Source organism: Dipteris shenzhenensis, chromosome 13 (genome assembly GCF_047967505.1).
Source record: "Dipteris shenzhenensis isolate YYH24624 ecotype China chromosome 13, Dip_SZ_1.0, whole genome shotgun sequence".
Classification (NCBI taxonomy): domain Eukaryota; kingdom Viridiplantae; phylum Streptophyta; class Polypodiopsida; order Gleicheniales; family Dipteridaceae; genus Dipteris; species Dipteris shenzhenensis.
Genome location: NC_141608.1, coordinates 37,841,097 through 37,913,185, shown reverse-complemented (window position 1 = coordinate 37,913,185; position 72,089 = coordinate 37,841,097). Strand labels below are relative to the sequence as shown.

Genomic DNA, 72,089 nt, shown 5'->3' with positions numbered 1-72,089 from the left:
GCATGTTAGGAGTAGATTGGCAGTGATGCCATGCTAAACATAAAGATTTATGCACTATATTTTTTATATAGTGGCATTAGTGCCATTCTACACAAACACACATGGATTTTTATGGCACCTGTGCCATCTCATTCTAAGTCAACGTTAAGTAGATTGGCAACAATGACCAACCAAAAAACAAGATGAAAATAGATCAACCAAATGTCTTAGCCATTTTAAAACCATATTCTAGAGACTATTAGTAGTTCGAATCTCCCCCAAAATGATATGATTTTATCTCTAATCTCTAATTATTAGTAGTATAAATCTTTAAATATAATTCTCTCTAATTGCTCATGTAGGAATGGCTAAAGGAAACAGAAAGGTTTCAGAGGTGACAACTTTTGATGGAATCTTTGCTAGAAAGGGATGGTATTTGGACATATTTATTAGTGAACTGCAGCGGCTCAAGAATATCCATTATTTTTTTAATCTCCTAGAAACTTCATTTGAAGATGTGGGGAGGTTAAAGAGATAGTGGAAGCTAAAGTCCAAGAAACAGATTGTCTTGAGGTTTGTCCCAGTGGTTCTACAATGTATCTTTTGGATCCCACTTGCTATGACAATGCCAAGATGATATCCAATATGGATGCCTCAATGGAATCCAAGGGTTGGACCATTGACCATGAGAATTTAAACAACACTCAAATCTTGGATGCCTTTTCTATAGTGTTAAAGACTTTAAAGGAAGATGATGCCATGAGTAATAAGAGATCAAAGAAACTCAAGACAATTGAAGAAAAAGGCAAAGAGAAGGTTGAGGAGAAAGAGTCAAGTCCACTATCTGGCACTGGAACAACTAAAGAGAAGGTGTTCGACAAAGATATGACTGGGGATACAAGCACTCTTGGGGACAAGCCAAATGTGTCTGGAATAAAAGACAGAATGGTGGCACACAGGAAAGCAATGAAAATTATTGATTATAAAGCAATTCAAAAGAAAATTGAAATTTTTGAGAAGAAGGATACTAGCTTGTCACGATTTATGGATTATGCAGAGTATTTCTCACTTGGGCTTGAGTACAAGATGTCGGTTCTAGTTGTGAATTGCCACCATAAAGCACCAAGTTAACATGTGTACAGAACCTTGACTCTTTCCTATGTCAATGAATTGGTACACAAATTTGCTACTATGTCAAAACACCCGGCAACGTGCGCATATCTCATGCCGTTCGACCACATGCACTCAAACACTCCAATGCGCAAGGATGAGCTACAGAAAGAAAGATTGAGGGAATATAATTATTGGATTCTTGCAGGCCAACATTCAATACTTGTAGAAAAAAATTTTGTGGAAAGTGCACCATAAGGAGAAGTGTTTGCTACAGGGAAGAGCTTCTATGGATGAATCCCTGTAATCGAATCCTCTTTTCTAATTCCGTTCTGATTTCTAGCGGCATCCATTGATTCGTCACTCAGTCTTGAAGCCATACTTCGACCTAAACGTTTTCGGCACGCAACCAATAACCATCGGATAGCCGAAGCTTTTCCTTCGAAAGCAAGATTGAATTTCCATTCCTTGGACAATTCTCAGTGGATTTGCACTCCATGGTCCAATTGCAGATTCTATATACGAAATTTCCATTCTCAGTGGATTTGCACGTGGCTCCCTAAAGGAAAGTGCCCACTTCTGCCCGGCCTTAGGTTGTTTTGGTGTAGTTGTGGAATAGTTGATAGATGAGACAGTTTTAGTGTCACTCTACAGAACCGTACGTGAGATTCTCACCTCATACGGCTCCTCGTCATTCAATTAATACTAAGAATAGAAGTACGAAATCCCTTTCGGTTGTTACCCGATACAAGAGGATTCACAAAATAATTTTGATATTCCATTCTTTCATTTTCAACTCCCTCTTGTGTGTTTGCCTCTACCTCCTCCCTATCCCCCAAATCGATTCGCTAGTCTACTTACTTCAATGTCATTAATATTCTTAAGAAGTAGTAAGGAGAAGGAGATTATGTTCCTACTTCAACTTCCCCAGAAGTAAATAGGTATTCACTATAGTATCTATTTCCTGCTTCGATACTACCGATATAGACTTGGGAGAATTATTCTCTGATGTGGAAGAAATAGAATCTACAAGTGATCTGTGAAAAATCCTTCTACTCTCTAGAACCACCCGAATTGCTAGTGCTAATGATATTCGTTCCAATATGATAGAGTGAATTAATAGATAAAGGTGGAAGAGGGAGATATAGGTCCTCTAGAAAATACTTATCTCGCCCTTCATATTTCTTTATAAGGGAATTTCCATTCACCGACTCCAAAAGCTTGTTCGGTTTTTTCCAGCTTCTCTCCCTCTTTTCCATATGCATGGGAGTTAAGGGCGAGAACGCGAAGCGTTTTCCCGGCTTCACCCCGGCTGTGGGGGAGCCTTTGGCCTTCCCGGAAATGAAACCCTGCAATTATTTGTTGGCTAAAGTGAGCGAAGTGCTTTGAGCGAGCGAGAAGCATGAAGCGGTGTCCAGTAGCCAATGCTGTTGGGAAGGTGAATGCAAGGAAGGGAGGGAACCCAGGTACTCTCCCTCTCACTTTCTCCCGACAATACAATGAAGTCCAGAACGGAGGAATACTCCACTTGGAAAACACTATCGTTTCGGGAATACTACCCGGAACGCTGGCGGGAATACGACTGGAAGGAATACATACTCCCTATACTCCCAGCAAAATACTACCGTCCCGGGAATACTACCGGCCTTCCTTGACCGTGTATTTATTACGTGGAGTGTATTCCCCTGGAAGTTGAGAGTAGTATTCCTATTCCTTCCCTTCCCTCACCCCGGCTGGCTTCCCAGTGCGAGTAGCAATACCCCCAGTTGCGGCATGGTATCAATGCGAATACCAATATGCAGTGTGCCAGTAAGAGCTGATTTTTCCCATTAAAGTGCTTCTTCAATAGCTTAGGAAATATTTACCTTGGGGACTGGGAAGAAGAAAATCATTTGTACAAATTCGTACATCCATATTCTAACAGATTGAAAATTGCGAATACGTGAAAGGAATCTTGTCGTCTGGGTTGATCGAATGGTGCAGAAATAGCTTAAACTGAATATGTGAAATATGGTTAAAGCAAGGCTCAAAGAACGAGCTCAAAGGTTAAACCTTTGCTGAGTGCAGCGAAGCGAAGGACTGGCGGGTTGGATATAGCAAGTAAATAGGCTTAGTAGGGCTCGAACCTACAATATTATCGTTATGAGCGGTACGTTTCAACCAATTAAACTATAAGCCCACTGCCAGCTCTTTCAAGTAATAGAGCCAATAGATTTGTTAAAGGCAAAGCGTCTCTACAAACAGCAACATTAAGAAGCAATTCCTTCATTCCCGTAATATTGGACTTTTGGGACAAAATGTTACTCGAATCCAGGGTGTACCCTGGAGCAATCTGTGAGTGGTGTACAGAAGTTCATACAACTGAGTGTTCCTAGCCCCTGTGAACATTTTGGTGAATGTCTTAAAGAGGGCCTCTCCAACCGGTGAAGTGGGTGTCCACTTACTTCGCAGAAGAGATTTTTCCAACAAAGGTGCGAATTGGGGCGAATTGGTTGATGAAATTCAAAGCCCGATAGCTATCAGTGCGCCCTTGCTTCTGGGGATTTGAACCCCAGCTCCAATTTAGCTATCAGTGCTTCCGAGGGGAAAAACCATATATTGGCGGAGCCCTTATCGTTTAGGGTCCTTCCCTCATGAGAGGGTCGGATGTGGGGTGGAACCCACAGCGTGTCTGAGTCTTTCAAGATGATGATGCATCCTAGCCGCACTGTTATCGGCTTGTTTTCAATGCTCTAGTCGGTGTGAGCTACAAGATATCATCGATGGCTAACATGGAGGCTCAAATAGTTCTAAAGAACCAGCCATACATTGACATCTTGTAGCATTTAAGGTCCCAATGGACTACGTTTGGATGACCAAATAAGCCAGCCACAAGACTTGTGAAAGGTCATGTAGATTGCCAAAATTGGGATGTAAGTAGTCCTCTCCTTTTATTGCTATATTTGTTCATAAAATTTTCAAGTTTATTTTTCAATTCAAGTTACAAGTTATTTTGGAGATTGGATCTAGTTATTTCACAAAAGAGAGAGTCGTACTGGTGCCATTCTTAATCTACTCTCTTGGAGGAATAGCTAAAGTGGCATTTTTCATAGAGAGAATCATGAGAATGGCACTAGTGCCACTCTCTCTTAAGTGAGAATAATCAGATTGTCATCAATTTTGAAAGAATGCTATGGATGTTTGACTCAATCTCATCTATTATATGTACTGTTTATGATTTTCTTTTCATAATTTTGTGTCAATTGCAAATGTGTCAATGGGTGCCAAATTTGCCACCAAAGACACCCATATGGTGACCTATGAGGACAATATATATGAAAAATGGATACAAATTTTGAGATCAGTGTAGGAGAGAGGTCGTCAATCGACCATAACATATAGGAGACACTCAAGTTGGGATTGGATGATGATAGTGTGAGAAAGATTCAAGACGAGATAGAGTCGAGCGACATTGTACTTATCAAGTCCAAGCAAGACAAGGATGTTATCGACATGGCTCAAAGGGCATCAGTAATGAAGCAAGACAAAGCACTTAGAGAGGAGCTTCTGAAAGTATTCACCTCACGACATCCAAATCCCACCTTTGGAACATGTGACAACTTTGCAGGGTATTTTGGTATCACTTCCGTTGCTTTTCAAAGATTTCATGGAATTTGTGAGACATGGCTAAAGGAAAAGCTATAGGTTGGCATATCAATGCCTAAATTCCCACTAGCTACAATTAGCTATGCTGAATGGTTAATAGAAGCAAGAAATGATGACAGTATCAAGTCAAAAAAGTGTTTTCCTTGGATGGTCTCTCTTGTCAATATGGAAATGGAAGGTGACGAGTTTTTGTCACGACACTTTCTAGATGGACTTGCTATCACTTGTGTGTGCTTAACACTACACAAGGGTTTGCGAAAAACATTGATTGGAATAAAGCTACATTTGGGGAGTTAATTAAAGGTGTAATATGGTCCACACTGTCTCCATCACAGTTTGTTCTTTTGCCATTTTTAAATATGACAAAGATGGCCAATCTTAAGAATTCCATTGATGAGTGTTCAATTTAGAGTTGAAGATTCATGTGTCTTATTCACACAGAAGATGAGGCACTGATGGGTCTAACTAAAACATTTGGCATTTTGATATTCTTGAGCTCAGATGGTGGATATGCTGGATTTTATCACCTCTTGCAAGTTGCCAAGCCCTACAACATACTTGAGGATAATGTCATGGTTGATAGTGATGAGGAGGAGGAAACAAAGGATCTATAGGAGGCCATCAAGGAACGCATTATGAAATAAAGTGTCATGCATTTTTGCAGGGATGATTAGTTTGTAGTTGACTTGTTCACCAAAGGAGTTGTGACAAGGCATGCATTATCCTATGAAAGAAGAATGGTGTCCTTGGTGATGGCAAAAGCACAAGCCATAGAAGTCAAGTCCATTTGTTCTGATCTTTTAATAAATGATCCAAAGATTAGATTTTGGTCTAGAATTGAAAAGCCACTACAAACACGTGATGCTTCGCCACCACCACATGATTTTAGAAGATGATGGTGAGCCAATGGGACCCTTGCCTCCTATAGCTGCCGAACATATTGCTAATATTCCTCTTTTTATGTCTCTGGATGAATTGTAAAGGGATCTATGGCATGTCAATCCTAGTTCAAAAATAGTAGTAGAACCATTTCAATAATATAGCAGTGCCACTTTTTAATTGATATTGGTTTTGTGTGGTGATATGAACCCAATGTATACAGTAATGTTTGTTTTTCCAAAGTGTTTGAATTGAATTTATTTGCACAGATCTATCAAAATTAAGAAATTCACCCTAACCTAATTAAGGGATGATGTTATTGTCATCCACTGAAAGTAAAATGATACTAGTGCATTTTCTCTACCACTTTTTATGAGGTTGTGGAGAAGAATAGAAAGGTTACTTATAATGCATTTTTTTTTGTATTTGAAGTGCTTCATTGAGAACCTTATTGATGTGGTGATAGGGTATAGTACTTTGTACAATTCTCTATGTCAAAAGTGAAATTCTCTTTTACTTCATAGGGAGAATGGTGCTAGTGTCATTCTCCATATTCCCAGAGGGAGAATGCCATGACAATTACATTGTATATAATGAATGCATTTCTTGGAATTATACTCCATAGGAATTATTGATGCATGGAAGGAGAGAGGGACAAATACTACAAATGAAAACATGACACCAAAATTGTGTACATTGTTGGAAGTGGTATCAGGAGAGACCAACTTTGAGGTCAATAAGGATATTGGAATGAATCATGCAAGGAAGGAGAGAGAGATAATTAATACAAAAGAGAACATGCCACTAGAAATGGGGACAACTACAAGCAACCTCATTGGCAATATATTTTTGAAAGTGGTGTCAAGAGCTAGCGAGTGTGAGGTCTCCTCAGATCTTGGTGATGATGTTGGAATCAGTGATGCTTTGAAGAAAGCAGAGACAACTACTAGACAAGAAAACATGCTATCAGAATTGTGGACAATTGCAAGCAACCTCAATAGCAATGCGCTTTTCGAAGTGGTGTCAAGAACTAGTGAATATGAGGTAAAATTGCATCTTCGTGATGTGCCAAACATAACTGAACACAGCACACAAGGGAGCTTGGAGCAGTCAAGGTGTAGCAACTTTGCAGACAGTCCATATGTAATCCATCAAATTCCATCATCTTGGGATAAGCCAACAATGACTGTGATATTGGACTTGAATGGCTTACTATTAACACATTGTGTCACCAATACACAAGTCTATTATGTATGGCCACAATAGTTATATGGTTTTTCGACCCAGGTGCATTGAATTTCTAAGGATCTTGTTACAAAAATTTAACGTAGGTATTCAATAGCAATGAAGCACTATGTCATTGAAATGGCATAAAATCTTCAAATATATGCAAAGGAAAACCTCCCTTTCTTCATGATATGGACTCAACAAGGATGCTACTCTTACAGTAAGAGGAGGATAAATAGGCCCGACAAGGTTGGTGTTGAGGCTATGTTCAAACCCTTAGCAAAAATATCAAAGGCATTTGGATGTGATGCTAGGAGGACAATACTTATTGATGACTCTCCATACAAGGCTTGTATCAATCCTCCATCAAATTGCATATTTCCTCTTACGTTTAATGTGCAAGACAATGAAGATAACATTCTACTAGGTGAGTTGATGCCTTACTTGCTACAACTTGAAGCGGCCAATAATGTGCACATCGTGATTGAAAGTAATCGGTATGGGCAATTACCAGTGGTGGAGGGCCATAAAGATTTCAACCTCATCCAAGAAGTTCTTGAAGAATGGAGTGATCAAAATCATCAATGGTCAATAACAAAATATAATGAAGGAAAGCCTCCTACAAACCAACCAAGGGTGAGGGTTAGATGTGATAAGAGAGCATTAGGGGGCACATTCCATATGCCAAGTTCTGGTGGTGGTGAATTCTTTCCTCCACTTAACATGTCACAAATAAATACGCTAAGGACTGCTCCACCCATCGATAGTATGAGTGCTATGCAAGCTTCTCATATGGCTATAGAACTAGGGTACAAAGGTTGCTATATCAAGAAGCACATTGCTAAGGCCTTTCTAAAGAGACTTCTAAATGCATATTTTCCATGAAGGTACATATGCCAAATTTTCAATTGATTTTGTCTCAAGTTATTGTAATGTTTTTTGGGCTAATTGGGTTGTCATTTGCCATGTAGATAGATATACATTAAAATCTTGTCTAAGTATGTGTGTACTAGGATGTGATCCACTTGGAACACCAAAGATTCCTATCCCCATTAAGGAAGTATTTCAAATAAAAAATGTGGATGTGGAGGTGTATGAGTCAACTATTACAGGCACTGGCGACGGCTTATTTGGAAGATTCACATGAATAGGTATGGTTAAGGTAAGAGATACTAAGGTGTTTATGAACATCACCAAGGTTCATGAGATGATTCTAACTTCTTAAATTCTATTCATTTGGCTTGTGTTTGTAAACTAAACAAATATGTAATTGGTACCATTCTCCTTGGCATAGAATTATCAAGGAATGGCAGTGGTTGGATTCTTCCCGTTAAGTATATACTTCAACACAGTACATCTTTATTAGGATAGTTCATTTTTTGATTAGGATGTAGGCTTTCTTTATTAGGATAGTTTATTGTTTGCATGATTAGGATGTAAGAGCTATGATTAAAGGTGTTTATGAACACCAACGCCACAAAGGTTCATGAGATGATGCTCACTCCATAGATTCCAAGCTGTTTTAAAGACTATGACTTCAGAACTATTCTCCATGCAAACAATTATGGAGGAATTTGATTATCCCTAGAAATACTACAAAGTGAGAATTTAATGATGTTTGTTTTCACAATGAAATGTTCAAGTTTTTTAGCACAATATTGCATGGTTTGTGTTACGATGCAATTATCAAGGGAGAGCATAGTTGAAATTTCATGATTTTGTGAATGATAATGTAGTTGCTTTCTCCTATTTCTCTCGTTTTTCATGGAAGAAGGCTACACTTTATGAAAATACTGTTAAGCTACGAATTGGGATTTACATGAATTAATGGATGTAAAGGATGCCTTCTTGCATGGTGATTTATAAGAAGAGGTGTACATGATGTAGCCATCAGGATATGTGGAGGATGTTGGCACTGATTATGTTTGCAAGTTGTGCACCCAAATCCACACACACACACACACACATATATATATATAGAGAGAGAGAGAGAAAGGGAACATTTTTTCCAACTAAAAGTAATGCAAAGGCTTAGGAGAGATTCAATTTGAAAATCTCTGAAAAGCATTCAAATATTGAAACTTACAAATACAACCTAAAATTTTATTCCTCGAAATAAAAGGCAACTAAGGTTGCAACCTTGAGACCTTACGAAACTAGATCTTAAGTGTGCTTTGTACTTTATAGACCCATGATGGCCTTCAACACTGGTTATATTTCCAGCTAAAGGTTTCATGTTCATTGTCAAAGGCGACCCAGTTATTGTGTAAACTAACAGCACCGATAACAAAATCAGCAAATGTAACTCCAGGTTGTTTCTCAACGAACGGCCAACACATTCGACGAAGACCACTTTGAGAATAGTATACGAGGCCACTGCCGGCTGTACTCAACGTGTATATATTCCCATCCGCGAATTCAAAAGACATGGCTGGCAAAGCCAGATCTGTTGGATAGCTCCAGCATGTGTCCAGCCCATGCGGCCCAGGAGACCCGACCCCGTCAGGAGGTCCCAGAATTGGTAGCATTGCTCCCCTCCATGCATTTCGGAACGGAATGTATGCATTCGTGGTGATGATTGACAACATGTCGCCCGAGTCTATAATCACCCCGCCTGTGAGATCAGTTGTATTGACGTCAAACACTCCATTTGGGATGTTCACATTTTGACCGCTTACTATAAAATCAATAACCTCTACATAATAAAACACATTCTGTCCTTCTTGTAGCAAGTCCGTTTCATAATAAGGGGCCGCTGCACAAAAATGCCAGCTGCAATGTTAGCTCAACGTACTGCAAGGCGAGGGATGCAAGACAATACACGTTACGACTGTAAATGAGAAGAGCAGAACAGATGATTGTCTGAAGTTTTACGTGGGAAAGAATTGTCTCCAAAAAAAAGAGCACCGGAATATGGGTTGGAGCCAATGGAAGCAAGGCAGAAAGAAAAAGCAGGGGTGACTTGCAGGCCTGTAAATAATTGCTCTGGCCAGGACAAGCCTCTTCCATACCCTAAGCCAAGGATTCCTGAGGTCACGGTGGCAAAACCAGCCTGGTTCGCCACCCCGCAGCCAAACGACAGGGGATTGATGAACATCGGAGTATTTGGCGGCTGTCGAGAAGCATCCCAGAAAGTGAACTTCTCGCTGGAAATGTATCCGAAGGATCGTGTTCCGTCACCATATTCGATAAGGTAACTGCAGCTCTGAGCGTCTGAACCCCGTCCGATATCCTCTTGTTGCACCTGATCGCAGTAAGCATCGCCCTGAGCTTGGGCAGAGAAGGTGGTGGACTGAACCGAATCGTATATAGGGAGGGACTGCGTGTAGCAGGGATTGCAAGGTTTGCACTGAATCCATGGCAAGTCGCTGCCGGTATCCACGAGCATGAAGATGGGTTGAACGAGCCCCGTCCCCGGAGCTGAACCGATGCCCAGCTCAACGTAGTACTCGGAAACCGATCCCCCTCGGAATTGACCCGTGGTGACGGGGCCCCAAGGGATGTATGGAATCGCTTTGTCTGGAAATTCGGTGGTTTGAGTTCGATTGAAGCGGCTGGCCAGCCGGTCAAATCGATGCTGCGAGATGCAAGCATCGTCGCAGTTAGGTGGGCGAAATGGGGAATGTGGATCGAAGATATGGCTGACGGTGATGCGGGGTGGCTGATGTGGGTTCATTGATGGGCTAGGAGAAAGGTCAGGAAAAGCTGTGGTAGCGGCTGCAACCGCCATATAAGCCAGCTGCAAAAAGAAAACGAAGAAGAAGCTGCTGCTACACATATTGGCTGTAACGTGCAAAGTAAGATGATAGCACCTGTATAATCAATGTGCATCTAAATTATTTATACAAGGGAGGCTTGGAAACCTTGCCTCGTTGAGTACATTGCAAGAAGAAGCTTTTTAATTATTGAGGCTTTGAAACCTTGCCTACATTCTCATCGTTTACTGCCCAGAATATTCTATCGCACATCCCTCCTCGGTGCCATGGTTTTGGTCGCTCATCTTGTTGTTGTCACCTTGACACAGGTCGCTTATCTTGTTGTTGTTAGCATCCTCTCGGCTAAAACCAATTGAGAGCATCTTGATCCTCATAGGAGGTTTAAGTGATTTTAAAATGTTAAGTTAGCACCCTCTCCACTGCACATATTAAAACCAATTGAGAGCATCTTGATCTCAACCCTTCGAGGATATCCCTCAAAGAAAGCTCATGCTAACAATTGAGGCGATTAATGTGAGGAAGTGAAGGGTCATATTCAAAGCACCCTCGTTGTGCAACATGAATATTCCCAAGGCCTTCCCTTAATATGCCATTTGAACACTTCTTTGTTAGACACAGAATCCCCAGAGGCTGTCTGCCAGTTTGAGGAGATTATCAAGAGGGCATTCCCAAGTGAAGGTTTTCAAGCCCCTATTTCTATGGGATGGCAATTTATAGAGCTTGTCCATGAAATTCGACTTCAACTTTGGTTGTGAGGGAGCATTCGATTTTCACGGCTAACTTCATGGATTTTGGTGACGTTAGGCGTGAAGTTTTCAAAACATTGTAGCCAAGTACCTCCTTCAATCAAATCCGTTCATCATGACCTAAAATTTCGGGCATTAAAGCCACAAGAGCTACATTGCCAAAGTTCAGAGAGTCGTTCTCACGATAACCTCCTCAACTTTGGGCTATTCCATCGTCACGTCACGCATGGAAATCTCCTCTAACATCGTCATCCATGCTTACTTTCACAAAGGACGGACAGTTTAAGATATTAATGATATAAAAATACAAGACACAATCACCAAACAACCAAAGATAGCTAGTTCACTTGGTAAGGTATCAGGCTTGTTAGGGGAACTAGGTTCAAATCCCTTTGCAAAAGGTAATTGGTAGCGACATCAAATCCGTTCATCATGACCTAAAATTCCGGGCATTAAAGCCACAAGAGCTACATTGCCAAAGTTCAGAGAGTCGTTCTCATGATAACCTCCTCAACTTTGGGCTATTCCATCGTCACGTCACGCATGGAAATCTCATCTAACATCGTCATCCATGCTTACTTTCACAAAGGACGGACAGTTTAAGATATTAATGATATAAAAATACAAGACACAATCACCAAACAACCAAAGATAGCTAGTTCACTTGGTAAGGTATCAGGCTTGTTAAGGGAACTAGGTTCAAATCCCTTTGCAAAAGGTAATTGGTAGATGTCGCGTGCGCACACAATTGGGTTGAGGCACATGCCGCCTCACTTTTACAATCTACACGGCATGGATGTTTTTATAGAAGCTATGCTTATATATTAATATAAAATCTTTGTGAAAGTTTATTAAGCACATTTTTTAAGTTTCACAATATTGATAGAATGTAGTACAATTTTATACATAATCTATTGAATTTTAAAGTAAAAAATGTAAACCTTAGCGAAACTTTAAATTTTTTTAGATAAAAGTTTAAAATCCTAGCCAATATTTCAAACGTGTTCTTTTATTAGGGCATACAAACTTTCAATACTGATATTAATTTTTAGCTTCTTAACAAAACTAACTTGAAAAAATCATCCATGCTACATGGGCATGACTCAACTTTCCACCTATTGGCCTCCCCTATGGAAGGAAGGTCATCATAATAAAATCCAACCTTCCAAAAATGAAATCCAATTTTTCCTAAGATTCTTGTTCTTGTAATTGTTGTCCCACGAATATTGGTTCATTACTATTTCAATTGCTTCTCTCTCTCTCTCTCTCTCTCTCTCTCTCTCTCTCTCTCTCTCTCGTTTCCCGCAACTCGACCTCCACGCTTGCATCACCTGCCATCGTGAAAAATCCAAGTAGCTGTACCCTTGCTCCTCCATTGTCTTCAACTCATTTGTTGCTACTTGGTTCTTGGAAATTCCTCTACCATCATTTTGAGTAGGCCTTATGAATGACAAAAGTCATTCAACTTGTTTTATGTTGTGTATGTTATGTAGTTACAAGAATCCCATTTCCACATTGCGCAATTCAATTCTTACAGCCAACCGCATTTTAATTAGCACTCTTACAAGCACACCTATAGCCAATGATTACAATTTCGAATAAAACATTACAACTCCAAAATGTTTAGTTCACAAGGCATTAATTGATAGAACATTGCACAAGAAAATTGAAAGCCAAAAAAATAAAAGGAGGAGCTTCAAGTACAAAAAATAAGAGGAGTGTATACACAAGAGAGGCACGAAGCCAAGCCTATGGCTTTAAGTACAAAAAATAAGAGCTAGAACTACTTCTACGTCTAATCTAAGTTCTCCGCATTCTCACTCCCTTCTTCACTCCCTTGTGCACCTCCTTCTTCCTCATCTTCTTCTGCAGGGCCCTATAAACAAGGGACAACATGTATCAATGTATGAAAAATCAAAATCTTTACTTATAATATTGACATTATTTAATTATTTTCAAATACCTGGGGGGGTGCTCCAGTAGCCCAGATATACTACTCCTCAGTAATCAACCTATCATCATAGAAGTACCTCCATGTATCTCCTATGCGATGGTGGCAGTGGTTGGCTGTCTCAACAGGAGTAGGGTACCTGCCCACAACATCAAGCTGCAAGATGACACAATTTGTAGAGGGGTTAGTACAAAGAAACAACCTCCTAATAAACTACATAAACAATATAATTTGAGATCGATACTTACAAATTGGGCCTCCCATGATTCAACATCCCCTGCTCCAAAATGCTGTTGAGATATCGAGCTCCACTCGTGATATGCCAGGGTGATCATTGTGTATCTATGTCACCGACTTGTTAGCTGCAGATGTGGTTGGTACACCGCCCACGAATAATAGCTAGATGACAGCCATCCTTATCTACTCTAGTTTGTGGCTCAGTTAGTATGCCACCTTAGTTAGTTGAGTTTGGTTTGAGACCCACATATAGGGTTCTTCTATTTCTTTATACTAGAGTTCTTTTGGCTTTCACAACTAAGAAGAGGAAAACTATTTTCAGCCTCCACCTGTGTGTGTATTCCCCCATTGTGTATGTGAGAAAGCCGCAAGTGAGACTCCTTCCCTCTCTCCCACTATCTTCACAAATGCACGCTTCCATATTGCTCCATTTGGATCCTTCGTGCCTCCATGTGCTACAAACTGGAGTCTGCCCTTGCTGCCTTTATTGCTTTCTTCCACTCACGCTTGTGAGCGGTGTGGGGCGGGCCCCTTGGTGGTTGACCTCCCTTGAGCATGGCAATCTCTGCTAGTGCCTGCCTCTTAAGCGAAGATCTTTTATTGCTAAGTATCATAACACTTGGCCCATTTATCTGTGAACTGAACATTGGGGGGATTGGGATACCTAGAGTGAACAACAGTGAGGGTCTCATTAGCCAACCTTTTTGGATGGTCTTTATAGTGAATAAAGAAATTTCTGTAGTTGTTAGCAATTACAGAGTGCATGAAGGCCATGATGTCCTTCCCCCATGCATTCATCAAGATGCCTCGTGTCTTAGTGATGTCAGAGTAGATCGTACCATCACCCTCTGGCACATTTGCATCATATGAATCATCCCCATCCCCACCACTACCCCTCCCAAAGCATTGTTCCATGCATCCCCCACCTCTCTCCCTACTACTACGCCTACTACCATGTCGTGTCGAGCTAGTACGCTAGCCACTCGTAGCTGGAGAAGAGACTCTCGACTCCACGAGACTACGTTGACCACTCGTAGCTGGAGAACCGAGTCTCGACTGCACGGGGGAGTACGCCGACAACTCTGCAAGGCAGAAGGGCCTCCTGACAGCATGGGGGAAGGGGCTCGGCTCTATAGCCGGTTGGGCTGTCTCAACTCCATTGGGGTAATCTCAGCTGGTGTGGGGTTGGGGTGGTTTGGAGTCTATAGTGTGTTTAGAGTACGTATCATGTAGCCATATAACTCCCCAGGACTAGGAGGGTGCCCCAAAAAGTTATATAACTCCCGAAAGATGGTCTCCCAAAGATCAGGTGAGGCTGAAGAGCTTCCTGGCCACATGATGAACTGAAGAAAAGAAAAAAAGAAGATTACTGATGAACTGAAAAAAAAGAAGAAAAAAGAGAGAAAAAGAGTGAAGGAAAGAGAGGAGAAAAGAGAGGAAAATAGAGGAAAAGAGAGGAGAAAAAAATAGAGAAAAAGAGAGGAAAAGAGAGGAGAAAAAGAGAGAAAAAGTGGGGATAAAAGAGACGAGAAAGGAGCGGAAAAGAGAGAAAAAGAGAGAAAAAGTGGGGATAAAAGAGAGAAAAGAGAGAAGGAAAAAGAGGAGAAAAGAGAGGAAAAGAGAGGAAAAGAGAGGAGAGAAAAAGAGAGAAAGAGAGAGGAGATAAGAGAGGAAAATTATCATGAAAAGAGAAGGAAAGAGAGGATAAAAGAGAGAAGGAAAAAGAGAGAAAAGGTGAGGATAAAAGAGAGAAAAAGAGAGAAGGAAAGAGAGGAGAAAGGAGAGAAAAAGAGAGCAAAAAAAGAGAGAAAAAGGGGGGATAAAAGAGAAAAAGAGAGAAGGAAAGAGAGGAGAAAATAGAGGAAAATAGAGGAAAAAAGAGGAGAAAAAAAGAGAGAAAAAGAGCGGAGATAAGAGAGTAAAATTAACGAAAAGAGAAGGAAAGAGAGGATAAAGAGAGAAAAGGTGAGGATAAAAGAGAGAAAAAGAGAGAAGGAAAGAGAGGAGAAAGGAGAGGAAAAGAGAGGAGAAAAAGAGAGAAAAAGAGAGGAGATAAGAGCGGAAAATTACCACGAAAAGAGAAGGAAAGAGAGGATAAAAGAGAGAAGGAAAAAGAGAGAAAAAGAGAGAAGGAAAGAGAGGAGAAAAATGAGGAGGAAAAGAGAGAAAAAGAGAGAAGGAAAGAGATGAGAAAAGAGAGGAAAGAGAAGGAAAGAGAGGAGATAAGAGAGAAAAAGAGAGACAAAAAGAGAAGGAAAGAGAGGATAAAAGAGAGACGGAAAAAGAGAGGAAAATAGAGAGTGCAATCCCTTTCTTCAATTATGCTTTCCCTTTCCATCATTCATTCTTCAATCATGCAATCCCTTTTCATCATTCATGCAATACCTTTCTTCATTCATGCAATCACTTATTTCCATCATTCAATATGCAATCCTTTTCTTGGAAGTGGAAGGGGAACGGGAAGGGGAAGGGAAGGACAATGAAGAACATCTAAGTCTGTCGGAGCACGTCTATATCCACATCTAATAGCGCATCTATAGTTGCAGTTGTCTGTTTCCAAAGACAGACGCATCTATAAACGCGCTTTGACAGACTCACTTTTTTTAGAACTTGAAAAGGACGAGAAAAGGACATGCGCTATTATGGATAAAATTGTCTAAGGAAAAAGGCATTAATATGTGTGTGTGTTTATATGTGTGGCAATAGTATAATAAAATATGGTGTGCATAGGGCCCAAGGTTGAGGTGGCAAGGCATGACCATGTGCCACCCTTCCACGTAAGAGGACCCATAAGGTGTGATGTACATAATCCATGGTAGTAATATCATAAAATATAAGATGGCATGGTCCTCCATTTGCCACCCCTCCACCTAGGCTACATTTAGTGAGATATGGCTCAAAGTCCATGGGAGAAGTAATATAAAATAGGTGGAGATGGATATTATATTGGGTTATTCCCTCCATATAGGATAGGCCCATGTGGGGAAGGTATAGAAGTTCTAAGAGAGCAAGTTAAATAATGGGGAAAGTAGGATGAGGTGGCAAGATTCCTTGTTCCAACCCTACACTTATCCTCCTAAAGGTTTGAACATATTATAAAATTGGGAAGAGACCAAGGGAGTATCATAGGCTTGAGATATGGGGCTTGATTTATGTGGAAAAATGAGGCAAAGGGTTGTCGCACACAATTGAGAGTGTGTAATTGCCTAGCCCACATCGGAGACTTTTCCACACACAGCATGCATGTGGGAGGATGCGTTTATTGGGAGAGACCCCCTCTCTTGGCTATAAAAGAAGGGGGCTATTCCTTGATGAGACACGCTCATTCTTGTAAAGCCACCTAGCTAGTACTTTGATTTCTCCCTTCCCTTCCTTTCATAATAAAGCATGGTCCTTTTCCCTTGATGTCTCCATCTTTACATTCCTCCTCCCATCATGTACACACTTCTCTTCCCCCTCTCCCTTTCCCCTTATGTCATAGTCTCCCTCTTCATTCCCTCCCCTTCTAATTCCTTTTCCCCTCCCATGATAACATTTCGCCCACACATTCTCCTTTCCTCTATGGCCCTCGAGCGTCACCATGCTTAGCCTCTAGCCTCTGGTCCTAATTTCTTTTTCGGCTAATAGAAATGGTGTGGCTACTGGGATTCGAGCCCAGGTCTCCATGGCTAGTGGTGTAAAACCTATTACTCCTATGACTGGGTGCGGCTCTGTAGCCTCTTTCGTGCACAGTTCTCTACTTTTGCACCTCCGAACTATGTACCTTCCCTATCCCTATGGCTGCAAAACCTCCCTGCTTCTGCACTTTCAGTTTTCCCACTTTCTGCTCACGATTTCTGGTTGGCAAATCTTCTGCTCATACCGGTCGCATCTGCAGAACTGTAACATCTGTGCTCCTTCTAAGTTCCTATGCATGCATTCGATTCGCGCATCTACTGTGTTCACTCGCATGATAGTTTTCTAGGCTCCTGCATCTTCTGGTCACAGACAATTTTCTCGCTTCGCGCGTCTACTGTGTTGACCCATGCAACAGTTTTTTGGGCTCCTGCATCTTCTGGTCGCGGATAGTTTTTCTGAGTTTTCTGGGCTCCTACGTCTTCTAGTCACGAACAGTTTTCTCGCTTCACGTGTCTACTGTGTTCACCTAGGCGACAGTTTTCTGGGCTCCTGCGTCTTCTGGTCATGGACAGTTTTTCTGAGTTTCTGCAAAACTATAACAGCAGATCCCATGCCCCCCCTCTTCTCTTCTTTTTCTTCTCCTTCTCTTTCTATTCTTCTTCTCCTCTCCTCTCCTCTCTCTTTATTGAAGAGTAGGATTTGAACCCAAGACCTCCTCCTTCACAAAAGGGAGACTTATCATTGGGCCAACAAGTTGGAAGTGATGAAAATATAATGATTTTTGTTTATATATTGAAATCTCGGGAGCTATAACTCTCTAACCATAGGGAGTTTACTCTTGCTGTAGAAAGCAAAAGTACTTCATTTCATGTGCTCTATTCACATCTCTTACTAGATCATCGATTCAAAACTTTTCCAAGTCCACTTCACGGATGCACGCCACATGAGGAGGGTGGATATTTGTCACTTCTCGATGAGTTTAAGGATTTGGTGCCTAGTCCTCCGCTCATTATGGCTACCAATTGGTGAGATCTCTTTCTTGATCTTCATGTCGACCTTCAAAGGCTGATTGTCCAGTGCATTGTTCAAGGAGACGATGGGTGGGATGATACACCGTGGTTGGTTCAAGGTGAAGAACTATTGATACGCTGGGAGAACTTGGATTTTAATTCTACTCATTGTGCGGTGATCAAGCTACTTGTTGCTTCGGAGGTAATCAAAAGGGTGTCCTTCATCGAAGGGTGGGATGCTCCCCAAGCTTGGGGGGAGATTTGGCGCATCTGCTTGTTAATTCCTATGGATAAGCTCGTCTTGAATGGTTTATTCTCAATCTCACTACAAAGGTTTCTAGGCCTTGGCTATGGTTGGTAATGTTTGGACCAAGGAATCCATTTGTACCTAATCAACCTTTTGTGCCTCATTTTGAGCTTCAAGTTGTAATTCTTTTTGGTCTAAAGATAAACTATCAACAAAGGATTGCCAGTTGATTTGGTGCTGAATGTTTGGCTCAAGTATTGAATTCTCCCCACCCTCTCCTTCTACCTATCTTGGACTACCGAGAAACTTGGGATGTCCGAATTTTATTCTTGGTGTGATGACATCTTGGATCCTTCAATTTGATGGAGCTTACAAACCTTCGACCAAGGCTGCTGGCGTGGGTGTGAAGCTCACTTCACCAGGTGGTGAGGAGTATTGTTATAGCAAGTCTGCACCTGTAAGTACTTGCAATCAAGCTGACTACTCAGCGCTCATTTTTGGGCTACAAAAGGCACAAGAACATCACGTCAAGCAACTTGAAGTGCAAGGAGATTCTCAACTAGTGTGCGAACAAGTTAGTGGAAGGTAGAAGGTGCAGAGCAAAGGCTTGGTTCCATGACATCAACAAGCATTGGAACTTTGCAACCAATTTGAAGAGGTAAAAATTCAGCATATCCCTCAAGCTCGAAATCTAGTTACTAATTTCTTGGCACGTGAAGCTTGTATTTCAATCACGCATGACACGAGTGGAAGCACTACCCCAACAAAGCCGCAAGCCATGAAGGAGGGTGATCATTTGTAAGGAATGCAAAGGTTGTGGTCATCATGAAACTAAGTGTTGGGCATATTTGATATGGGTTTACCGACTTCGGAAGATCATCAGAAAGGTCCTCAAGGACATTGCTCAAAAGAAGGATGCCAAACCGCACACCCCTTGAAAAAATAGCATGGCGACTACAAGAACTGGAAGAAGCTGAAGGTGATGTGCAAGCTCTCCAACTGTTGATATTCGTCATGGCATTCTTGTTTGCCTTGATGAACAACCTCATACAGTGCCATGTCTCTAACCCTCGCTTGTAAAGATGGATGTGATATCATGAGGATTGGTCCTTTTAAGATCGTCTATGTGCTATTCTATGCTGAAGATTCTTCTCGTGTAGTATTTCACAATACACCAGTCACACCCTACCCTGCCTATGTGTGCTTTGTGGATGTATCTTCACCCGATTTTCAGTTCAAGCTTCCTCTTTCTATTGTTTGTCCATAGATAAGCCTCGTCTTGTCTCTCTCTTTTCCATCTTCCAAGCATGGCTGACATTCCCATGTTTTGTGCATGGGTGGAAGAAAATCCAAATGAGTATCTTGTGGCCTCCAAGCGCCGTTGTGTTTCTCTCAACTTTCTTACTGAAGATAGATGGCTATTGGTTCTTCCCACATTTCTAGAGGGTTTGGCTCAAGTGTGGTATGAGAAGCAGGCCGAAGATGTTTGCTAAAGCTGGCCAAGGTTGACAGCAGTGATGATTGAGTATTTCAGCAAAGAAGAGGAGTCGAAGAATGTTTACCTATAGGTGGCAAACTTGAAGCAGTCAGAAGGTGAGACAGTGCGTTGATATGTGGATCAAGCAGTCGTGCTCTTGGATCGTTTAACTGCCACGCAGGAGGACAATGTCGAATTTTGAGCTGGAATGACTCAGCATGTGTTGGGCTACCTTGTAATAGGAGCAAGTGACGAATTCCACCTCAAGCTTAAATGGGAGAATCTAGAAACTATGGTGCTAGCACATGAGATTGCTCAAAAGTTTGATAAAGATCAGTCTGACCCCACTTCAAAGAAGACGATTGTTCCTCCGCAACCCCCTCAATTCTTGCAACAACAACTGGGGGGTCTAACTCAAGGGCATACCCCCACCCCTCATCAGGGATGTATCCACCGCCTCCACCTCAAATGTATGGTCCTCCCTTAGATGCTTACCCTCAACAAGGTGTATATTCTCACCCTCCGCCTCGAAGATTTCCCCAGCCTCACCCACGAGCCCCCCTCCTTTCTACTCCCTCGGCCCCTCCAGCTAAAGAGGCCCCTCCTGCAAAAGAACCCGGAGTCAATGACCTAGCAAAAATCAAACCAACCGCCTTCCAAGAGATCAAGCTAATGTTGTATGCTATGAGTGCCACCAAAAAGGTCATTATTGCACGGAATGTCCCAATATTCCAAGGGTGAATCTTCTAAGTGAATTTGGCACTGAGGATTCTGATGTAGAGATCCTTGACCTCGGGAAAAGAAGTCGTACCACCTCGGACCCCTCTCCAAACTATGGACCAGGCCGCCCCAGGAAGAAGGTGTCCTTCTCAAAGCCCCCAGATGTTGAGATGGCAGACCCACCAATAGAGAAGACTAAAAGATCTCGCAGGAGTAAGTGGTCCCGCCCTTGGATTTTCCCATCGACTCAAGCCAAGAAGATTATTCGGTCATTCCGGACCTTGCTCATCATTCTTTGAGCATCACGCTCCCTCAACTAATAGCATTAAGTCCTAAGGTGAGACGTGAGCTGCAGCAAGGGCTCTCAACAAGGAGGAGCAAGAAAAAGGGAAAGATACGAGAGGTATCTTCTATCTCTGAAGAAATTTATCGGCACCCGCATACAGTAGATGTCATCATAGATAATTGCCGCGTCAAAAATGTGTGTTGATGGGGGAGCTGCATGTAATATCATGGTGCCCCAAATCATGAAGAAATTGAATTTGAAATGTAGAAGGCATTCCTCCACTCAAATCAAGGTAGCAGATGGTCGACGACTCGCCACCCTAGGAGTCATTGAGGATTTGCCCATCATTGTCAATGGGTTGACCACCACCGTCAATTTCTATGTAGTGGACATTGAAGATACAGGTAGGAGTTACCCAGCCATACTCGAGAGACCATGGCTGAGAAAGAGTGATGCAATCAGCTATTGGAAGACAGGACACATGTCTTTTGGTGCTTTTAAGGAGAAGATCCTAGTGCAACCAGGTGCCACAGAACTAGAAGAAGAAGAGGAGCAAGACAATGATACTCTCTCATTCTCGATGTCTGAATCAATGGAACAATCATACGGGGGGGAAGAGTTCTCAGAGGAGGAAGTTTACATGATGGGGTCCGACCCCACCACATGCAGAAAAGGTAATAGCTAGTCCTCAATAGCTTGAATCTATGCTTTCCCTAGACCTCACTCCACGTGAGAAAGACGAGTTCCTAGAAATGTTCAAAGATTTCCCTGACCTCTTTGCAACTAGCTACCACCACCTTCACCATGTGACTGCCATAGAGCACAAGATAGAGCTGAAGCCTGATGCGAAGCCTATGGCTCAGAAGTATCGGAGATTAGGACCCCTACAGACTGATGCTTTGCACTTGGAGTTGTAGAAGCTTGTAGAAGCTGGGTTTATTGTTCCAGTTCACAATACTGAATGGGTTTCACCAGTGGTAGTCGCCCCAAAGAAAAACAACAAGTGGCAGGTCTGCATCGACTATAAGAAACTCAATGCAGCCACCAAGAGGGACCATCATCCTCTTCCCTTTCAAGACCTCATTCTTGAGAAGGTAAGTGGTCATGACATGTATACTTTCTGTGATGTTTACTATGGGTTTTATCAAATCAGAATTGCCGAAGAAGATGTGCTTAAAATCAAATTTGCCACACCGTGGGGGAAATTTGCATTCAAAGAATGCCATTTGGCCTCACCAATGCTCCTGCTACCTTTCAAAGATTTATGCAGATGGTGTTTGCTCCTTATTTGGGGGATTTCTTGAAGGTGTTTCTAGATGATTTTTGTATATTCTTGTCACATAAGGAGCATGTCATGAAGGTTAGGTTGGCCTTCTAAAGGGTCAATGATGCAAATGGCAGTCTCAACCTGGAGAAACGCACCATTGGAGCCACTTAAGGGAGGTTACTGGGACATATTGTCTCATCCAAGGGTGTCAAGCCTGACCTTGAGAAGGTAGAAGCCATCCTCAAGCTCTCCCCGCCAACAACCGAATGTTAAGTACGCTCATTTGTCAATATCGTAGGATATTATTGCCGCTTCATTGATCAATATGCTGCTTTGACATGACCCATGACTATGCTATTAAAAGATGGGGTTGATTTCTCTTGGGATGAGGATTGTGATCATGGGTTTGCACAAATCAAGAGTGCTCTGGCTTCAGAACCCATTCTATGCAATCCTGATTGGTCAAAGACTTTCTATATCAATCCTGGGTTTGGTGAGCACACTCTCGCAGGTATTCTTCTCCAGCAAGGGGAGGATCGGTTCATGCATCCCGTTCGATTTGCTTCTCGACAATCGCTCGACACTGAGCGATGCTATTCAGAGGCTGACAAGGCTTGCCTTGTCTTTGGTGTTCTGCATTGAGAAATTTAAGCATTATGTGGCTGGAAAGTCCTTCATTATACTCACTAGCACTGGTCTTGCACAGCAGGTTCTTCAATCACCAAATCCCATGGGCCGGTTGGCCAAATGGTTGGCAGTTCTACAAGAATATGATTTTTCTTTCAAAATTGTGAAAGGGGGTTGTTCCAACTTGAAGAATTCTTTGATTAATTTAGAGGAGTGCCTTGATGTAACCCTTGTAGCGGCCATAGAAGTTGGGGATCCATGGTATGGTGGTATCTATAGGTTTCTAACTGCTTTCTCCTTTCCTCCAAAAAGCACTAGCTATATGAGAAAGAAGATCCGCAGAGATAGTAGGTGCTACACCCTCTTTGATGGGGTGTTGTACTGTTAAGGCATGGATGGAGTACTAAGACGAGCCATTGATGTAGATGAAGTATCTAAGGTATTGAAGCATTATCATGATGGATTTTGTGGAGGCCACTATGCCAGTGACTTGCAGCTAAGAAGATTTTACATGCTGGATACCATTGGCCGACCTTGTTCAAGGATGTCACTTTGTATTGCAAAACCTATGAACCATGCCAATTCTTTGGTAGGAAGGACTTGCATCCGAATAGATCTTGTCGGGCCCTTGCCAATAACTGCCCACAAAAAGAAGTATCTTTTGGTAGCCACTCAGTATGTCACTAAGTGGGTTGAAGCTATCGCCCTCCTCGCTGCAAATGGTAAGGCAATTTCAAATTTCATATTTGAGCATATCTGCACAAGGTTTGGGACACCCATGGAAATTGTCTCTCACCATGGGAGTCCATTCTTAAATGAGGCAATGGAATTACTCATGGATCGCATGGGTATTAATCATCACACTTCTAGCATCTATTATTCAACATCCATGGGTCAAACAGAGCGGACCAATGGCCTCCTTTGTAAAACTATGGGAAAAATGACCACAGGAAACAGGAGCCAGTGGGATCAGAAGGTCACTGAAGCCATGTGGGCTTACAACATCACTCATAAAACGTCTACAGGTCACACTTCTTTTGAGTTGGTGTATGAAACTGAGGTAATTTTACCACTAGAGATAGAGATTCCAACCTTGAGATTGGCACAAGAATAGAGGATGACAGAAGATAAACATGTAGAGGCCAGATTGGTGCAACTTGAGAAGCTAGATGAAACCTGATTCCTTGCACTACACCAAACAGAGATCCAAAAGAATCGACAAAAGGCCTGCTTGGATGCTAAGATTCGCAAGGGATGGGAAAGATGCTTTGCTGAGGGGGATGTTGTGCTATGCTTTGATAACAGATTGGACCACCAAATGGATAAGAAGTTTTTGCCACTATGGACTAGTCCATACAAAGTCATCAAGGAACGTAGCAATGGGTCTGTACAAGTTCAGGAGCTGCATGAGCCATATGGCAGGAAGGTGATCAACAAGCGTTATCTCAAGCCCTTCTTTGTGCATGATGGACCCATGCATGGAAATGCTGTGCATTCCCTGCCTGGGGGGGGAACTGTTATGGATAAAATTGTCTAAGGAAAAAGGCATTAATATGTGTGTGTGTTTGTATGTGTGGCAATAGTATAATAAAACATGGTGTGCATAGGGCCCAGGGTTGAGGTGGCAGGGCATGACCATGTGCCACCCTTCCACATAAGAGGACCCATAAGGTGTGATGTACATAATCCATGGTAGTAATATTATAAAATGTAAGATGGCATGGCTCCTCCATGTGCCACCCCTCCACCTAGGCTGCATTTAGTGAGATATGGCTCAAATTCCATAAAAGAAGTAATATAAAATAGGTGGAGATGGATATTATATTGGGTTATTCCCTCCATATAGGATAGGCCCATGTGGGGGAGGTATAGAAGGTCTAATAGAGTAAGTTAAATAATGGGGAAAGTAGGATGAGGTGGCAAGATTCCTTGTGCCAACCCTCCACTTGTCCTCCTAAAGGTTTGAACGTATTATAAAATTGGGAAGAGACCAAGGGAGTATCATAGGCTTGAGATATGGGGCTTGATTTATGTGGAAAAATGAGGCAAAGGGTTGTTGCACGTGCGTAACCGCCTAGCCCACATGGGAGACTTTTCCACACACACCATGCATGTGGGAGGATGCATTTAGTAGGAGAGACCCCCTCTCTTGGCAATAAAAGGAACGGACTATTCCTTGATGAGACACGCTCATTCTTGTAAAGCCACCTAGCTAGTACTTTGATTTCTTCCTTCCCTTCCTTTCAAAATAAAGCATGGTCCTCTTCCCTTGATGTCTCCATCTTTACATTCCTCCTCCCATCATGTACACGCTTCTCTTCCCCCTCTCCCTTTCCCCTTGTGTCATAGTCTCCCTCTTCATTCTCTCCCCTTCTAATTCCTTTTCCCCTCCCATGATAACGTTTCACCCTCACGTTCTCCTTTCCTCTATGGCCCTCGAGCGTCGCCATGCTTAGCCTCTAGCCTCTGGTCCTGATTTCTTTTCCGGCTAATAGCGCCCAACACAAAAAAACAAAAAAACAACACTAGTACCAAAAACATTCGTTCCCTACATATGACAAAGGATGAATCCAAAGAGAGCAACTTCCAAAGAAGATCAACCATCAAGAGACTTACCTTGGATAGAGGTATGCAAGCTTCTTGTCCTTCTTCAAAGCTCCTTCTCTTTCTTCTCTTCCTTGTTTACCCTTTGCGTCTCTTTCTTCTCTTCCTTGTTCACCCTCTTCTCTTGTGTGCTTGGGGATGATTGTGTAAGTTTGGAGATGAGTGTGGGTGCTTGGAGATAAGTGTGGATGCCCAAAGCTATGTCTATCAATAGCAAACCAAGCTGCATGACATTAAAAGTTATGTGAAGAAAAGCAAGCATGCTAAAAGTAGGTTCGAAAATCAGCTCACAGTCTACACATCTAAAAGTGCATCTATATGCACATCTAAAAGCATGTCTAAATGTGTGTCTATTAGTGTGTCTACAGTACGTTTTAGACATGCCTATAGATGCACACCATAGTACAAATGCACTTTTAGACGTGCCACAGAGTTTTAAACCTTTACAACTCATGCAAGAGCAAATTTTTTGGGTTGTTTATTTGTAGGATGGCTTCATCTTCAACAAGTAGCTCCAGTGAGGATGAATCCCTCCATATCCACCATCGCGAAATATGGTTGGAGGACAAAATCATATGTATGTGTGATCGATGTCGAGGAAACATGTATCATGCATGTAGAATTACACTCAATCATGTCTCAAAGTATGGAGAATGGGCTACAACCGTAAATATGGTAAGTGTTAAAGAGTTAAGGTTGATTGAGATACTTATGGGTGTTCATGTGTTTGAGTTATGATCCCGTTTTAATTTGATACAGGATGTAGTGCCACACCTGTATATGTTGCCCTATGCTCGTCGTGAGGAGGCAAAGCATTGGCGATATGAGGTGGGAACTTTAGGAGGGACTGTTATAGATGCATGGAGTGATACTGATAGTAGCCCTCTGCCATTACCTCATGAGGCTATGGAGGAGGAGGTGTTTGATGATATGGTGTGGGATTTATATGTCCATCAATCCGAAGGGAGGGATGATAGCATGGAGCAGGATGATCTTTTTACCGCAGCATCGATTCCACTGTTTGAGGGCTGCACATTCTTTGTTCTATGTACCTCCCTTGAGTTACTAAACTTGTAGACCATCAATGTAAGTTTGAATGCATTACTCAAGTAAGCTTTAAAGTCTATTTTGCAAACATGGTGAATTATGCTAGTGGGTCAATTACTCGAATGCTTTTCCTCATTTATGGTCTTCATGTGTAGGCTATTGTGTAAAATGCTTCCAAGGGAGAATAAATTACCGGCCTCAAGAGATATGGCAAGGCAACATGTGACCTCTCTTGGAGGATTAGATTACAAGTGCATCCATGCATGCGTCAATGATTGCATTCTATTTCGTGGACCACATAAGGATGCAAGAGAGTGTCCTACTTGTGGAGAGGCAAGATATAGAGCAGATCTCAAAACTTTGGATGTGCCTCATAAGGTTCTACGACATTTTCCCATAATCCCTTGCATCCAACATATATTCAAGTGCAAATCCATTGTAGATCTCATGTCATGGCATTCCTCCCATCAATCAACCAATGGCAAGTGGAGAACTCCCGCAGACACTCTGCATGGAAGCATATTGAAGACACATGGCCAAGCTTCAAGGAAGAACCTAGGAGCTTGAGACTTGGATTGGGTATGGATGGTGTGAACCCATTTGGTCTCAAAAGAACCTCTTACAGTGTATGGCCAGCGATATTGGTGAATTATAATCTTCCATCCTCTATGGCTATTAAGAAAGGACATGTTATGTTATCCCTTCTAATTCCAGGGAAACATAAAGTCAAAAATCCTGGTGTTTATTTGAAGTTTATTTGAAGCCTTTGATTGATGAGCTAGAGATACTTTGGAGAGGTATCGAGGTGCATGATGTCAGTAGGCCTCCCTCATCACGAGACTTCAACTGCAAAGCAGATTTGATGTGGATGATGCATGACTTCCTAGGCTATGGTGAGTGTTCAGGTAAGCATTGCACTTTTAATTATGAGTAGGCAACCGATGTGGCACCCTAAACCCACCTTCAACTCTTAATTGCATCTATTGTTCAGGTCTCACTACATCGGGTTACCATGCATGTCCTGTTTATGGTCCTTCGCTAGTTGCCTCATGGGTAGACGCATTGAATAAGGTCATCTATGAGAATCACCATCGATTTCTCTGACCTGATCATCCTAGATATGTCACTCCTTGGAATGAAGTCCCCCCACAATCACTCACTGCGGGAGATTGGATGAGAATTTGGGATGGTTCCATGACTCCACCACTTGGCATGAGTTGGTAAGGGTTTGTAACTATTGTGTGCTATATTGGCTGGAAATAAATATTGCCTGCTAACACCAGCTTTTCTTTAGATACTCCATCTTTTATCGTTTACCATATTAGTCCCACCTCAAGTGGTTTGTAACTATTGTGTGCTATATTGGCTGGAAATAAATATTGCCTGCTAACACCAGCTTTTCTTTAGATACTTCATCTTTTATCGTTTACCATATTTCTTTAGATACTCCATCTTTTATCGTTTACCATCTTTTATCAATCACTTGCTTGATCCCATACATATCTTCAAGAATGTGGCGTCTACCATTTGGGAACATTTGAATGGGACATAAGATTCTACAGGCATAAGGGAGGATTTACACACCATAGGGAGGATGCATGAAGCTTGGCCATAAGAGAGACCAAGTGGGCGTGTTTTTTTACCTCATGCACTGTGGAGGTTATCAAAGCTAGAGATGGTGGTGGTGAAGCACGCTATCACTACCATTCGTACTCCCACTGGATGCATGAGGTGTTTGAAGGGGGCCTTCACAAAGAGCAAGAAAAGAGGTGTAGAGCAATTATATGGCTTGAAATCTCATGATTGGCACAAGATGCTCCAAGTAAGTATTTTATGTGCATAATATATTTTTCCTTCCAAATTTGTGAGTGAATTAGAAGTAACTAATCAACCATTCCTCGTGTGTTCAGTTCATACTACCTACTAGCATTTCTTGCAGTGCATTGAAAGATGTGAAGGATTGTATTTACAAGATGGGCGAGCTTGTGAGGTACTTTACAGGATTCAAAATGTGAATATTGTATTTACAAGATGGGCGAGCTTGTGAGGTACTTTATAGGATGCAAGGTGTTCATATTGCTAATATTGCGTACTTTTTCCTTTCTAGGTATGTGAGCTCAAAGGAAATAGATCCCACCATGCTTGATAATGCTCGAGTTATGTCAGTGGAGGTGGTTTGTTTAGTGGAAGAGACATTTCCACGTTCTATTCTCACAAGCTAACTACATCTCATAGTGCATTTGGTGGATGAGATTGCTATATGCGGTACTATACATGCACAATGGTTGTTCTTCCTCCAACGCTTCATAAAGACCTTGAAGGGTTTCATGAGACAAAATGCAAGACCCAAAGGTAGCATGGCTGAGGGTTGGTTGGTACAAGAATCACTTGTATATATTTTTGAGTTTCTTGTTGATGTGGATAGCTCTCTCCCACGACTATGGAGAGATGATGAAGACCTAAGGATGACCTCTATTATGCCTCAAAGGAAAGGATGTAGCAAAGTAATAGACACGGAGTTACTTAATAATATCAACCTCTATTGCATGCTTAATAGTGATGTGATGAAAAGATGGGTGATAAGATACAAGGATGCAAAGGCAAGAAGACAAGAAGAAAGGGCCCTCTTTCGTACACACCACGGATCTCGTGTGCCATACCCTCAATATCTAAGAGCACTTCCACAGGATATTCATGTGGATTGGCTACTTGACAAAATGGAGAGAGTAGAGAGAGACGAGGGGATGCATATCACAATGGAAGAATGGGAGTATGCTAGGAGATGCATGAGCAAGGTCAGTATATAGAATGTTATGCATTGTTAGGAGCTTTCAATAATTTAGATTTCTTATTTAATTGATTTTGTCTTGGTGTAGTGTACTATGTTCAATGCTATATGGTGTGAGGGTAAGCATTTTTTACCACAACGGATTGATGATAAGAGAAACACACAAGATTGTGGCATCATTGCTAGCTTTGAGGGAGCCAATAGAGCCATGGATGATTATTGTGGCATAATCCAATATATTATTAAGCTTGATTTTTGACACTTCTTTGTGTATATTTTGGATGTAAAGTGGTTTAAGGACGTGGTGGAAAGAGGCCCTAATGCAACAATCAAACGTCATGCAAGTGGCTTTGTAACCATTGACTCCACAAAGTTTTGGCAAAGTGAGGATACATGCACATATGCAAGAGACCCAAACCCCCTCATATGAGAAATGATAGACTTACAAGGTCTATCCATGCTTCCTAGAGAGTCATGGTCTTCAATGCTCGAGTGGGTGCTTGGTTTAGCACATAGTTGGCACACATAATTGCATCTAACCAAAATTTATTGAGAAAAGACTTTCCCTTAAGCATGCACCGGCCCGTTTCTATTTTTGTTCTATTTTTATGCTCTGCAAGCCCATTCTGTTGCGGAGTGTATGGCATTGTGCATTGATGAATGATACCTCGAGCTACTTAAAAAGCAAAAAAATTACCGGGACATGTAGTCACCCCCCTGCCAGTGCGGAAGGTCAAGAGTTTCTCCCTACTCTCATTCTCTACCAAGGAAATCCAATGCTTGAAGCAACATATGACATCTAACTTCAACTTCATGGGATATATCCAAGTGAATATAATGAGGTCATCTATAAAATTAACAAAGCAATAGTACCCCCAAGTGGTGATGTCCACATCGGTCCGCATACATCACAACGTACAAGATGAAGCTCTTAGATGCACCAAGGGTCCTGTCCTTGGGAAATGGAAACCTATACATTTTTCCCAAGAAGTAGTCCTCGCATACATGTTTTTTAAGTGCATGCATGGGTGGAAGATCTATGACCATGTCATGTGAATGCATCTTCACCAAACTATTGAAGTTGAGATGCCCCAATATCTCATGCTATAGATGTGTATCAGAAATTACAAATTTAGCCACAGCATTAGCTTCTATCAAGTGTTCCAGTATGTACAATATAGTTATCGTACCAATTATAATAAGTGGCATAGCAATAACCATCAAAACAAACTCTAAAGCCCTATGTGGAGATTGCTAAGATAGAAATTAGATTCTTTTTTATACTAGAACATATAAAACTTCCACAAGTGGATATGTTTGAGGTAGCAGCAAACAACATAGATTTAATAATGCTATATATAGTACATTTTATTACATCGTAGCACACAACACATTCTATTTGCACTATAGAAACATAGATTTTATATCATACACAACATATATTTTTGCTCTATAGGAAAGAAAAACACACACAATAGAATGAAGAAGATCATGGAAATGGAGATTTTATAGCTCATTCATAATAGATTCTTTTTCCTATGTAGCACTCAAATCAAACATGTCACACCGCACAATACAACAAAGAGTATCATGTTTTGAAGAGAGTACACATGTAGCAACAAAGATTTTGTAGCACAGACCTTTTAGCTCCCTTTTAGCTACATAACATGTGAAGCAAGAAAAATTTTGCATCATACAATATGAATGAATAGATCATGTTTTCAAGAGATGATACAATTCGAAAATGTAGATATGTGTTTCATTTATACCGGAGCATACATGTATTCCTCGTGAGATTTTGTTGATAGGGGCGTGGTTGCATGAAAGATTTTTCATTCTGTATTGTCTTTGGCTAGAGAGGAGGATGCACATGCAAGAGGAGTTGGTAGAAGACTGAGAGATAATTTCAAATTGTGCTAAGCAAAAATAAGAAAAACATGGTAGAAGGTTGCTAGCTATAGATTCAAATTATGATGAGAGAGGAAAAATAAAAATAGAGCATGAGAAATATAGACGATTGGATGAGTCCCAATATGTTGGACAAAGAAAAAATTGGAGTGTCACAAAGGATTGGGTGGGTCCCATCGTATTGGACAGGGCCACAGTTGGAGGAACAAGCACTCACCTCATGAGCTTGTTGAATGTTCTTTTAATTCCAAAAAATACCAATTTCTCCCCTGAATTCGTGCTTTCATAACTCATGTTCAGAAGCCTACTATTTTGAACACCTTATGATGCTTTCACCCATGAGCTAGCATCATCTTATTACTCCTCTTTGCTATCAAAGAAACATGCCTTGGTTAAGGAGATTAATGTGTCCCTTGCCCATTTTGGTGAAAATGAGGAAATATGGAAATGATCCACTCCTTTCCCAAGGGAAATATTAAGAGACCTTGCTAGCTGTGGATGGGTAGCATGTGGATGTCTATGGGCTATGTGCTTCCCACTATTTGTCTTCTTGCTTACTAGCCTTCTATGCAACTTTGGGTAGGAAAAGTTCTTAGCTTTTCGTGCCTCTTAATACAACTATACCAACATTTAGAAACTATCCTACAATGATGGACCTATTAGGCCACAAAAAAAATAGAAAAGTGTGGATGTCTAGAGCATGCACTCACTATTATCATGACAGCCTTGGCACAAACTTAAAGAGCACTAGAAACCACACATCTTTGATGTATAATTACAATATGATTAGGTACACAAGAGGTGAATGAGTAAGGAATGATATATCTTAGCTCTTTCATCCCATGTTACTTATTTAGGTTGTCTATTATGCGACTTAGGCATTTCCTATGTACACAAGTTTGCCAAAATAAACGAGTTAATTCTACCTAGGATGTTTTGAGATATCTCGATTTCATGCCCACTTGCATCTATGAATTTATATGTCGATTAAGATTGATAATCTTGGCTTCACCCAATTTCCAAACTATTGGAAACATGGGCAATTTTAGTATTATAAATTTGAGGTCTATACTAGGATGGTTAAAGAGATAATGGTGGTCTACAATAAGGGGGTTTAATGATATGTTTAAATCTTTGGTCTCTCAAGTCCTATGAAAACTATGATGATGCATATCTAAGTGGTTGTATGCAAATCTCAATATCACCTCTATTTTCAATAAACCCTAGCATGGGAAATTATAGTAGCAACTTATGAGGACTAAATTTGTAATATTTCAAGGGGATTTAGTGTTGTTCAATTAAGAACTATGTTTAGCAAATAAATAGCTCTAAATAAGGGAACAAGATGATTGAAAAATGAGCAATAATGTAGATGTCATTATTGTTCTTTTTTAATAGCCCTACAACAATAAGAATTTGTCCAAATAAGTGTGGGATAAATTAATAATGTATGAAGCGTGGTAATACATTCCATTATTTTTGTGAGAAAGATGAAAACAAAACAAGAGGAATCAAAACATAGCCAATCACTTTAGGTTTATAAAATTATCTTATCATAAATTTAATCAAACATCTATAATAGGATTCATCAACCATATTCCAATAATTCCACTTGACATTGGTACATGTTCTTTGCAAATCACCAATCAAAACGTTGACACCAATTTAGAAGCAATTTACGGTCTATAATAAGGATGGTTAATGACAAGGGTGGTTAATGATATGGTAAAGTCTTTGATCTCTCAATTCCTATGGTAATTACGATGATGCATATCTAAGAGGTTTTATTCAAATCTCTATATCACCTCAATTTTTAGTAAAACTCTAGAATAGGAAATTATACTAGCAGCTTTGTGGGGGCTAAAGAACTAGCCTTGTTCAATTGAAAACTATGTTGAGCAAAAATTCTTCTATTGTAATAAATCTACACAAGGGAGCAAGATAATCAAAAAATGAGCAATAACATAGGTGTCTTTATTGTTCTTTTTCAATAGCCTTAAAAAAAGAATTTGTCTAAATACATTAAAGAATAATACATGAAGAGTGATTTTATTAGGATTTTTGTGAGCAAAATGAAAGCAAAACAAGGGGAATCAAAACACTACGATTCACTTGAAGTTTATAAAATTATATTATTATTATTATTGTTCACTCATCTATAATAGGCTTCATCAACCCATATTGTCCCATTAATGCCACTTGACATTGATGCATGCTCTTTGCAAATCACCAATCAAAATGTTTAACACCAATTTAGAAGCATTATCATGTTTGCCTCCCATTTTGGAGAGGTAATGGGGCACACATAATAGATTCTACAAGTCACTCCCATCATAAAAAACATGCATCTTGGAAATTTCAAATTAAAGAGTTGAGGCATTTGAGTATTATAATGATTCTTGACATCAACTTTCATGAATGAATAATTTGCTCAAATGAATGACTCTTTCTATATTTGCAACATTGAAGAAGGGGTAGATAAATCTAGTCTCAATACATGCATAGCATCTATTCCTCATTTTGTATGACTTCATAGAAATGCTAATAGATGAAATAATTAATTAAAATAAAGCTCATTTGTAAAGCGGGGCCCCAAATTTTAGGCAAAACATCACCATTGAGAATCCCTTCAAATATTAATAAGGTAGAATGTCCATTCGGTATGCATAGCACATTAAAAACAGCTTGTGCTAAGATGGGCATGAAACTGTTTTAGAAACCACAATAAGGGAAAGGATCAAAACCTTGTGTAGTTCAATCTATACCCTTGTTAGCAACTTTGAGTGCATATATGGCTGATAATTTTTGCCCTATTTCCACAAGACACGTTTTATCACACACATACACACACACACACACACACACACACACACACACACACATGCACATACATATACATATACATAAACATATAGATATAGATATAGATATACATATACATATACATATACATATGCATATACATAGACATAGACGTACACGTACACATGTACATGTACATGTACATATACATCTACATACATATATGTATATGTGTGTGTGTACACACACACACACACACATTTTCTTGTCTACCATTTCTTAGGAATAAATGGCATACAGAATAGCAAAGATTAATTCATCACCATTTCTTATGAAGAAATGGTAGCACAAAATGGCATCCATTTCTTGATTGCCATTTCTTACAAAGAAATGGTAGCACTCTCTCTCTCTACACACACACACACACAGCATAACATCAAAAATCATGCATGTTTCAATACACAGAAAATAAGATCTTAACATGGTATTTTAGACGTTGTCTTGAGAGCTCAAAGTGGAGCTTTAACTAGAAACTTTTGAAGTGGCTAATGTGAACACATATATGTTCACATTGACCATTTTATAAAGCTTTTGGTCAAAAGCTCCATGGAGCTTTTGACTAAAACACTATAAAATGGACAATGTGAACACATGTACCATAATATGACCTTTCTTAGACAAGTGGAACACATAATAGGAATGAAGCTGAGAATATTGGATTCATGGTTACAAAGGGGTATTTAATAGAAGTGGTGGACTATCACATTTAGCCATTTTTAAAGGAAATATGTTTTTTGTGGGCATGCTAGATACCCATTTGTGCCTGTTTGACCATTATTATTACTCTAGAAGTTACTACCTTTCTAGGTTTCAAACACTTAATACAATTGTCCTTACAAGCACGATGTTAAGCTTCACCCTCAAGTTCACCAAATTATATCCATTAGGAGTGAGCTAGTGCTTGAGTCTCATTGTGGTTCCGTAGATGACTATGGACTTCTCAAATAAGGGCACCCCCTCCCCAAAAAAACTTGTATTGCCCTTTCCATTGCTTCTCATTTGCACCAATGACTCTATTTGTTTAATCACACCCACCCACATCTTTCCCTGACTTCCATTGACCCTTACTCCATCATGCACTCTTTCATCCCCCATCCACTCCCTTCATCTCCATGATTTCAACCCACTACTAAAGAGGAGCCACTCTTTTTGAAAATATAGAAGAATTATTGTTGTATCCACTAGTCAAGTGATGTTTTAAAAAGGTTGTTATCACCTCTCCATGCACTTTTCCTACTCAAATTTTGTGCTTGTTATGTCGATGCATCTATAGGATTTAGGTGTGGCTCCTCACAAACGCTAGACATATCGTTAAGATTAGAATGATAATAGCAATCGCCATTCTTGTACGTAACTTTGTAGTCTCAAGAACATATTGATTAGTGGAAAATAAAGGACTGAGGGGGTGGAAAAGCTAGGGGAGGGGTAAAAAGGCTAATGATTAGTGAGGACATCCCTCTATTTGTGAGGGGAAGGGTCCCATCCCCTCTTCCTCTTATTTATGAGGGCAAGAATTCAAAATCTTCTTTCACAACATCTTTATGTAGCTTAGCAGTAAGGCTTGGCTTAATGGCTTATCCTCTACTTATAGTAGAATCTTTATGTAGCTCAGTGTGGTAAGACCTCGTGAGTGGGCAATGGATGTCATGATTCATGAATTCAAGTCTCCAATTTAAATTTTGAAGCTATCCCTTTGACCTTAGCTTAATTGTGTAGTCCACCTTTTCACCTAAGAAATCTATTTGAATTTTTGAATTGAAAAAAGACAAGGCTTTCTCAATTACCTTTCTCCTTAGGTTGAGTTATATGTATGTTGAGATTAAGGGGGTTTAGAATAGGTAGGTGGGATACCTAGATGATTCAACTAATGGAGGCATTAGGTGAGAGCCATTAAGGGGGCATGCACACCACTATAATGCATAATATAACGAAGAAACAAGCGCATCATGATCATTGCCGCTTCATAATAGACCATATTAACTTTCCATGATCTTGCATTAAGATATGGCAAGCTTCAATGGCACAAAGCATTCAAACCTTGGAGAATGGGTTGGCAACAAAGACCTCCGATAAATTCTTATATTTTTGTGATCTTAGAAGTCCACAGTTTTTAATGGTAAATGTTTCCAACTTGGACTTTGAATTTGATTATGGAATGCCTTTCTCCATATGAATTACATGCATTGTACGTGCAAGCATCTTCCAGTGCTTCATGCTTGGACACATTCCTTTTGTACCAACCATCTAGAAGGTCACTAGTCAAAAGGGTTGTTCATGGTCAAATTTCAAGGGATGATCAAGTCATATATCACATCTAGCATAAGATTCATTCAATTAGATGACAACCATGTCTCCACCTTAGCTCACCATGCAACACCCTTTTGTGCCCCTCCCTTTGATGCATATTCCATAAGATGGCCACATGTGTTGTATATTTTACGTTTTCATTGGCCAACTTATGGATGCAAAAATGGACAGACTCAAAAGACCAAACATGTTTTGGGTGCAATATTACCAAGCCTTACTTTTTAATTAGATTTTAAATTCCCTACATAAGACTCTAAATCTGGCAAATGAGTCATGCTTGATGTGTCTAACTTGAGTGCATTTCTTCATTAGCTATGACATCAACGTTGCAAATTTAGTGACCTCCCTTGTGTGATTTTATATAAAATGATGTAATACAAGGGTAATACACTAGTTTGGTCCTTTCCATTTTAAACATTGGAGCATTTGGTGGCTTTGTGCTTAGAAATTTTTTCAATGTTTGACCTAAAAGGGCAATGTTATGCATTCCTTCTCCCATATTTACAACGTCTCCTAAAAAGAATTTGAAACAAATGATCTATAAAAGCCCATTGCAAAAACTTTCAACATTTTCCCAACTTTAAGGATAGGTCGCTCGCACACACACATGCATGAGTTGCATACACAAAACACTTGATACAATCATCGATACTTTAGGAGTCCACTTGTTATATAAAATTCAATTAATCACTCATAGAGTAAGATCTGTCAAAGGATTCCAGATGTCCTTTGCTTCATCTTTGTGCAAAATGAAATATTGATATAAATATTTGAGGAAGATTCTTCCTCCTTCCCAAGTACATTTCACAACCACGAATAAGAAAAAGCATGGGAGAAATAACTTTACATCATAAAACATGCAAACATAATCCTTCTAAATTGCTTGCAATAAATGTGAGAGCTAGAGCTTATCTCCTTGTTCGTTACATTTCACATTCATAAGGATGGGAAATAATGTTTTGATAGAGGCATACATGGAAACAAAAAATATAGGCTAAATAAAGGAGAGGACAATCGACAAACAAAAAATGACAACATAAAAGCAAGTAATTGTAATCTACAAAATATAAGCAAGACACAACAACAATTGTAATGCAAGGGGCATTGACGAAGTCCCTTGGCAATGATGGTGAGCTCCACATCCTTAGCCCTAGCAATGTGCTTTGATTGAGAAAAGGGGAATTACGAATGAAGGCATTGGTAGCATGGAAGGCCATTGTGTAGATTGCATTGCTGGAGGCTACTATTGCTAGTTAGAGGGATGGTGATAAAGTTGTAGTAAAGGGGTCTTCTCAAGTGTTCATGATGTTAGTGAGGTTTAGAGGGGTGTTTCAGTTGCATTAAAGTCAGGGATTGTGCTACCCGGATTTGCAAAATCCCACGTGCCACGCTTCCCATGCCTTTGACAGTCATGAAAGGGGGGTCCACCTTTCCCTCTCATAAAATGGCGAGCGGGCGAGTAGTGCCCGCCCGCTTGCCATTCCCTCCCTTTCCCTACGCCTTCATCTCCCTCGTTATCGTCGCTTCCCTCGGTGTCTCGAGCCGTTGCCCTCTCTCATCATCCATCGACACTCTACAAGAGGAGAGGGCTTCCCAAGCACTCAAGCTAGACTTGCAATGCCAGTAGGTGGTGTGTGCTCCTCAAGCTGGCAACTCCAACCATTGCAGCCAAGTGTGTCCTTGTGCCATCTCTAGCTGAGCAGAAAAACAGGTTGCATCTGCTTCCAACCCCCCAATAGGTTGAAGAAATCCACAAAGCCATGCTTAACGTGAAGAATTAAATGCAAGCATCAACATCTAGTGACTTGCTCTTCCATCATTGGAATGCTGGGTTGGAATCTTTCAAAATCCCTTGGCTAGGCTATCATTTGACCACCAAACTCAGCTAGCCTTCCTCTTGCACCAGGACGTGAAGATTTCCTACTAGTAGAGCAGTACTGGCCAACACAGGGGGGTCTTACAAGCATCTCGATGCTAAGCGTGCTACTACTAATGCAACCCTTTCACAAACGAGGAAAGGGGCACCCCCTTCCTCTTTCCTGTCTGGCATGCCCAATCGCAAACAAGAACTCTCATTCCTAGGTTGCATCATCCATCCCTTTGGCTCCTCAGTCATCTCCCAATAAGATCTTCTTCTTCCCTACAATTATGGCCTTGGTAGGCCTAGTCCATCCCATCTTTTTAGTAGTGGGAGCTACCTGGCAAACAACTGGTTTTTTTTCAGAGCGACCTGTTGCCATTGGGGCGGATGTTTGTGAGAGCATCCCACATGTCCCCTTATTTTTTGAGCGCCCAACTTTTACAGTAGGGCACAAGCTGTCTCGACGCTTGTGAAACCCCCAAGACACAAGGCATGAATGACCGGCAATGCATGCAAGCAAGCAAGATGACACGTGAGCAAGTGGAAGCGCACAATTCAACCACACACATGCCAAGCGACATGGCAAATGTTCCCATAAGAGCTTTGGAAGGGATACATGTTGGGAAGGGAAGAGATTCCCTTTCTTCAAGAAGAGGCGGTGATGACGAGGCGAGGGGGGGTGAGGAGAAAGGTCAACGAGGGGGGAGAGGACCACTTCTGGATGGAATGCAAAGCAGGGTGCTAATTATGATTATTATTAATATAAGTGATTATTATTAATATAAGTGCTGGGAAGTATAAAAGGGAGGAACCTTCCCCAGAGGCTGCTGTCCCGATCGCCTTTCCCTGATGGAACCCATTCCCAATCTCTTCTTCTGCTTCTTCTTCTTCATTTCTCGTCTCCTTCGCCATCTCTGAGCTTCTCCGTCCCTGGCTATGGCGTCCCTTCCCTTCTTCTCCTGTAAGTCCCCTCCCTTCCCTCCCATTTTGCTTCCCTCCTCCTCCTCCTCCCCCTCCTCCTCTTCCTCCCCCCCCCTCCCCTTCTCCTTCGATTCTCTCTTCGCCTCCCCTTCCTCCCTTCTCCCCCCCATCCGCAGAATCACACAGTCTTTCCTTGCCTTTGTTGTTGTTTTTGCCCTCCCTTTTTGCTCGCCATAGCCTGCCTCAACCGCAGAATCACACAGGCTTGTTCTGCCATTGCCCTTTTTCTCGCAAAATTATAAAATCTTGCAGCAGCGACTAGCTCCAACCCCCCTCTCTGCGATGCCGATCGTGCCCCGGGCACCAGACTTGCCCTCTCGCATTTCCTGAGCCTAGATTCTCTCCCGCGCTACCTTCCCAGCCCTGCTCCCACTCATTGACTCGCCTCCATTTTGTGTCTTTCCTTGCAGAAAATGGGTGAGAAGGGCTTCAAAACTACCAACGCAGGTGCTATCTCCATCGGGTGCTGTGATATGAGTGTCAAGTGCCGGTGTAGGTGGGGATGGGATTCCGCAGGCCTCTGCTCTTATTGCCGCGAACAGCTGCATCACCCTTCGTGCTTCCTTTCTTCGACCCTTGTGTTCTTTGTCAGCTCCTTCATACTCTTCGGAGCTCTGGGGATGTTCTTCGCATGGCTCACTTTCTCTCCCTTCACCAAACCATTGTCCGATGCCGTTGTACCAGGATGTCAACGCGATAACGAAGGATCGTGGTCTGTCGGCCTTTACTTCGGGAGCAGTCCGTTGTCCTTGAAACCGATCGAACTGGTTTGTACATCTGTATTCTAAGCTCAAAAGCCACGAGTATCATGACACAAATGAAGCTCCGCAGAATTATGTCAATTTTGTGTCAATACTGTAAGAGCCTGAATGCAGATCTATTAGGCGAGCAGTTAATCTCTGTCTGTCTCTCAACAATTGTATTTTCTGGTGGCTTCCTCGCAGGAGAATATAAGGAATGATAAAGGATCTGCATGGCCTGTTGCAAATCCTGTTTTGACGTGCGCCTCCGTGTCAAGCCACCCAAGCACTTTCGTTGCTGATCCCTTTCTGTACATCCAGGTTAGTTACAGCACACCTTTGAACTCCAGCGACGCTCTTTTGCTTTTGGTGATCTTCGAATTATGCCTCAGCCCACTTCATGGAGAATTGATAGTCCCGGATCACTTGAAGTAGGCCTTTTAGCTTTGGCTTGCCAGTTAGATATGCAATAAACCTGACGAGAATTGATGGAGCACAAGCTGATGACTGTTATCATGTCCTGGATCTCTGAAAGCGTAAGGGGCCTCATCACAAGTAATAGGTATCCCTTGAAGTGAACGACTACAGGAATCAGTAGAAAAAATCAAGTTTATAAATGCCATTTCTGGGATGAGGATATGATGGCCAAGGAGGGCAATTCTTCTATAGGGGAAGCACATTGCTGATTGCATTGTGTGATGGGTCATTGTTTGAAATAGGCCGTTTAAACTCAATTCTATTTGGTGAGGGATGCAACTCTGTGTTCGGGGAGGTAGGACCATCTTATAACTCTTCAGAAGAGTCAAGAGTAGGGATGGGCAGTTCCAAGCATGCACAGTCCTAGGATCTTTGGCGATGTTGTCTGGAGTCTTAATGCCTGCTGAGTAATATGGGGCTAGAGGATTCTTACTGCACGGATATCTTTTGTGTGATATACAAGGTGGTCGCTGCTTGTTACATTACTGTTGCATTGCGTGATGGGTCATTGTTTGAAATAGGCCGTTAAAACTCAATTCTATCTGATGAGGGATGCAGCTCTGTGTTAGGGGAGTTAGGACCACTTTATAACTCTTCAGAAGAGGCAAGAGTAGGGATGGGCAGTTCCAAGCATGCACAGTCCTAAGGTCTTTGGTGATGTTGTCCGGAGACTTAATGCCTACTGAGTCCCATTGGGCCAGAGGATTCTTACTGCATGGATGTTCTTTTTGTGATATACAAGGTGGCCGCTGCTTGTTGCATTACTGTAGAGCTCTGTTTTGAGTCGGATGTATATCCTTGGTTGATGGTCCCTGTGAAGTAAGTGGTGACGTTGGTTTCTTGCAATACAGGGTTCTAAGTTGCACATCTTTTTTGAGACAAAGAATGCACTTACAAAGCAAGGCGACATTGGGGTTGCTGAAAGTTTGGATGGGGGTGCATCGTGGAAGTTCCTTGGCATTGCATTGGATGAGGAATGGCATCTTTCATTTCCATTTGTGTTTGATTATGAAGGACAGGTCAGCTCATGTTTGGAACTTTGTCTAATTCTGCATATGCGGTATTTTTGTTGTGCTTGAATTGTTTTAATATGATTAATGAAGAATTGAACGACTTTTGGTTTTCTTGTCTGTATTGTCAAGAGTATATGTTTTCTTATAGCCTTTGCGAGATATAGTCTTAGATATTTTAGCTGGTTTGGGTGTCAGGGTGTTACCCGTGTGATCAGGCTTAAGATTCTGAATTTTCATTTTATGGATATGTAATGTACATTTTAGCGGCGATTGAATGAGTGTTGGAATGAAAACTATTTTTCCTTTTGCATCCTTTTCCGCATCCATTCCAGTCCTAGCCTCTCACAAGACTTTGCCTTCTTGCTCATTTGGAGGCATCACCATGTTCTTTGCCTACACATATCAAAGGAACTTCTTGAGCATGTGCGTCTGTGTTTCAAGGTGCATCAAACTGCTTAGAAGTTCCAAACAGGTCTGATGTATATCCCCCCCCCCGTCCCCCCCATTCTCTCTCTCTCTCTCTCTCTCTCTCTCTCTCTCTCTCTCGTATTTTAGTGGGGATCTAGTTTCTACTTGGGATGTGCACACATACATATAAATGTGAATGATGTTTAGACCTGTATTATAAAAGGTGTACTCACAAACCACACACTGCGGACGGCGGGGGGCTGCCCACTAGTGCTGGAACCGAGGCCATAAACTGTTGCCCTAACTGCTTATCCGGCCAATGCACACCTCTCAATGACGTCTTCACTGGTTATGGTGGATCCACAAAACTCTCTCTGCACCTATGTGTTCCGCTCACTGGATGAGCGCTACACGTGTGCTAAGATCTGCTGCTGCTGCTGCCAGTGCCTCTGCTGCACCCTGCTGCTGCTCCTGTCTCCACTTTCTCTCTTGCCCAGATGCACTTTTGAGAGCTGGAACAAGAGCTGGATTGATTGCCTTTTGTTGCTGCGCTTCTGTTGGCTTCTGTAGTGCCTTGGCTGAACTTTTGAAGCTCCTCGCAGCCTGCAAGTGGCTGTTCTCAATATCACATGTGCCCTCAGTGGGGGCTTTATACAAGCATATATATTTTTCATTTTCTAGTCATTCAGGCCATAAATTTTACATTTCCAGGACCTGGAAAGAAACTTAGGGTTTTGGGAATTGGAGCCCTATTTTTGGAACGGTTTACACTCCAAAATGTGCCAAGTTCTAAAACATTTTCGGTGACAATGACATCGAGGGGAAGAACATATAAAGGCAGCATGCATATGGGAGTCATTGATGTATGAAAGAAGCCTTAAATGTTAGAGTGTCATGATAGAAAAATTGGGGCAGCCCTTTTTTGGTATTTGAGGGTGGGGGCAGGAGGTTTTATTTCATAGTGACTTGTTGTAGGATGCCTTATGCTAAATCCTCTAGGGTGGATGATGCAAAAGTTGGGTTCTTTTGTGGGGGGGCAGGGGGCAGGGATTTCTTTTTTGTGGAAATTACATGAGCTCGTGTCATTTCGAAAAATAATCTTTCAAACTCTTGAAGAAACACTTCCCTCAATCTTGTATCTGGCCAAGTCCTAAAATCGATACTGCACCAGAAATGAAGAAGCCTTCTTTGTGTTTCAAAAGTAGGGAGAAGTGGTTTCATGAGCATATGGAAGTATGCAAAATTCAGAAACATAGGGACTTGTGGTAGGATGCATGATGCTAAACCCTCTAGGGTAGAGTATGCAAAATTTGGGTTCTTTTTTTTGGGGGGAGGGGAGGTTTGGGAATTACAAGCTTGCTTCTTTTCCAAATGTAATATTTCAAACTCTTGAAGAAACCCTTTCCTCAATCTTTTTATTTGGCCAAGTCCCAAAAGTGATGTTGCACCAGAAATGAAGAAGCCATCTTTGTGTTTCAACAGTAGAGAGAAGTGGTTTAGTGAGCATACGTAAGCACAAATTTAGAAGGATAGGGACATCCAGTCTTTGTATGATAATAGACCTATTCGATGATGAGGATTTTATTGTGCATGCATGTGAGATACATGATGTCATACCTAAGGATGGGATCAAGTGCTAGAACTCGCCCATACAAACAATGTCTTGTGAGAGTGGGCATGATATTAGATAGGACTTGAATTGGATCATCAGACTAGGCTTGATGCATGGATCATTGATTCACATAACTTTCTGTGAACTTTGAAGCAACAATTGAATGGGGATCACTCATTTAGATTGTGGACGATTGCATCACTTTAGTGGCTTCTTATAGTGTGGTGGTCTTTGTGGTAAACTTTGCTGAATATTACTCGTTTAAAGAACAAAATGAAATTCAGTCTATGCACTAGTATGCAAGCCAAGTGATCGTTTTTCTCCACAAGAATGTATTGCCGCATGGGGTCATCTGATGTGAAGAACAATTTTAAATTTTATTTGAGATGATAAGCAACGTGACACTTTTTTCATTCAGCATTGTTTTATATGATAGATAGCTAAAAGATCAGGGATATACTCTTAAGGCACATTGGATATGGTATGATGGAGCAGCATCTCAATTTAAAGCCAAACGCCCTTGCTACTTTGCTGCTAGATTTGGCGATCAATGGGCTGCAGATGACATGGAAGTTCTTTGGCTCCGGCCATGGCAAGGGTGAGCACATGGAGTGAGGATAGGACATAAGGTGATCATAGTTGCTAGCCGAAACGGAAACGGGAAAAACCAGGGAAACGGAGTTTTCGGCCCCTGTCGAAACAAAAACGGGAGAAACGGCAATATGATACAATTTATGCATAAAAATCTATTTTTTATACATAATATCATTATCAATAGAGTGCAAATCATACATAATACAATTATCTATACTTGAAACATCAATGCATCATGCATGCTTCTATGATTCTAAATTCTTGAATGCTGCTTCAATAATCAACATGTGTCATGACTAACAAGTTTGACGTTACAAGAATCTGAAATTTAGAAGTTTGAAGTACTTTAAACTTAGCACACAAGTTGAAACTTGAAACTTGAAAGCATCCAATGTCCATAGATGATCATGATCCACAAATTCCATGATCATGACTCATGACTCATGCAAGACTCAAAATAAAAGCACCCATGGATGATATAAAAAAAAGCAGTTGCCACCAAGGTCCAAAGTATAATAACATAGTATAGGATGCATCATGCATTTATGATGCATCTGAAGTGTCATGACTAGGAGGAGGCTAGCACTATAGTCTGTACAGTCGTACTCAAGGACCAAGGTACATCACTACTTAGTACTGATCATCTGCATCATCCATGGACTCCTCGCCATTGTCATCCTCTGCCTCCTCAGATGAGCATGAGGCATCTGTGTCTCTGTCTGAAGAAGAATCATCAACATCAGGATCGGGTGTAGCTGAAGTACTAGCACCATCTCCAGACGGTTGAGCCTGCGATCGTGTGTGGTGTGCTGGTGTTGACAGCTCCTCATACAACATGGAGTATATGTCCATCTCCTCCCGTGGGATATCTGGTATGGCCTTCATCTTCTCCACATCCACCTTGTCTACATTCACTTGGCGAGGTTCGGGGCAGCCGACGATGAACTCAAGGAGATGGAGGTTGCAATGACAAAACACCAACTGCTCCAATTGAGCCGTGTTCAATCTGTTCCTCTTTGTGTGAAAGAGGGTCCAAGTGCTCGAGTTCCTCTCGCAAGGACCGGAACTGCAGTCTTGTGAGAGAATACATATAGCAAGGCGTTTCTGCCATAAGCCATTTAAGCAGAGATAGATATCAGGAACTTAATAACTTCATAACATATTTGTAGTAGATAACTTCAAATTGCTTAACTACTAAGTTCTAGCTAGTGACATTGTAACTTGTCTCTTACTAAAGTAGGAGTACAGTTGCCATATTTCTCCCACCAAGAGACAGGCTGCAACTGTCTCTCTCGGAGCCTAGCCGTAGGTTGACCAAAGGAGAGGCTGTGATTACGGAACAATAGAAGTTCATCCTCCATTCTTCGTTGCATCACCCGTTCAATTTAACACACTACCACAAAAGCCCGAAATGGACAACATACATTGGCAAACAAACAAACCCATGAAAGAGACAACCAACATAAACAAAAACCAAAGTTTAAATATACAAACAACGACATAAGCACAACCACAAAAGCACAAACGCACAAGTACAAACAACCACACAAGCATAAACAAACTCAATAGCACAGCAACCCGAGCAAACAAACAAAGGAGGCACATAAGTAACAGGAATTACCAAACAAGCGGACAAAGGAGAGACAAAGAGCATCAGCGAGTCGAGCAAGGTGGGAAGAGTAAAAGGTGAAAAAGTCAGCCAAGTCGAGCGAGGAGGGAACAAGACTAAAAGGTGGTAGAAGAAGATGGAACAAGAGAAACACACACGAGGAGATGACAAGTCTAAAAGGTGGTATGAGGCAAAGACAAGTTCATGTCCACCAAATTAGACAAGCAAAACTGAAGGTAAATAGAGACATTGGCAATAACAAAGTGCACATGTCGAACTGTAGAGCTAGAAATGTAAGAAAGCTACTATGGCGAAGCATAGAGCAAGTTTGCTTAGAGGGACTAGACTACGGTAAGTTTGTACCACTATGAACATGTAAGCAAACCTTGTGGCTGGAGGTTTCAGTAGCTCAAGCTCATTGTAAGCTCGATAGATGCTGAGGACTTTGGGTCTCTTTGTGACAAACTTCATGATACTGCAGGCTGTGGAGAAGATGGCATCAATCCAAGGTATCTTCCCTAGGTCCTTCATCAAAAGATTAAGGCAACGTGAGGCACAAGGTGTCCACACAATTTTAGGGAACTCATCTTCTAACATAGCACCCATTGACACACAATTGCTGCCATTATTTGTCACCACCTGCATCACATTTTCAGCATGTATCTCGGTAATGGCTGCTCGTATATGCTCCCAAATATACAACCATGTAATCACTGTACCTGTAGTGGAAGCGTCTATGGCTCTGAAGAACATGGTCCCCTTGCAAGAAGACACTAAAATATTGTACACACTCCTCCTGCGTGAAAGGGTATCATAGTCACATGAAAACTCGTGTTGTCCTCTTCGAAACCTCGAAACGCGAAACAAACGAAACGTTTTGAAATAGGATGAAACGCTCTCAACGGAACCTTTGTTTTGCCCAAATCAAAATAAACATTTTTGCCCCGTTTTTCTAGAATCCAAGGTGTTTATGTTTTGAATTTCCTTTTAGTATCTTGACTTTATATTTCTCTTTATTCACTCTAACTTAAATATAACATATCTTTTTGTACCTATAAGGGTATATATTAAGTATCAATTTGAAACCTATCCGTTTCGTTTGACAACACGAAACGAAACAAAACCTGTCGAAACAGTGAAACGGCAAAACATACGAAACGTTTCTAGTGACTATGAAGGGTATTGCACACTATATGAAGAGCTTTGTGAGCTCACTAGTGGCCTCCTTCACTGCTTGCTTTTGCAAGCCTGCATGAATGCTAGATCTTTGTTGTAAGAAATCCTAGATTTACTATATTTAGAAATGTGCTAAGGAACAGAAAGGAGACTGAAATAACAGAGAACAAGGAATATTTATATTGCTTGAGTGTCTGTAGTGTGTCATCCATATAGTTGGGCCTCTCTTATATAGAGAGTGAAGAGTCACACATGAAAAGGTGTGTACTACAAAGTGTATGTGCATGAAGAGGTGTATACCCCTTGTGAAGGGTGTGACCCTTGATGAGAGGGTACATTACAATGGGAGTGTCTCTTCAATAGAATGTCTCTTGTGAAGGGTTGTGCCTCATAGGAAGTGTCCCGTCGAAAGGGCATACCCTTCCACAAGTGTCCATTCATCAAACCATTCATAAGTCTAAGGTATAGAGAAAGGAATACGTCACAAATCGTGACATCCCCTCCGACTCAAAATAAGACCCTGGTGGAGATAATGAACTGATGTAGAAAATATCATGGTAAATTTTGAAAATACTGCTGTAAAATGTCAGGGTACTCTTGTAAGTCTTCATCAAATTGCCAAGTAGCGTCGGAGTCGTCTAGATCTTGCCAAAAAACAAGGAATTCTATGATAAGTCGATGTTGAGTCTCTCGTTGTCGATGGTCCAGAATACGCTTAGGAATAAGGAGAACATAATCGTCTTCGATTTCTGGGACAATCACCTGCAGGAGGAACTGCTTCATCGCTTGGAATGTACGTCTTTGGCCAAGAAATATGAAATGTCGGATGGATTTTACCCCATGATGGTGGTAATTCCAATTTGTAACTTAAAGGTGAATTTTTCTTGACGATCCGGAAAGGTCCATAGTATCTTGGTTGCAACTTAGGAAACACAGACTTAACCGTCTTGTAGTAGCGATGTGGGGCTATAAATAATAGCACCATGTAACCAGTTTCAAATTCCAGGTGACATCTATGTTTGTTAGTGGACCGTTGATACCGCTCTTGCGCTTTTCGCATATGATCCTTGACTTGGAGTAGAATGTCTTGCATTTCTTGAACCAGTTGATCAGCTAGGGCCACTGGATGTTGAAGTACACAATTCATTGGTACAATCGGAGTGTGTCCATAAGCTGCTTGGAATGGAGTCATGCTGATGGCACTATGGAAAGAGTTATTATAAGCAAACTCAAGGAGTGGTAGATACTCTTCCCAAGCTGCTAGGCATGACTGAATATAATGTCGAAGCATTTCTTCTAGAACTTGGTTGACTCTTTCAGTCTGGTCATTTGATTCTGGGTGGTAGGCTGAATTGAACAGTAGAGTTGTACCCAAAGATTCGAAGAGTGAAATCCAAAAGTGACTAGTAAACTTAGGATCTCTGTCGGATACGATATTCTTGGGCAATCCATGGTGTTGGAAGATGTGTTGTATGAAGAGTTTGGCGATGTCTGGAGCCTATGCACTTCTTTTGCAAGCAACACAGTGTGCCATTTTGGACAATTGATCAACAATTACCATAATCTGAGTGTTACATCTGGAGGATCATGGTAGTGTTGTAATGAAATCCATGGAAATACTTTCCCACCCTTCAGTTGGAACTGGAAGAGGCTGAAGAAGTCTTGCTGGAAGTCGTCGGCTTGCTTTCATTTGTTGACAAGATAAGCAAGATATAACCATTTTGATGACGTCGCTTTTCCTTTGAGGCGAGTAGTATGTTGCACTGAGTAACCTGTAAGTCTTGTTGATGCCTGGATGGGCAGCATAAGGAACTACATGATGCTCTTTTAACAAAAGACGCCGAACATCCTTGTCATGTGGTACACAGACGCGATCTTGATAATACAGAAGGTCGTCCGTATAAGAATAGGATGAGAAAATCTTCTGTTGGGAAGTCGAAGGTTGATCTTTTGAAAGAACTTGTACTGCTGTGCCGAAGTCTTTATCATTGAGATACTTCCCTTTGAATGAATTCAGAACATCCACAGATAATGTAGAGATTACCGTAGCTGATGCTAGAGTTAACCTGCTGAGAGGATGTGCAACTACATTGAGTAGTCTTGGAATGTACTCGATGGTCATGTGAAAGTTGGCCAGAAACTCAATCCAGCATGCTTGTTGAGCGTTCATGACTGGCTGAGTAAAGATATACTCTAGAGAATGATGGTCTGTCTTGACCACCGAGTCGGCTCCCATGAGATAATGTTTCCAAGAGCGAAAAGCATGTACAATGGCAAGGAACTTCTTATCATAAACCGAGTATCGGGTTTGGATATCGGAATGTTTATGGCTGTCAAAAGCAATAACTTTGCCTTCTTACATCAAGACTGCTCCTGTAGTGATGTCGGAAGCGTCCGTCATGACCTCAAATGGAAGGTTTGGGTCAGCAATAGCCATAACTGGTGTGGTAGTGAGTGCTTGCTTGAGTTGTTGGAAACTATACTCTGTTTCGGGAAGCCACTGAAAAACTGCTGTGCTTTTCAATAATTCGGACATAGGAGCTGCGATCTCGGAAAACTGATAGACCTTTGTATGGTAGAAGTTTGCCAATTCGAGAAAAGAGCGGATATCATGAACATTCTTAGGAGTAGGCCAGTTTCGGATTACCTCGACCTTCTTGGGATCCACAGAGATGCCTTGAGCTGAAATAACATGTCCCAAATATTCGAGTTGGGTCTTGAAGAACTCACTCTTCTCAACGTTGAGGTAGAGAGAATTTGCGCGGAGAGCTTCAAAAACTTGGTGAAGATGTTGTTTGTGCTCATGTAAGGATCTGTTGAAAACGAGGATGTCATCGAGGTAAACGATGACGAACTTATCGAGGAAAGGCCTGAAGATGTCGTTCATTAGTGTCATGAATGTGGCCGGGGCATTGTTTAACCCAAAAGGCATGACCAAACATTCATAGTGTCGGTACTTTGTTCGAAAAGTTGTCTTGTACTCATCGCCTTCTCGTATGTGAATTTGATGATAACTTGAACGAAGATCAATCTTTGAGAATTGTGTTGCATGACACAAAAGACCCACGATGCAAAAGCTCCGAAATGGGCTGGTTGTGCAATTTGAACACGATATTGTGTGATAGATGATGCATGAGGTGTCCTTGAAGGGACTAGGGCATTTCTAGGGGTTTCCATGCTTTAAGGAGGGGGCTTTCATTTGCTGTAATTTGATAATGAGCAGCAAATAACAATATGAAAGAGAATCCTTAGAAATAGAATGGAAAGAATCCACCTGGAATAGATTATAGCTGCCAGACTGTGCTGAACAAAGCGTGTACCCGCGGAGGGCTTCGGGCTGGAAAAAGTACAGCATCAATTGCGAGTTGAAGGAGGTCTTGATGTCAGGCTTCAAATTTCGAAATTAGGGTTTGCTGTAGAGGGAGGCGATTCAGCGACGAAACAGTCCGGTGGGGGGCAGAATATGTTGCCAGCAAAACCACGAACCACATAGGATCTCGATCTGTTGTGTAGAGGTGAGGTTTTCTTGTACAAGAGGGGCTGGCTGAGGATATTTGCTGGACAGCAAGGCCTCTGTTTGCAGGCTGAGATGGCGAGGTGAAGAGATAGAGCAGGCTGTGCAGAGATTGACATCAGGCTGTCACTCTTCAGAGGCGATGGAACACATCCATGGCTGAGCAAAGGCTGGCAAACAGATTCAGAAGGCTGAGGGCATGATTGGCGTGACTATGGAAGGCCGCCAAAGGCTGAGCAAAGCCTGGAAACAGAAAACGGCAAGCTTGGTGTGGGCTGGCAAGCAGGCTTGGCATGGGCTGGCAAGCAGAAATCGGCAAGGGAGGGGCAGAATCGGCATGATAGACTGTACGGAGCAGCAGGCGCGACTTTCGAGAAGAGGGCGCAACTTACGAGACGCCAAAGGCCGATTTGCGAAGGCTGCAATAACTGCTAGGCCTTGCTTTTCCCAAAATTAAAGGCTGGGTTACTTGAACGCAAGGGTAATCTTGGGTTGGGCCTTAGGTTTAGGGCTGGTTGCCGTTTTGTAGGGTGGTGCTTGGTGCCAAAGGGTGTGCCTATTCTAAGGGGTGTGACCCTTGGAATAGGTGTACCTTTTCATGAAGGGGTGTAACCGTGTTTTTAAGAGGGGTGTCCCCACACAAAAATATGTGTCCTTTTTTCCACGATGGGGTGTGTCCCTTGGGTGAGGAGTCAAAAACTCTTCATTAAAAGGTGTGTCCAATGGTGGAAAAGGTGCGTCCCTTGGTTTTGGGACAGCCCAAGCACATCAAAAGACACGATATTTGTCGTGTCCATTCACATCAACTCGTGATGTGAGGGAGATGGAGAGGCCACTGATGACTTTAGGTGGGGTTGGCGCTAAAAAATTTTATGCTCATTCTCTCCATCTCTTCCATGCACAACGTGTGTGGATATCCTTTTAGCGAAAAAAGATGTATCAGATAGGCGCTAGAAGGTGGGGGGCATTTCCTACAGGTAAGAGCGAAATTTGCTCTAATACAACTGTAAGAAATCCTAGATTTACAATAATTAGAAATGTGCTAAGGAATAGAAAGGAGACTGAAATAGCAGAGAACAAGGAATATTTGTATTGCTTGAGTGTCTGTAGTGTGTCGTCCTTACAGTTGGGCCTCTCGTATATAGAGAGTGAAGGGTCACACATGAAAAGGTGTGTACTCCAAAGTGTATGTGCATGAAGAGGTGTGTACTATGAGGTTAGATTATGGTTCCATTACCTCATCAAAGCTAGTGTTACCCTTCATTAGATACACAGCATGAAGGTGTTTACCCCTTTTAATCCTTCAGCTGAGGAGAATCCTACTTGGAGATTCGATCAGGTTGCAAGCTGCAAGATCATGCAACATATAGTCCAACATACAAGTAAGTGGTCGAGATTCTTTGATCTCAATTGTTCATCAACACAATGACAATGCCCTAATGTGATTGCTCATTGATATTCGATAGAGTAGAGGTAGCTAGGCTCAGAGCCCCTCACAAAGGAGTGCATTGCTTGTGGACCTATTGAAGAGACCTTGTCCAAGTAGCAACTCAAGCCCCTTGGATGACTAGACTTATATTCACTTATTCTAGTAGCATGGAGCAATACGTCAAGTTCCATTATCATGGCTTGATTGTAGGATATACATTTTATATGTTGTGGGAGCTGCCTTTTTCTATGGCACTTTGTACTTAGCTTTCTAGTAATAACATGCATAGTGGCTTGTGGTCTTCCGTGTGAGTAAAGCGCTCTCTAGTTTTGTGTGCATGCTCATGCGTTCGCCAGCATCAACCAGCACACATCCTTAGCTACCATATATGTGACTGGCATATCATCACTTTTGACAAGAGTGGAGCTTGTCATACAAGACCATCCTCCCCATACCAAAGGAAGTTCCGAACCAACCTCCTGAGCTGTGCCACGCTGGATCTCGAGAAGCACCAGCAGGAAGCCACATACCAAGCCGTGGCTAGCAGGACCTGGTTAACTACCAGGGCACGACCTGCAAGAGACAGCTTAGCAGTGCTCCAGAAAGCCAGCTTCCGTCGGATGGAGTCTAGCACCGGGAGAAACTGCTGAGCTGGCGTGATGTCTAGGCCAACCTGGAAACCAAGGTATCTAGTTGTCTGTCCCCGTGGAATCCATCTGAAACCCAGAAATCGCCCCCACTGAGAACACGCCCCAGGGTCTGTGAGAAAACCAACTGACTTGTTCCAGTTGATTTTCGCACTAGCGGCCGAGCAGAAGACCTCCAAGGCCATCCGCACCCTCTCTAGCATCCTCTCATCGTCTTGGACATAAAGGGCTGTATCATTTGCGTACTCCGAGTCCAGAAGCTCCGTGTCCTCCCGAAGTGGAAGGCGAACCCCCCGGATTCCGGTAGACCTCGCCCGAAGGTAGTAAGTCATGGCCTCGGCGAAGAAAAGAAACAGGTAAGGAGCAAGGGGGCAACCCTGACGCACTGATCTCTCCAAGCTAAAGCGCTCACCCATCCTGCCTCCAATGATGACCCTGCTAGACGCTGTCCTGTACAAAGCTGAGATACCCTGAATCCATCCTGCCGGGAAACCTAGCCGCTCCAGAGTCCCCTCCAAAAAGGACCAGTCCACGCGATCGTAGGCCTTCTCAAAGTCGAGAAGTAGAATGGCAAGGTGTGATCCACTGTGCTGGGCCCACTCCGCCGCCTCTGAAAAGGTGAAGACATTATCCAGGATACTGCGATCCTGGACAAAGCCTGTCTGAGTGTCATGAATGAGGTCTGGGAGTAGAGGCCGAACTCTGGCACTGATCATCTTGGCGAGGATTTTGTAGGCGGTAGTAAGGAGAGTGATCGGACGCCACTGGCGGATCTCCTGTCTATCTCCTCCCTTCGGGATGAGGCAAATCAGTCCCGAAGAGAGGCTCTCTGGCATCAAACCGCTGCTGAAAATCCCCTGCAGAGCTGCAAGGAGGGGCTGATGGATCTGGTCCCAGAAGGAGGTGAAGAATGCTCGGGGAAGCCCATCCTCTCCTGGGCATTTCTGTTTGTCGATAGCCATCAAGGCCTCCAGCATCTCATCCGAGGTAAACGGCGCCAACAACATCGCCTGCATGCTAGGCTGGACCAGGGATGGAATGTGCCTCCACACCTCCTCACGGGCACGACTAGCACGAGGGGCAAGCGGCTCCTGCTAGAAGAGGGTCCTGTAGAAGTCAGTGGCCAACCCCAGGACCTCCCCCGAATCCGTAACGATGTGACCATCCGCTGTCCTGAGACTCCGAAGCTGATCACCTGCAGCTCTCTGGCCATGCGTCTTGAAGAACTCCCTGCACATCCGATCACCCTTCCGAGCCCAGAAGGAGAGAGAGGCATGATAGGAAAACTCTGAGCGGCGCTGGAGTGTCTCCTCCAGGAGGGCTCTGGCTCGAAGGGCCTGGATCCGAAGCTCCTCCGAGCCCGAGGAAGCCTGCTGGAGTCGCTGAATGGAGGCGAGGTCCCTCCGAAGAGCTCTCTCTCTACTCCACCACTCCTGTCGAACCTGTAGGGCTGCTAGCTGGCAGATCTGGCTGGACTCCTGCAGAGCCTGCGCAACTGAGTCCACCAAATCCGTGCACTCCCCCCAATCTCTGTCCCAAAGACTGCAAATACTGCTACGCACGTCCTCCCTCGAGAAAATAGAATCGGGAATCTTGCATGACCGGGGGGGAAGGGTCTGGGCTGCCGAATCTAATGAGAGGAGTACCGGCGCATGGTCGGAAAGTGTCGTCCCTGGAACTATACCCGCCTGACCGCCTCTACTGATGGCCCAATCACTGACATAGAATCTATCAAGCCTCTCCAGGAGTTTGCCTCCTTCCCTGCGGAAGCCCCAAGAGAAGTCCAGGCTCCCGTGCCAACGCCGGAAGGACGGGTCTCTCCAACTGTCCCTACCTCCTGTCGCGAAGATGAAGGAGTCCCAAGCTGACTGCTCTGCCTGAGCCATACCTGTGAACTCCGGACCTCTGCCCTGCTGGTCCTCCAATGTCTCCAGATTGTTGAAGTCACCTCCAACAATCCAGGAATCCATGTCTGGAAGAATCCCTGTAAGTGTCCTCCAGAAAGTGGCTCTGCATCGGAGGTCTGTAGGAGCGTAAATGTTGAGTATTCCAATTTTGGATCCCTCCAAATCCAGGCCTACCCAAAGGGCTCGGCCTGGGATCAACGTGCCATGACCGAAAACTCCCTGGGCTAACTGCTCGCACACGGAGGTACAGACACCCCCACTCCTCCCCTGTGGGCCGATCGAGGGCTCCCAGTAAGTGTAGGAACGTCCAGGGAGAACCTTCCCGCAGCTACGGGAATGAGCCGCAGAGAGCTTGTGCTCCTGGAGCAGAAGTACATCCAAACGACCAATCACTGCAGGCTGAAGTTCCTGTCGCAAAATGAGCTTCCTCGGACCACGGGTGCCAGAAGAGTGAAACCCGTTCACATTCCAGGATACGAGGTGTAGGCTCATGGCGAGGGATGGGGAGCTGCGAACAACTGTCTGCTCGCGGTCGAAGTCGATGAAGAATCAGGCATGTCGGAATGGAGGCGCTGCCGCTTATGAGAAGGTTTGGAGGGGGAGACGGGATCGTCCTGCCCGTCCTTCAACACCTTCAACAAAGGCGAGAGGCCTTTGGTGCCATGAACAAATGCTTTCTCGAGCCAGCTCGAGATCTCTGAAGTGGTCATCCCATAGAAGGTTCGGAGTTTCTGATGGGACCAAGCTCTGACATCCTGGGGGAGAGGCCATGACAGGGTAGGTCTGAGGATCACAATCAGTCGGAAGCGTTTGGCGGCGCAACGCCACCGCAGGCGCACATCGCCCTCGGACCACTGAGTCTCGAGAAGCTGCCCACCGGACGGGCCTATCCAGGAACAGACCTGGGCGTGCGTCTGCTCTCTGAGCGCCTCCCAAACCGAGTCGTCTGTCCAGGTCTCGGTGCCATCGCTGAGGAACGTGAAGGCGAAGCTAGGGCCATCCCTAGGGGCCAAGGCGACAATCTTCCCATCCGCCCCTTTGCGGAGCAGGAAGATGCTGATGTCGAGATAAGCCGGGAAGGTCCCAAGGTCGGCCACGTCCAAGTAGTCCCAGGTGCCAGATCTGTAAAAGTCTCGAGGAAGCGCTCTCTCCTGAGGCTGAGACCCATCAGAGTCTGCCACTGAGGGGCTAGCGGCCATGGAAGCCTGCTCCAGTGGTGGTGTAGACTCCGGGTGTCCTGTCAGCAGGGGGGAGGGGGAGGAGGCTGAGGGGTAGGCGACTCGAGCTCCACGGAGGCGACTGGCGGAGCAAGTGGAGGAGGCGGAGCGGGGGCTGCCCTCGGCTGGGAAGCCGAAGGTGCAGCTAACACTGTAGAGGAGTCGAGGGGAGCGGAGGGAGGGGGGGGATGGGGACGCCTCTGGAGCTGGGGCTGAGAGGGAGGAGGAGGAGACTGAGGAGGAAGAGACGGGGGCTGAGGCTGCGGGTCGGGCGAAGGGAGGGGAAACTAGGGAAGGGACTGGGACTGAGTGGAAAGGGGCGGGGGAGCGGGAGAGAGGGGGATCTGAGGCTGTGAAGGGCGGGCTGCCGTCGACGAAGAAGCTCTCCCAGGTCCCTGGGGCGGCTGCCTGTCAGGTCTCTGGGGTGCTGCTGCCGGAAGGGTAACCTCTGCCTCCTTGCCTTTATTCGAGATCTTCTTGTTCTTTCCTCTTTTCCTTCTAACCTCGGTCCAGCCACCCACTAACTCTGGACCGGGCTCCGCCTGCCTCGGCTCCTCCTGACGTGACTGTCCGGGGGGGGGGGCGGGGGCGGAGGAGGCGGGGGCGGGGGGGGTCGAGATGAGCTGGCGAAGCGTGGGCACGCAGCCGCCAAGTGCCCAAAGCCGTGGCACCTCAGGCACTGACCTGGCTGTCCGGTGACTATCATGCTCTGGGTGATGCTGCCGGCATCTGTCACAATCTCGATCACTGCAGGGAGGGTCGCAGGGTCTGCCACAGCCACTCGGACTCGGGGGGCTCCTGCCGTGGTCACCGCATCGGCGAAAGTGTCGTGCATAACCCATCCAAAATGGGAGCCCAAGTCCCTGACAATCGGCCGTAGCTCAGCAGCAAGCCCTGGAAAAACTAGTGTCACTGGGTGGCGAGGTATACGGAACCGAACATCAAAATCTGCTGCGCTGAATCCACGGTACCACGGGACTATCATGATAATCTTTCCATCCACCGATGTGGGGGAACCGGCAATCAGGTTGCTCGCAGCTTTCTCATTGGAGAGTTTGAGCCAGAAGATGCCCCTTCCCATAAGGGCCACCTCCTCAATATGGCCATCCTCTAGCAGGAGAGTGGACTGGAGCCAGTCCCTGATGGCTGCTCTGGAGAGAGAGTGTCCAATGACTCTACCGTAAACAGAGGTACGGGCAAAGTCAGTGGCAACCTCCTGCACACGAGATGATTGTTGCTCTGTCAGGATAACGCGGTAGGCATCTGGAGAGGGAGGGTCTGACTGGGCCTCCGGATCCGGGCAGGGGGCCGCCATACTGCCAAGACTAACTGCAAGCTTCCGATGAAGAACAGGCTGCCACCCCAAAAGGGGAGACGAAGCGGGAGGGTGGCGCCTGGGTGTGGAAGGGATGGTGGAGGAGGCGGAGGGTGGAGGCGGGGTGGGGAAGTGAAGCAGAGGGCGGGCGAAGCGAAGTGAGTGAGCGGGGGGGGTCGGGGCGAGGCGGGGTGAAGGGTACGGGGCAGGCGGGAGGCGCGGGAGGGCGGGGGGGCGGGGTTGGTGTGGCGGGGGCGGAGGGGTGAAACGGAGGGCGGGGGAGCGGAGTGGAGGCGGGGGGGGCGGAATGGGCGAGTGGAGCGGAAGGAAGCGGGGGGGAGCGGAATGGAGGCGAGGGGGGGCGGAATGGCGGAATGGCGGAGAGGCGGGTGAGGGCGCGGGGGACGGGGGGGAGCGGGATGGAAGGCGGGAGAGCGAGGGGGTCGGGTGGGGTGAGCGAGGCGGGTGAGCGAGGGGGCGGGTCGGGTGAGCGAGGGCGGGCGGGGGGGCGAGGGCGGAGAGGCAGGGGGCGGGGGGTGGGAGGCGGGCGAGCGAGGCGGGGGGATGGGAGGCGGGTGAGCGAGGCGGCGGGTGAGGGGGATAGCGAGCGGGAGGCGAGGGCGGAGAGACAGGGGGTGGGGGTGGTCGCGGCGGGGGGGGGGGGGGGGGCTAGGGAGTGGAGGTAGCTTAGCGATGGGGGAGAGGGAAGCTCGCAGGAGCACTCGTCTCAAGCAATGTTGCCCAATGGGATGTCTCGGTTCATGATTGATACATGGCTGTCTTGGATGCATTTAGTATTTCGTACTTTGATAATAGTGCTTCCAAGCACATAACTTCTTACAAAAAGTCGTTTCTTTTCTTTCAATGATGCACCTAAGGGGGCATTGTGACTTGTGCCAAATAATGCCTCATGTCATGAGAGGTATTGGCAAAATTGAACGAACTTCAGCATCTGGTGATCAAATCTCTCTTCAGGATGTTTTTAACATTCCAAGAATAAAAAATAATCTCATATCTATTACCACGTGTCGATACAGAGTTATTTTTTGTGGTTATTGCTTATGCCATTTATGATTTTAAAAAAACTGCAACATGATTGTCATCATTGGAAGACTACAGTCTTTATTGACTTGATGCTTGAGAGAGAGAGAGAGAGAGAGAGGGGGTGGGGGGGAGGTCACAGAAGCACTTGCAGTAGAGGATTCAGTCATTGCACAATGCAGACAGTCATCTTAACTATGGCAGTTTGGTTAGGTTACATTACAGTCTATAAGCTAGAGCATGACCACACTTTTGAATATCTAGCTGTGAGAACATACGCTTCTGAAGCATAAGAACGTCCACCTGTCCGTGAATAGGGTTGTCTAAAATTGTTGACGGAGGATTATGCGCTTTGGTTGCTACTTGGCATGATTGTGGAATCCATGAACATTCCAAGTCACTATCAGGGTGATTGGGTGGGTAAGCAAGGCCTTTTGGTTACGTGAGGCTTGTGTGTTGACTGTTGAATGGGTGGAGCACGTCAAAATCAAAGTTGATACTCCTAAGCTGTTGGAAAATTTGTTCGATGGATTGTTGGTGACTTTCGAAAGCGGCCTCTTGTTGCCATGGTTATTCCAAAGGTTTTGTCCTTTTTGGCTTAACGAGTCATCAAGTTTAAGCATCATTCGGCTCCTTGTCTCCATATCAAAGAGCATTGGTGTCGAATATTTTGCTCCTAGGATCACCAAATTGAAATTGTATAGGTGGGATGCATGCCTGAATGGCCTTTGGTTTCCATGGCTATACCACAATTTTGGGAAGCGATGCATGTGTATTTGTGGGTTCAGACAAGTAATAGCTATTGGGTATATCAAAGTAGCTTGTTGACTTTGTCCAAGGCATTGTAGGATATAGACCCTCCATTTAGATGGAGGGGGGGTGTCCAAGGCATTGCAACAATTTTTAGTTGAGAAGGACATTGTCCATCAGTTTACGATGAGATATATTCCTTAATAGAATGGGAAGTCTGAAATAAATAATTGGTCACTTTCGGAGATGGGGGATGCATGTGGAAAGCGAAAGGGTTACCTCACAAATTTTGGATGAAAGCCATTATGTGCTTGAATCATATTTTGAATAGGTGTTCCAGGAAGACACTTAAGCATGTTTGGTCGGCTATTTTTATACATTTGGATTGTGTAGCATATGCACATGTGCCTCAAGAATTGCGTGGCAAACTTGATGACAAGGCAGAAACGTGGATCTCTATTGGCTATAGCAGTGAAAGCAAGGGGCATGGACTTTATAATCCCATGACCAAGAAGGTTATCATTAGTTGGGATGTTATATTTGCTGAAAATGCAGATCTACCCTTTGCTGGTTTTACAGAAATGAGGGTCCTTTTTGCCTCTGACGGACTGCTGCCGATTTCCTTCGATGTTGTGGAGAATCAGAATTTGCAGCGAGGTACTCTAGTAGTTGATGCCTCTGTTCAGCCCATGGCTGATCCTGTCTCTCAGCAAGAGATTGATGATGCCATGGCACGGAAAATACAGTATTGCAGGAAGCAAGATCAGTACCCCATTGTCCGCTCCACACTCTTGAGGACAACAAGCTTTTTACACCACTTCCTAGCCGTACTTGGAGTGACACATGAGACAACACTGAGGATGCCAATAACTGAGTCTGCTTGGGTCAGCAACTTAATTGAGGCAGTTGAGCCTGACTGTTTTGATGATCCAACGAGATAATGTGCAGTGGATGCAGGAAATGCAAGCGGAAATTGATTCCATTAAGAAAAATCACACTTGGGAGTCGGTCGACTTGCCTCTCGGCAAGAACGCAATTGGCATGAAGTGGGGTACAAAGTGCACCTTGTGGCAAAGGGCTATGCATAGAAAAAGGCATATATTTTGATGAAACCTTTGCTCCCACTTCTTGTATGACCACCGTTAGAGGTGTGGGCTCAGCTGAGCTCGTGTGAATACCTAGGCTATCCAAGCGAAGAAGCTTGATTCGTTTATCTTGGGTGCTAAGTGTAATTATAGCATGCCCTCCAAAGTGGTGGACATAAGTTGTGGAATCTGTTCCTTCTTTGTCTTCTTCCGGCCATTCAATGCCACGGGTGGCTGCCTTGATTTGTACTAGAGTCTCACTATTTGTATCCTCCTTATCGAACCAGCCTTTAGGAAGGCGTCCTATCCTGATCTTTAGTGCATTGCTCTGCCTGGCTTTGTGCTTCGTAATCTCATGTTAGTGTTATTTACCTTTGTGTCAACCTCTATAATCACTTCCTTCTTGATTGTTTGCACTTCTGGTTGAACAAGCTCCTTGACTGTGGAGACTAATTCCGGAGGAGGAGCGTGTAGGTCTGCATTACTTAAGCGATTACGGCTTGCTTTCTTGGTCGCTCGAGGTCCTAGATTCGGGCTACTAAAACTGCCATCTGTAACTTTAGGTCTCGCACTGATTGCTCTAAATAGAAAATCTGCGCTTGGGGGCCCAATAATGGGCCTGGTAAGGTCCCCTATTGGTATGTCTTCGCGTAGGAAGAAGCAGCAGCTGTAGACTATAGGATTCTTCCCTTTTAGTCAAGGCTGCAGGAGATTTTGAGGAGCTTTTATGCTCCACTTTGGCCATAATATCTGACTGCACCCTCTAGTTAAAGATAACCACCAAGGTTGGACTGGGTGTTCAGCCCAACTCGGGGATAGAGAGAACAAGCGAAGGCTGCCGCTACGTGGTGTGCTGATAGGAGGTGAAGCAGGAGGTGGAGTGGAGGTGATAGTGCTGCATGGTGTGTTGGAGTGGAGTTGAAGCATGAAGCTGGAGCTGGAATTGGATTTGGAGCAGAGGTGGGGTGGAACAAAGATGGAGATGCAGAAGTGGAGGGAGGAACAAAGGCAGGTGGAGGAGCTGCTGCATGGGGGGCCTGAGGCGACATAGAGGCAGGGTAGAGATGGACAATGAGGCAACACGCGAGAGAGAGAGAGAGAGAGAGAGAGAGAGAGAGAGAGAGATTTTCTTGTAATTTCTTTGGACTGCTAAAAAGAACAACCAAACTAGTGATAAAAGTATTGGAGAGTTGTTGTCCTCAGGTCTTGTACTTGCAATCCTTGACTGTACTTACAGGAACGCATTAACTTTTAGTATCACTCGAAATATCTCATCTTCGTCTGTACCTTGGTGATTCTCACATGGTATCAGAGTAACATTGAGAAATTGGGTTGATCAAAAGCTATAACTTCATCTCGGGTGAGAGACACCGCATGCAGTGCCAATGTGCGAAGAGGGCATGCTGGAAAGCAGGGAATGCTATCTTGGCTTGTTGCTAGGAGTTAGATTGCCTATGCCCCATTCAACATAGTTGGATTACAGGTACCACATTGGATTGATCCTCACTAAGGCGTGCTGTATGGTGGCAATAGACTGCAAAAGGAAGCATTTGGCTCTCTCAAGAAGCTCCAGCAACTGCTACCCAGTTTGAGATCGGCTGCCCACTGCGGAAGACATTCGATGGCTCTACCCATAGTTGCATCCGTACGTACAGATGGTTTTTCCGTACGTCATCCGTACGGCCTTCCATATGTTTTTTTGGGGGTTTTTTTTGTGGGGACGGGGCTTTGTTTTGTGAGGTGTGTTTTTTGGGTGTGGTTTGGTTTTTTTGTTGTGTGTGTGTGTGTGGGGGGGTGTTTTGTTCGGGAGGGGGGATCATGCTTGGCCAAAACCTTGGAAAACACATTTTTAGCATTATTTTAGCACTATTCTAATCCGTACTCCGTACACTGTTGGCGGACTTTGGCTGTGGTTGGCCTCAAGGATGGCTCGGGGAGCAAGAGGAGGAGGAGGATGGCACTGATGATGATGATGATGATGAGGATGAGGATGAGCAAGATAATGAGGATGAGGATGCCACTTGTCAAGCTTTTCAGTGACAATTTGTGAAAGAGAATCAGACGCCATTACAGAACACTGCAAAATATTCTGTCACTGCAAAAAAAGCACAGCTTTTGCCTCACACGGGCAAATCTGCAAAACTGATGAAAGTGGTATTTGACCACACAGTCACTTCTAGTGACGATTTTGCATCAACAGGCAACAAGGATGATTCTGTAACTCCCAGTATCTCTGCGCACAGGCATACGATGCAATTTCTGTGGCAACTTTTCACCGACCTGCAGAGCAGTGGTCGCACAACAAAAAATAGGGCCTTTTTCTCAGTGCTTGTGGAGAACTTCCGCCTCCAAAATAGGCCCCAAAATGACCTCAAATCAGAAAAATAAAGTCATCGTGGGCTTTGCCCTCACCCGATCATGATGTTTGGTGTAGTATTGATCTATCATTGACACTATGTATCAGAATCCAAATTCCGGATGACCCTGGTCTCTGGAGGGTCGAGGCTGGAATTTCATGGATCATGACTTTAATATTAATACAAGTTTGAAGTCTGAAGTTTCAATTTGAAAGTTTGTAGCTCGTATGTCAGTGTAATGTGTACAATGTATATCTTTCTAAATGTTTTTGAGTAAAATTAGGGTCACGTATGTTTCAGCCCTAGGGGCTGAACCATACTCCAATCATCCTTCCATACTCGTATGACGTATGCGTATGGTAACGTATGGAAAAAACTATGGCTCTACCAGTCCATGGACAATTGTTGCTTTTTGTTCCTTGATCTGTAAGCTTGTGGCTAAACTGCATTGTATATATAGAGAGAGAGGGATCAGGGAACATGCCCAAACTCATCCTCTGAAAATAACACCAATACATGATTCTATTTTTCCCATACTATCGTTAGAACCATTGCACCAAAGAAACACGTTCCTGGAGAAGTCCAGGAACATGCCCAAACTTATCCTGTAAAAGTAAACTAAGCAGGGAGGGGGAGGGCTGAACATTCGAACAATTATAAATGAGTGACCCATAAGGTAAAAAATTATATATCCCATCATAGATAGGAGGGCCTGCTACTACCACTTCCACATCCATGCCTTTAGCACCTAGAGTTGGCAAGCATGGCGACACAAATACTCAGAAAACTAGCCCCAGGCAAGAAACATAAAAAAAAGTAATAAGAACGTCAAATAAAGCTATCTACCATGTACAATGTCGACTCATACAAACCCCCTTGCTTGTATATTTTCTCCTGTGATCATGCAGATAGACAGCTCACAATCCATTACATAAATTATTGCACCATCTGAGATACACCATCTAAGGTGAAGAGAGAACGAAAAGTATTCCACCGTCCAAGGTCACACATGTGCATGGCATGCATGCTTGCACTTATAGGCATGCTAAACCCTTGGTGTGCTGTGTTTATTGTTTGAATGTCGAACCTGTTGATGCTTCTCCTTGTGCTTGATGCACTTCACGTTGGCATTGTATTAATTGCTGCAAGGATGTGAGTGTGCGCGTAATTCGTCATGTGCAGAAGTAGAAAAGGAAGTTACTCGTTTTGTGTTCCACTATTGACTCTTTCATTTTTTCTTGAACTGTTTGTGTCTTTAGAAAATTAGTAAACTTCCATTCACCTCCATATGTGATTCTATTCGTTTTAAATTTTTTTTAGTACTTTACAGAAGTAACTTGTAAGCCCAGAATTTGTACAGTTCTTGACAGGTTTATATTCTCTTTTGCATTTGCTGGCTTTGAAATTGTTGTAATGAAATGTTGTCGTGTTCCCAAAGTCTAAAAAGTTTCATAATGAAGGTAGTTTCACTTCATCTTTGTCCTCCTTTTCCTTGCAAGTTATTAGCATAGAGCTGGCTTTTTACGCATTGGCGAAATTGCACAGTGAAAAACAGCTTGCTAGTGTGTTCAACTCGTATCTCCCTTAGAGTCAACTATGCTTCGAACAAAAATTTGTCCACTGTTTTTGCAGCAGGTGTCCACTAGGAGATGTATAGGGGAAATGAGAGATTATTTGTTTTTTAGCAAATTTCAGCATTGTTTGAATGAATTCGGTGTGAAAACCATGGCTCCTTGCTTTGCAGGTATACATGATGCCAGAAGGGAGTGAGAAGGGGGATCTTCGACTCTATCGTGCTCGGAATTTTCCTCTTGATTGGACCTTAGACAGGGTCCTTATAAAAAGGCCTCTTGTAGATGCAACAATGGTGGAATTTAATGGATATTTTTGGATTTTTGGCTCAGATTTTCACAGGTTTGGTGCAAAAAAGAATGGGGAACTTGAAATCTGGTATGCAAGCACACCTTTTGGTCCTTGGAAACAACATAAAGGTAACCCGCTGTATAATGTGGATCCGAGCTTAGGTGCTCGCAATGGTGGGAGACCATTTGTATATGAGGGTCAGCTCTATCGGGTGGGACAAGACTGTGGTGAGACTTATGGGCGCCGAGTGCGGTTGTTTCGAGTTGAGATCCTCACTACAGCCAAGTTTCATGAGATTGAGGTTTCATTGGGTCTAGAAGAGTCAAAGAAGGGTCGCAATGCTTGGAATGGTTTGCGCTATCACCACTTGGATGCCCATAAGTTACCATCAGGACATTGGATTGCAGTAATGGATGGGGACAGAGTACCCTCCGGTGACCTTACTGCACGGTATTTCATGGGTTCTATGGCTTTCTTGGTTCTTGTCTCACTCATCCTCCTTTTTGGGATTATTTTTGGTGTTGTACGGTGTGTATTCCCTTTGAGCAAGTGCCTGAGTGCAGGAAAGAGAAGTGATGTGTCATCTTTGTGGGTACGACCTCAGGTCACATCAAAATTGCACCGAGCCCTATCTAAGTTGAACAGGAGTAGCTCTGCCATAAGAGGCAGAATACGATATAGCAGCTGTGCATCCCTTTTACTTCTCTTCTTTTTCATTGGTGTTGTTTCTGTTTGTGTTGGAGTAAGATCTTTCTTTGGTGGAAATGGGGCGGAGGAGCCATATCCAGTGAAGGGTCAGTATTCACAGTTCACAATGGTCACGATGACATATGAGGCACGCATGTGGAATCTTAAAATGTATATCAAGCATTATTCTCGCTGCGCATCAGTTCGAGAGATAGTGGTGATTTGGAATAAGGGGCAGCCTCCAAACCCTGAAACTGACTTTGACTCTGCAGTACCTGTTCGCATTCGGGTGGAGCAAAAAAACTCTTTAAACAATCGCTTCGAACCTGATACTAGGATCAAGACACGAGCTATCTTTGAATTGGATGATGATATAATGATGACATGTGATGATTTGGAGCGGGCTTTCAAAGCATGGCGTGACCATCCGGAAAGAATAGTTGGTTTCTATCCTCGACTGATCGATGGGACTCCTCTAAAATACAGAAACGAGAGGTATGCCCGCAACAATAGGGGATACAATATGATCCTGACAGGTGCTGCTTTTCTAGATAGTGAAGTGGCTTTCTCAAAGTACTGGAGTCGAGAAGCAGAACAAGGGAGAGTTCTGGTAGACGAGCTCTTTAATTGCGAGGACATTCTTTTAAATTTTCTTTTAGCAAACAGTACAGCCTCGCGTACGGTTGAATACATTCATCCTGCATGGGCTGTCGACACATCAAAGTTGTCGAGTTCAGCAATCAGCAGGGACACCAAAGTCCATTATATGAAAAGAACAAATTGCCTTCTGAAGTTTTCTGAGCTATATGGTGGCCTTACATTGAAGAAATGGGAGTTTGGTAGCCGTGGGGATGGTTGGGACTACTAAGGGGCTGATGGTCCGTGGACAGCGCAAGCTTATACACTTTCCCATTGAGCTCTTGGCCTTTCAATTTCCACTACTCTGCTTAATTTGTTAGTATCCTGCAGTTAAAGTTGGTGGTGTTGACGGTATGCTTTCAACATCACTTCTTGTATGTGAGCAGAAAAGTTAAAGGCTCCACTTTAAAAAGAGATGCGGTGAGACAGACAATGAGCACGCACATCTCTGTTTACTTGGCTGCCCTTCTGCCTCTGTGCATACGGACTCAAAGATGTATACAAGTGTGTGCGTGTGCATATATGCACACTGAGAGTGGGTGAGAGGGAGAGGCGAAGGGGCATGTATGTGGACATCATAGGGATGCATGCACGTGTCTGTTTACTTGGCTGTCCGTTTGCATGCATGATATGCATGTGTCTGTTTACTTGGCTGACCATCTGCATGCATATGCACACAAAAATGTATACATATCTATGTAAGCCTTTTTTTACCTGTCTATATACACGTGCATACAAATATGTGCACGTGCGTGCACAACCGAGAGGCGAGGGGAAGGAACATGTGCATGGATGGACATCTTAGGGACCATGCGCACGTGTGTTCACATAGACATGGGAATGGGAGAGGGAGGCCCTGTTCTTTCTGGGGGTGGGAATTGGGAATTGAATGTATATTCTTACTGGAGTTGGGAATTGGAACTGAATGGGGAGGGAGTCCGAGGCCTTGTCCTTTCTGGGTGGGGATGGGGACTGAATGTATTTGGTGTTGGTATTGGGCAGATGAATGCCAAAGTCATGCTATTCGTGTGCTCAGTTTCTTGTCGTGTGCACGCTCACACTTCTCTCTTTTCTTCTTTTTTTTGTGTGCGCTCACATTTGTTTACCATCTATCTTCATGCTTGCATTGTTCCTGGTGGAGAGCAAGTGCAAACTCCAGGCTGCAGGTAAATATGCATACACCTGGCTTGTGTCGTGCATGCCCCTCTGTCATTAGTTATATTGTGACTTGTGCAAGTCTCAATTTAAATTCAATCAAAAGACACAAACGTGTGTATTTCCAGTTTGTTTTTTCCATTTGTGTCCTTACACATAGCACGGAAATGCATGCTTCATAAGCCAATCATTATAAGAGGGAAAGCTTAAGAAAACTATAATGCCTTTAAAAAAAAAAACTCCAATGATATTATAGAATGTCCCTTTCACTTTTACATTTTTTGAAGAATGGGTGCTAAGTCTTGTTGGAAGCGTTAACTTTAGTAACCAATCCTATTATAAGAGAGAAATGTTGAGATAAGATACAATTTGTTGTTTTTGTTGGTGCTTTTGTGATGCTTGCAGGCATCATAGAAAACACAACTTAGATATTTGAAGGCATTGAGAAAAAAACAACTTAGATATTTGAAGGCATTGAGAAAATCTCTTTTAAGTGTTACACTTTTGCATTGCCTGAAGAAAGGTGATATCAATTACCTAAAATTCAGTTCCATATGGCATAAAATAAATGCATTATGTTTTTGTGCACTTTCTATGGAGTTCTTAATTTATCAAACATAATTTTAGTTTAGCAAATGCAAAGTCACAACGAATTAAATAATGCAAAGTCACAACGAATTAAATTATGTGGTGGCTTACACATGCATGTGTTCCAATAACTTTTCTGTTTATCAAACATTTTTTCTAAATTTCCAACAAACTCAAGAATAGGAAATTTGATTGTAGGGTGACTTATGCATGTATATGTTTCAATAATAAGAATTCATAGAAGAAGAGGAGAAAAAATTATCTTTGTCAAATGCATATGACATAGAATGACAATGCATAAACTTATTCCTTTATCAACTTGATCCATAAAAACTTGATAATCAATTGTTAAAACACACAAAATGATTGTATAAGGCAAAGTCATCAATTTGAAATAGTATTTCAAAGAGTTACTGTTAAGCCTAGGTGAATGAGTTCGTACACTTGCCGTTGTAGTAAAAGTAAAATTTTGTCTTCAAGTAGGTATATGAACTTTTGTCTGTTGACTCTACCTTGTGTCCTAATTGCATCTCCCTTATTTTGACGCAATAATCTAATATAACATCTATTGTTGCAAAAAAAGAAGCATCAATTTTGAAATGTGATATTACAATGTCCATATGGTAAATTGTTGCTTCAAGACAATAAGATTATATATCTCATTGAGGATGTTGAACACTTCATAGACTCGCTGAACGCTAAAATACTTACATTTTAATTGTCTCTCTTGTTATCAATCCTCATTCCACTTTCTCTCGTCATCAATCTTTCCATCTTGTCAATAAGAAATTCGATATGATCTCTTCTTGATTTTCACTTGAGTTCTCTTTATTCATGGCAAGGTGACTTGCTTAACAATTGCTACCTCTGCTAGGAGCTTCATTGTTACACTGTTCAAGAGTATGCCATTCGAGTCTAATATAAGAAACAATTGATCATTGTAATGCATGATTGCTTGTTGAGCCTAAAAGTTCATAACCAACATTTAAATTAGTTTCTTTTAATGAAGGAATCTTTATTCTTATTTATAAGAATACACAAATCGGTTTAATAACTTTTGCAATAAAAAAAGACGTACAAGCTACATGTCTTCAGACACACTCACAATAGTATATAAAAGCATGAATAGTTGTAAAACAACATAATTTGTACAATGCATAAACGATCACACTTTTGTAATCAACTGGAAAAGAAAGGTAGATCAAGAAGTCTCTTAATACATTTGTCTCCCTTTGTACAATGCTTTTTCTAGTACTAACTTGTTTGATGCACATTTGTTCCACTTCTTGCTTTTTAACTCATCTTCACAAACCATTTCAACATGCTCTCCACCATCCAATTTTGCATGGCCTTGACCATTGAATTCAGCATGTTCTTCACCATTAAGCATTGAGTCAAATTTGTCGGGACCAAGTGATGTAATGGGTTGAAACCAAGGATTACAAGGTCTATGGTTGTGAATGTGATTACATGAGTGAGTGTGTGAACACGTGTGCCTGAGTTAGGTGTGATTGATGATGTGTCAGTCAATAGCTGTGATTGATTGAATCTAGGATTGTGGTGTGTGATTAAGAGATTCATGGAGAAATTTGTGTATCTAGATGCTCTCTTGAGCTCATAGGTACATTGTATCTCTTGCCTATTTAATGGTACTCTAAAAATGCATCATTTTCGATCATTGTGTCAAAACCATGTCTCCCTTGCTTCCCCAACATGTGGTATCAGAGCCACCACGCCCTCCTTCTGGTGTACCATTCCACGAGCCCTTTCAGCTAAAGATTCCCCTTGATGGGGCACACTTTCACCTATGTAGCCCATGCGGACATGATTATCGTTCGACGAACTCTCTCCAAATTCTCCTTCAGTGCATCGAATTTCCTTAATTGCTCGTAACTAGAGTTAGGTGATCTTATGAGGAGTTCGCTGTTGAAATTTGAGCCCATTTGGTCCACTAGGTAGAGAGAATTTGACAAAAAACCAGTCGAAATTCAAGCAGCTCTAGTCGACGACGTGACGCAAATCTGTGCCTATCGTTTGAGGTGCAAGTCCTTTGGTATATGTGTTCTCTTTTTGTTGCAAAAGACCTTTGAAAGCTACTTATGATTGTACAAATTTCGGCCTCCAATCTCTACTTGTTGCTGGATTCAGTTTTTGATAGTTTGGTGGTTTTGAGGGCTGACCAAGTCAACTAATATTCGGGGTTGTTTACTTTATTTAAAGCTTTTAGTGTATTGATTGTGTTTTATCATTTTTATTCAGCCATAAGTCTTGGAAAGTTGAATGCTTGATTGATATTTCAGTTTGGCATCTTTTCAATGTGTATGGAAAGAAATAGTCATCATGGGAGGTGGATTTTGCGATAAGAAGTACTACTCGTAAGGAGTATAGACATTGCCCTTGATTACTATATATGCAAAGTAATATTCATCATCTGAGGGGGATTTGGCGATAAGAAGTACTACTTGTAAGGGGTATAGACACTGTCCTTTATTTCTATATCAAGTGGTAAGACCTACTCTCAATCATGTATTTCTCAAATACTCAAAGTAACCTCAAAGTGCATGGTGATATTCATGGTCCTTAGAGAAATCAATCGTTTAGAGGTTATTCCTACTTAGTCACCTCTATCGAAGACTACACTAAGCAGAATGAAAAGTTTTGCAATGCCAAGGTGAAGGATAAACCACATATGATTCATGAGCCTCTTCAAAGCATTGGCATTTGGACATCAACTTGGACTCTTTCATCTACATCAACATGGTGGTCAAGAATATGCACCCTATTGGACCAGATACAATGGTAGAATGGAGATGACACCCGCGGAAAAGGATTGCTATCAAGGGGGGAATATTCCCCACATCTCTAGAAAATTAGATTTTTGTGTGTGGTCAATAAGGGTTCTTTATTAAAACAATGCTTCATTACTAAGGTTGATGGTATAAATCATCTACTTTGAATTTAGTAATATATTATGACTTTTATTATTATTATGGACTTAGGTGGATGACATTTCAGAAGAAAATATGGAGACAATTCTTCTATAATATATAGAAATCCACACAAATCATGATATGTACTCTTCTCGAAAAGGTGCTTATTTGAATCTTAAGAAGACTAAGAGTAGTTCCACACATTACTCTAGAGACAACAAGAAACTAGCAAGCCACATTATGGTAAGAGATCTGAGACATTGTGCATTGGCTTATTTAAAGTCAAAAAGTTAGCTTCAAGGCAGAATCTAATGTTTTAGTCTAGAGATTTTGATACGACATATAGCCCAATTCAAATAACTCTTCAAAGATGTTATTTAGAGCTCTTTTAACTCTCTTTAACTCTTAGAAATTTTTGTGGTAGAAGCTTTCAAATTTTCTTTTAGATGTTTTAATGGAGAATGAAGAAGTTTTTTACTAATTTATTTGTAGAAATATTGAGAAAGAGAACTCCATAATCCTTATGATGCTTTTGTTGAATCTTGGTGTAGATAGTTTGAGTTAAGGTAATTATGCTAACAATTGCTTATTGCTCTAGCTACTTTTTTAAAAGTTCAAACTACTACATACAAAAAACGTGAAGTATGAGTAGCTTCATTTTTACAATTATAGAACTTATAGAAAATCACAATGATTTTTAGAATTTGATATTGCTTTCTCTATATAGGAGAAAGAGGATTCTCTATATCATTTACTAGTCCATAATCAGGAAGTTTGCAAACTAGGAAAAATGAGGCATTTCTTGGTTTGTCTATACTGAGAAAAATAATCTCTACAACATTTACTAGATTGTAACTAGGAAGTTTACAAGATAGGGAAAATGGAACATTTCCTAGTTAGCCTGTGTAGGGAATTACTAAGGAACTTCACTATTTCCTCCTATATGGAGAAATTTGTTAATGATTCCTTGCATAGACTAACTAGTAAACTAGTAAATGATATAGAGAATCCTCTTTTTTTCCTATATAGAGAACGCCTCAAAGTTCCATTTATGAAACTTTGAGACATTCTCCATTTTGTTTTTTCTTGTTTATCCATTTATGGGAAGCTACAAATTTCACCAAATATCAAAGTTTTAAGACCACCATGCACTAGTTCTATAAGTATGGTGTATATTTTCTCGAAGAGTTTGCCTTTTCGACCAAATGAGAAAAAGTTATGGAGATTTCCCCCAAATATATGTGCACAATGGGAGCACGGTATTGGAGACCCCCTAAACCACAACAGAGTTACCAATTGGTTGCCTCCTTCAGTTTGTGGGAAGCTCAAGTAGTATACTTTTGAATAAGCAATTTCTTCCATACATGTCTAGAACAATTATTTAATGTTTTCAAAATTTTTTGGATATCCTATGTAGACTAAGATGTCTGCTTCATGGGCATTATATAATTTGTAATAGTTTTTAATGGTCTCATTTGAAATGCCAATTGTGTAATTTTATGATCCCAAATTCAAGTTCAAAATGTGTAGATTAGTTTAGACACCAAGATTGTCAAATTCCATTGAGAAATGAATAAGTTACGAAAGCAAGTTAGGCATATGCAATATATTCCTTGAATTTCAAAACAAGTGGCTGCACCCAATCATGCATTGGCTCAAAAACACTATGCTAGATTTTTAGTCTAGTGGTCCTCCCCACCTACGTGTAACCCTATAGTTATGCTCCCTCTAGAAAGCTCTTTCTCATCGAGCTACATCGTTGGGTGTGCTTCTTCATTTGGTAGATGGTGTTCGATTGGTCCTCAGATCCTAGGACTGCTGAGAAAAATTCTCAATCCTCCACTAGAGTTCAAGAATCTTTGAACCATTGATCGATGGCTACCATGAACACTGGCATCCTTGGCTTTGCATGCTCCATCTCAATGGGACATGGGGTCATCACTAAGATGAGTTCCTTGGTAATCCCATTGGCAAATGCCATGTTTAATTGGTCCCCCTCCCTTGGTTGGCCAACCTTCTTCTTGCAAGCTTTAGCAAAGTGTCCAAGTGTGTTACAATAGAAGCACTTCTTTTTGTTCTTTCTCTTCTTCTTCTTATCACCATCAGAAGCACCCCTGTCTTATTCTTGGCATCATTTTTTAGTGGCTCCCATTTGCCATCCTTGCTTTTGCTATGAGATATTTCTCGTTGCCATCACAATTGTCCTTACTATTGTTGATAATGCTATGAAGGCAGA

General features: G+C 42.7%; 2 protein-coding genes across 2 annotated transcripts; one reads left to right on the top strand and one right to left on the bottom strand.

The window, feature by feature from the left end:
* Positions 1 to 9,041: 9,041 nt before the first annotated feature.
* LOC147895377 (protein ASPARTIC PROTEASE IN GUARD CELL 2-like) lies at positions 9,042 to 10,570 on the bottom strand. The gene is made up of 2 exons (XM_087383463.1): positions 9,715 to 10,570; positions 9,042 to 9,595 (listed from the first exon to the last, which is right to left on the bottom strand). The coding sequence occupies exons 1-2, from the start codon at positions 10,568 to 10,570 to the stop codon at positions 9,042 to 9,044; spliced, it is 1,410 nt and encodes a 469-aa protein (XP_087239589.1).
* Positions 10,571 to 38,956: 28,386 nt separating this feature from the next.
* Positions 38,957 to 66,095, top strand: LOC147895376 (glucosamine inositolphosphorylceramide transferase 1-like). Its single transcript, XM_087383560.1, has 5 exons — positions 38,957 to 39,080; positions 39,511 to 39,867; positions 40,045 to 40,161; positions 41,169 to 41,336; positions 63,736 to 66,095. The coding sequence occupies exons 2-5, from the start codon at positions 39,514 to 39,516 to the stop codon at positions 65,407 to 65,409; spliced, it is 2,313 nt and encodes a 770-aa protein (XP_087239686.1). The 5' UTR covers positions 38,957 to 39,080; positions 39,511 to 39,513; the 3' UTR covers positions 65,410 to 66,095.
* Positions 66,096 to 72,089: the final 5,994 nt, after the last annotated feature.

Excerpts from the sequence above, each read along its gene's own strand:
- LOC147895376 (XM_087383560.1), top strand. The coding sequence starts at position 39,514 with ATGGGTGAGAAGGGCTTCAAAACTACCAACGCAGGTGCTATCTCCATC. Across the intron at positions 39,868-40,044 it reads CCTTGAAACCGATCGAACTG|GAGAATATAAGGAATGATAA; the intron begins GTTTGTACATCT and ends GCTTCCTCGCAG. Across the intron at positions 41,337-63,735 it reads TGTTTGATTATGAAGGACAG|GTATACATGATGCCAGAAGG; the intron begins GTCAGCTCATGT and ends CTTGCTTTGCAG.
- LOC147895377 (XM_087383463.1), bottom strand. The coding sequence starts at position 10,570 with ATGGCGGTTGCAGCCGCTACCACAGCTTTTCCTGACCTTTCTCCTAGC. Across the intron at positions 9,596-9,714 it reads TGGAGACAATTCTTTCCCAC|CGGCCCCTTATTATGAAACG; the intron begins GTAAAACTTCAG and ends ATTTTTGTGCAG.